The sequence below is a fragment of the Orcinus orca genome, chromosome 20 (assembly GCF_937001465.1).
Source record: "Orcinus orca chromosome 20, mOrcOrc1.1, whole genome shotgun sequence".
Taxonomy (NCBI): Eukaryota; Metazoa; Chordata; class Mammalia; order Artiodactyla; family Delphinidae; genus Orcinus; species Orcinus orca.
In genome coordinates, this window is record NC_064578.1 from 51,067,317 (window position 1) to 51,135,062 (window position 67,746).

The window sequence follows — 67,746 nt, forward strand, 5'->3', positions numbered from 1 at the left end:
TTGTGCCTGTCCTCCTGCCATTTAAAAAAATTGAAGTAAAATACACATAACATAACATTTACCATTTGAAAGAAGCCAGACACAAAAGAACACATATTGTATGATTCCATTTGTATGAAATATTCAGAGTAGGCAAATCTGTAGAGACAGAGAGTGGATTCATGGCTACCAGGGGCTGGCTTCTTTCACCTGGCGTAACGTTTTCAAGATTTGTCCATGTTGTAGCATGCGTCAGCGTTTCATTCCTTTTTATGGCGGAATAATATTCCGTTGTATGAATGTACCCTATTTTGTTCATCCTTTGATGGACACCTGGGATGATTCCATCTTTTGGTTATGGTGACTAATACTGCTATGAACATTCATGTACAAGTTTTTGTTTGAACACCCGTTTTCCATTCTTTTTTGTTTGAACACCCGTTTTCCATTCTTTTTTGTTTGAACACCCGTTTTCCATTCTTTTGGGTTAGTTTTTGTTTTTACAGGACGACAAAGCCATCATTGCATCTAACAAAATTAGCAGTAATTCCTGAATATCATATAATCAATCCCTGGTCCATTTTAAAATTTCCCTGATTATGACAGAGATGCCTTTTTACAGTTGGTTTCTTTGAATATGATTCCCAAATAAGATAGACACATTGTGTTTGTCCCATATGTTCCTTGGATATCTTTTTACTCCAAACCTGTTCTCTGTTTCCCCCTTGTTTTTATTCTATTATTTAATAATGCCTGTCTTAGGAGGTTGTTACCCTCCCTGGTTATGAAGCTTTCCATCAGCCCTTTACCTAAATGAGGTGCTTCCTGACATTGGCTGCTCACAGGAATCACCTGGGGAGAGATTTGAACACTCTCCGTGCTCAGCCCGCACCCAGACTAATTCAGAACCCCCAGGTGTGGGGTCAATGTCCCTATTTTTAGAATTTTTATTTTTTAATTGAAGTATAGTTGATTTACAATGATTCAGGTGTACAGCATAGTGATTCTATATATATATATTCTTTTTCAGATTCTTTTCCCTTATAGGTTATTACAAAACATTGAATATAGTTCCCTGTGCTAACAGTAGGTCCTTGTTCTTTATTTTATATATAATAGTATGTATCTGTTAATCCCAAATTCCCAATTTATCCCTCCCCTGTTCCCCCTTTGGTAACCATAGGTTTGATTTTTATGTCTGTGAGTCTATTTCTGTTTTGTAAATAAGTTCATTTGTATCATTTTTTTAGAGTCCACATATAAATGATATCATATACTATTTGTCTTTCTCTGACTTACTTCACTTAGTATGATAATCTCTAGGTCCATCCATGTTGTGCAAATGACATTATTTCATTCTTTTGTATGGCTGAGTGATATTCGATTGTATATATAAATACACATACCACATCTTCTTTATCCATTCATCTGTTGATGGCCATTTAGTTTGTTTCCACGTCTTAGCTATTGTAAACAGTGCTGCTATGGACATCGGGGTGCATGTATCTTTTCAAATTAGAGGTTTCATCTCCGGATATATGCCTAGGAATGGGATTGCTGGGTCATATGGTAACTCTATTTTTAGTTTTTTAAGGCAGCATCTGTATTTTAAATTTTAAACAACCTTTATTTTTTTAAGAGCAGTTTTAAGTTTGTAGCAAAATTGAGCTGAAAGTCCAGAGATTTCCCTTACACCCCTCCCCACCACACATGCACAGGCTCCCCGCACTACCAACATCCCCAGAGTGCTGCGTTTGTTACAATGGATGGAGCAACACTGACACGTTATATCACCCAAAGTCCGTAATTTACATTAGTGTTCACTCTTGGTGTTGTATATTCTGTGGGTTTTGACAGATATATAATGACGTGTATTCATTATAGTATCATACAGAACAGTTTCCCTGCCCTAAAAATCCTCTGTGTTCCTCCTATTCACCCCTCCCGCCCCTCTAACCCTTGGCACCCACTGATCTTTTTACGGTCTCCCTAGTTTTGCCATTTCCAGAATGTCATAGAGTTAAATCACACAACACGCAGCCTTTTCAGATTGGCTTCTTTCACTTAGTAATATGCATTAAGTTTTCCTCCATATTTTTTCATGGCTTGGTAACTCATTTCTTTATAGTGCTGAATAAAAGTCCGTTATCTGAATGTACCACAGTTTATGTATTCATTCATCTCTTGAAGGATATATTGGTTGCTTCCACGTTTTGGCCAGGATGAATAAAACTGATATAAACATCTGTGAGCATCTCTATGTTTAAAGCCCCCCCCCCCCATTCCAGTGTGTATCCAGGGTTGAGAATCATAGGGCAGATGGTTTGGTGTCCACTGATGACGACCGTTTACTTTCACCATCCTATATGGTAGCCCCCAGCTACCTGTGGCTATTTAAATTAATTAATATGATATAAAATTAAAAATTCAGTCCTTCAATCACAGTGGTCACACCTCAGGTGCCCATTAGTCACTTGTGGCCAGTGGCTACTGGATTGGACAGTGCAGATATAGAATATTTCCATCATTCCAGAAAGTTCTATTAGGCAACACTGGCCTAAACCCTTTATTTCACAGGAGATGCAAAAAGATTTCCTAATTCCATAATTTCTTCTTTATTTGTTGGCTGTAACTCTTCTACAAGGAAGAAACCTCTGTTTAGCTGTTTGTTTACTCTGAATTACAGTTTTCACAGGAAAGGCAGGAGACATACACGATTCTGCTTACTTTAGCAATGTTTAAATCAGAGCCTCAACAGATTTCTCTTTTTTTTTTTTTTTTTTTTTGCGGTACGCAGGCCTCTCACTGTTGTGGCCTCTCCCGTTGCGGAGCACAGGCTCCAGACGCGCAGGCTCAGCGGCCATGGCTCACGGGCCCAGCCGCTCCGCGGCATGTGGGATCCTCCCGGACCGGGGCACGAACCCGCGTCCCCTGCATCGGCAGGCGGACTCTCAACCACTGCGCCACCAGGGAAGCCCTTTTCTTTCTTTTCTGAGGACCATAATGAACCTGTGGGTTTTTACGTATTTGATGTCTTTCAATCTGTTGCTAATGTTCTTCTTCTTTATTTTTTTAAAAAAATATTTATCTATTTTGGGCTGTGCCGGGTCTTTGTTGTGGCATGCGGGATCTTCAGTTGCGGCACGCGGACTTCTTAGTTGTGGGACGCATGCGGAATCTAGTTCCCTGATGAGGGATCGAACCCAGGCCCCCTGCAGGGGGAGTGCGGAGTCTTAACCACTGGACCACCAGGGAAGTCCCTGACATTCTTCTTTTGAAGCTCAAATAATTCCAACTTTGGCTTCTTCAAGTTGGCCCCCAAGTCTCTGGACAGAAGCCCAGTCATCCTGGAGAGCTTCGTATTTTTGGTGTGACAAGATGTTCTAGGCTCGCTTTGATTTTTCCTGCCTCTGACCTGGAGCCAGCCTTTACGCCAAAACTCGGGTTACTTCCCAGAGGGAAATAATATTTTAGAGACAATAATCTGTACTCTTAGCAATCTAGATGAGAGATAACAAAATCTCCAGGCTCTCAGCGGTCAAGACGCCCAACACTGCCCACCTGTCTATGAGTGGGAGAGACTCATTCTAATTGGTCAGTGCCTCTGCCTCTCGGTGTCCCTTCTCTGCTCCTGCTTCCTCAGTGCGCGTCTGTATTTATCCCTAACAGGGTCTGTTAGACAAGCAGGAGAAGCTTCTGTTATATCCTGGTAGCCGCCAGGGCTGTCCGCCCTGTTATGTCTGTCCACCCGCTCTCCCCAACCTCTGTAAATAACCTGTCACATGACTCCCTTCCCTCTCTCCAATCTGATCTAATTCTCTCCCTGCTCTCTTGGGCCCTCTAATGCTCTCTCCTATGCCGGCCTGGCCTAAGAGGATTGGAGAATTTGCTAAATGCGACCAGGATAGGGTCAGAGGACCGGCTGTGGGGAGACTCAGGGGCCAGGATGGCCACAGGAGGGCGGTAGAGGAATGGGGAGACGGAGAGACAGTGGGGCAGAGAGGAGTGAGTGATGCCCCCACCTGAGACGGGGGTGGGGAGGGTGGGGGGGGAGGGACGAACGACGGGGGGGGGGGGAGGGGACATGCTCCCTGGCCGTGATGGTTAGCAGTATTTGCATGGTCACTGGATACATATTTATTCTATTTTATTTATTTATTTTTAAGATTTAATTGTATTTATTTTTGGCTCCATTGGATCTTCGTTGCTGCGTGCAGGCTTTCTCTAGTTGTGGCGAGCGGGGGGCTTCGTTGCGGTGCCCGGGCTTCTCATTTCAGTGGCTTCTCTTGTGGAGCACGGGCTCTAGGCGCGCAGGCTCAGTAGTTGTGGCGCACAGGCTTAGTTACTCCACAGCATGTGGGATCTTCCCGGACCAGGGCTTGAACCCGTGTCCCCTGCATTGGCAGGCGGATTCTTAACCACTGCGCCACCAGGGAAGTCCTGGATGCATATTTAAAAAATAAAATAAGGTAAAATATCAATGAAGAGGGTGTGAGAAAAAAAGGGATGGAGGAACCGAGAGACAGAAGAAACACTGTCTGGAATTTCCAGTGGTATGTGCTAGGCATTGTGCAAAGAACTAGGATTCCATCAACTCCTCATAAACCTCTTTTATATTAAATATATACAAAAACTGTATATATTTAATGTACACAACTTATTGAGTTTGGAGATAAGTGTAATGAAGTTTTGATTAAAAATGCAAATACATCCGAGTATGTCTCTGAATCTCAACAACATGTTCCATCCACTGCTCAGGTCATCGCAGATAAATCAGGGAAAGGAGATCCTGCAGCTTCATCTTTTCTTCCTGAGAGCATCTCCCCGGGACTTATGTTGGGAAGGGCATTCCAGACACCCTGACAGCACCAACTGCTGAAATGTCAGTCTCATGGCCACCAAGGAAGCGGGGGTTTGAGAAAGGTTTGGACAACATCTGCCAATATGTCCCATGTCCCCTTCAGCTCTCCTCTGACCACACTGAGATTCTGCAGGTGCTGGCCTGGCCTGGCCTAAGAGGTTGGGCCACGTGGTGAGTCAGACTAGGTCATGGCCAAAGAAACCTGCTGGGGAGAAGCCCAGGGACTGAGGGGGAGGGAGAGAGACCAGAGAGGGAGCGGAAAGGGGAAGCATGGGTCTCCACAGGGCAGAGAGGTGGAAGACGGGTGAGTCAGAGGAGGGAAGAGTTGGAAGTGGGGGTGGGCGGTTGTTTCCACGGCAGAAGAGCAAGGCTGCCCATTTCCTCAGCACTTCCTGTGTATCAGGCTCCGTGCCCAGTGTGTAAATGACACACTCTGTGTAATTCACACCCACCCCCAGGTGGCTGTTACCCAAAGCGTCATGGATGTCCCGCTGTCCACATGGCTTTCTCTGAACGGTCCAAGAAGCAGATAGACTTGGTAAGACTCGAGAGAGCAGAGGGGTTAAGGGCTGTGGTCTCCGGCTGGGCAGCCTTGTTCACGCTCAGCTCAGACGCCTGAGGTCTTCTCAGAAAGGCACTTGAGTGCTCTGAGATTTGGTGTGACCTCCTGTAGGCGAGGGATTAGGCTGCTGGCCTTAAAGGACCTTTTGTAAGGGTATTAGAGTATAAAGGGCAGCAGCTGTCACATGGGGAGTGACACAGGCTGGGGGGACCTTGCCAGTTTGGGTTTTGAAAGCAAGACTCGGCTGCCTCAGTTTCCTCTCCTTCCTGCCCCGCCCCCATCTCCCCCTCTCTGCTCTGCTGTGTCCCCTCTCTCTGCCTCTGATCTGTCTCCTCCGCCCCTCAGTGTCCTGGAGGGGTCTTTGTGTTTTTTCTGTCTCCATTCCTACCGGGGTCTCTCTGATAAGCACAAAGGGTCTCATTCTATCCTGGCAATTGTCTCTCCACCTCCAAACCACAGACTGTCATGTGGACCTCTAAATCCCTGTTAATTCTCACTATATTTTGCTGAGGCCGGCCTGGCCTAAGAGGATTGGAGCATTTTCTAAATGGGACCAGGACGGGGCCAGAAAACTGGCTGTGGGGAGACCCAGGGGTCAGGATGGCCACAGAGAGCAGCAGAGAAACTGGAGACAGAGGGAACATGAAACTGGTGCAAGGTTATAAGGACCATGGACCCCAAATAAAGACTTTGTAGATATCTATCCATCTATGAGTGGACCCTTGACTTATGACAAATTACCCAGCCTCTCCATAAACTGACCATTGGAAATCCATGAGGAAAAAGCAAAAAGAAATCCCTATGCCACAGTATACATCCACAATCAATTCTAGATGTTTTAAAACCAAAACATGGGAGTTAAAACTGTAAAAATTTTAGAGAAGAAGACAATATCTTTATAACCATGTGATAATGAAATGTCTTAAACAAGAGAAAAGAAAAAGCATTAACGCTAGAAGGGAAAAGAACAACTCCACCCCACCCCCCCCAAAGCCCTGAGCTATATTGAATACAGGCTGGGGATCTCAGGCCGATGTTATCTGTGAACCGTTTTCAGTGTGTGACAAGGCAAGTAGACCTTGAACTTCAGCTTTTATAAACTTTTATGTCAACCTGAAAGTGGGGGCATATCTTGTGAAAATCATTTTAAATTTAAAAAAAATACATTTATTGTTTTACAGCGTATCAGCTTGCCACTGATGGAAAGAAAAACACCGGTTCATCACAAAAGATAATGAGAGGCACTGAAATACACAACATTAAAATAAAGAAATTCTACTTATAGAAGAAATACACATCGGAAAAATGTTTGCAACACTTTAACCACCAAAAGGGATAGACACATAAATCCAAACAAATTAAGAAAAATGGGGGAAAAGGACAATTTACAAGTATTCCTAGTGTCCGATTAACACGTGAGACGATCTTGCTTAACTTGTCCATCATTGGAGACATCAATATTAAAACTACAAAGGAGCCACAAGACGGCAGATCGGCAAACATTAAAAAGTCTCAAATCCTAAACGGCCGACAGGCTGGGCTGGAGCGCTGAGCTAATGATGTTGGTTCAGGTCGCACAGGAAGTTCTCCGGCAGCGTCCGCGAAACCGGAACACACACCGCGAGCAGCAATTCCACAGCTCACTTAGGCATTGACAGAAATGCCCACGGGCGCCCCGAATAACGGGGCGGGGGCGGGGACATTCAGAGCTGCGCGACCGGTGACACAAAAATGTCCCCTCCCCAGGCTGGATCAAGGGAGGTGCAGTCAGGCTGCGGAGAGTAACCGGCTGTGAACCCCAAGCAGCCACATCTTCCCGCACCGCGTGGGTGCCAAGCGCAGGCCCCCAACGCCCTAGTCCCCTCTGACCCCGCGGGGTCTGCAGGGCTTTGCGGGGACAGATGACCCTATAAGTTCAGTAACCGCTTGGGGTCTAAGTCGTTCTCATCCACAGACTCATCTCTCTTTCGGGACCCAGACATCAAGGGAGAGGGGGATCCGGGGGAGGGGTCTTGGGGTGAGAATACCACTGTAAAATCTGGAATTGGAAAAGGATCTGGGCCAAAGTTGGGGGCGTAGGGGTCCAGAGGCCAGACTGGGGCCGGGGCCGGGGCTGAAGCAGCCTGGACGGGCGCCTGGGCGCCTTGTGCCGGGGCCCACATGGCCCGGCCGTGGCTGGAGATGCTGGCCTCTGGCGCTGGGAGCATCCCCGCGGGGCTGCGCGCAGGCGGGCTGCGGAATCCCGGGCCGTCTGGGAATGCGGGGCCGGCAACTGCGGCGGCAGCGGCAATGACAGGGGCAGGCGCGGGCCCGGGGGCGCAGGGGATCCCGGGGTCCATGGGAGCATCGCGGGCCCTCTGGCTTCGGGCCTTGGCCAGTCGCTCCAGCCGCGAGCGTTGGGCCCGGCGGTTCTTGAACCACATCTGGGGAGACAGGGGACCGGGAGGAGGCGTAAGAGGCGAGAGGCTGCGTGCACTCGCCTCTGCCCCGGGTATGAGGCTGCCCCGCCCGGGTGATAAGCCGGCCTCCCCTCTCCCTCGGCCCTCCAGACCCAATTTGTTGCCCCTGGTGTTCAGGAGGCCGCCGGGGAGGGGTGCAGAGGGCAGGAGGGCCTGGGGGCCAGGAAGGGGTCTGCCCGAGAGGTCCGCGGGTTCAGAGGTCCTGAGGTCTGCGCACGGGGAGACCACGGGGGGCGTCAGTCCCGGCCGGATGCGCTTGGAGGGCTTGTATGGCACAGGGTTGAGGCGGACTCGGGGTCCAGCCCTGGGTCCGCACCCGGGAGACCCCTTGCTTGCTGCGTGACCCAGGGCAGCACCGGACCGCTTTGGCCTTGCTGATCCCCTCCTGCAGAGCGAAGAGGGCGGAAAGGTGGCCCAGGGGCAGGGCACTGGATAGGCGGCGAGGTGGGAGCGCGTCTGGCGGGGGGCGGGGCCTGGTGGGGGGCGCGTCAGACCTGCAGTTTGTGCTCCTCTAGGCTGAGCCTGGTCGCCAGGCGCAGGCGGTCCTGGTAGCCGGGGTACGCATTCTTCTGGAAGTATTCCTTGAGCACGTCCAGTTGCTCTTTGGTGTACACCGTGCGCTCCTGCCGCTTCCTCTTTGGGGGTCCTGAGCTCCGTGTGGGGCCTGGCCAAGGGGGAAGCAGGGTCACATGAGCCCCAGCAACAGCCCCCAGCCCGCCTGGCACCCTCTGCCTACCTGCGCCAGGCCCTTGGGAGCAGCCGGGGGGCTCAGGCCTGAGGGCGGCAGGCAGTGCGTGGAGAAGCCTGCGGCATCGGGACCAGATGTTCTTGGTCAGACTCAAGCTCTCCGTACTTCAGCCCCAGCCCCTGTACCTCTCTGGGCCTCAGTGAACACAGCTTTGAAATGGGCCTGATCACAGCTCCTGGAGTACTCCAGGTCCCCCAGCCTGGGAAGGCACGCAGGACAGGCTCCTTAGCGCTCCCCCTCTCCCATCCAAGGGCTGGAGCCACCCTGACGTTTACAGGGGACCACTGCGTGCCAGGCTGTCTGCTCATCTCACCCCAGTAATGTAATTCCATTCCCCAGACTCCGCTAAGCCCTCCCCACAGCACAGCGCAAGAAGCGCTCTCAGACAGCTGGGCCCTTCTCTGGATGCCCAGGAGGCCTCCCAGCCTTGGCCCTAGGACACCCCTTGCACAACCCCACCGCCGGCCCAGAGCCCTCCTGGTGGCCCAGACTCACCCATGAGAGACTTGGGTTCTCGCTTCCTCCTCACTGCTGCTCTGCTGTCTGCATCTGAGGCTCTGCTCACAGGGCCTGGGGCTTACATCCCAGCTTTATGCTGTGCCCACCTGGGCACACCCTAAGGGTCCTGGAACCCACCCTGTCTTGCCCCACCCTCAGACTCACTCCTTTGCAGGAGATGCAATCATTGATTAATCCTTTTTGTATTGAGCCAGCAGCTACTCGCTGGGCCTTTCCTGGGAGCTGCTAATAGCCCTGTGTGTTAAGACAGCCTGGGTCCTGCCCTTTTCCCTTCTGGGATGAATGAAGGGTCCGGTTTGCCTGTGTGACTCAGGATCTTGGGTCTCAGGAGCCCAGCTTTCTGCCTCTCCCGGCCGCATAGACCTGGGACTAAACATCAGACTGAACTCCTGGGTCGTGCCAGGGTCTCCTGGGGTCAGGGGGGGACACAGCTTAATATGCTCATCCCCAGGGAACTTTTATTATCATCAGTGGGAGATGACAATTAAACAAGTGATCAGAGGCTCTGGGTAAAAAAAAAAAAAAAAAAAAAACAAGTGATCAAGTACAACCTGAAACAAAGCAGAGAGAACTCGTTATTTGATTTACGTCACTCTCTGTTGCTCGCGCGGGCGTCCTGCCATTTACTCTGCTCCTTTTTGGCAACATTCAGCCATAATTGTACATCTTTTCTGCTTTTTGGGCAGCTGGGAACACATTGGTCACCAGGACAGTCGACGGTTCTGCTGTCGACAGGGGAGAATCTAGTAATGTCCTTGATCTGTAAGATGTGACTCGAGGCCACCTTCTCCCTACTTTTTATTTATTTATTTATTTTTGCGGTACGCGGGTCTCTCACTGTTGTGGCCTCTCCCGTTGCGGAGCACAGGCTCCGGACGCGCAGGCTCAGCGGCCATGGCTCACGGGCCCAGCCGTTCCACGGCATGTGGGATCTTCCCGGACCGGGGCACGAACCCGTGTCCCCTGCATCGGCAGGTGGACTCCCAACCACTGCGCCACCAGAGAAGCCCCTCCCTACTTTTTAAAGGAGAGTAAATGGAACATCGTGATGTTTAGATGGGCAAAGATTGAGAATAGGCTCCATGCCAGGAACTGGTAACCGAGGGGCTGGGGAATCTGGCTGTCTCACGCTTTGGGAGTGTAGGCTGGTGTCAGAGACATTTCGTGATAGCTGCCAATACCCTCAGCCAAAGACCATCAGGGAGAACCTGGTGGGGCATCTGTTCTGTCCAGACACCTGAGTGGGTGACTCCATCCTCTTTTGGCAGGACCTTCATGGGGTCAGGGGTCAGGGAGTCAAGGGAGAGCACAGCTGACAAGGCTCGCAGTTCATGGTGCTGGAAATACGTGGGAGATCAAATTCAAAGTCAAATAAAATATTTAGATGTTGTTACTATAGGTCAAGTTCATTGTTTTTAACTGCTACTTAGTGTTAGATATAGTAATAATCCATCAGCTCTTCCCTATCAGGCCTCATAAATCTGCTGGGAAAGCAGGAGTGACCAGAAAAGAAAGGTCCCTGCCCTCAAAGATTTTGCAGTGTGGTAGTTTATTTGGCCAATAAAAGCATAACTAGATGGACAAACTCACTGATACTATTTTAGGAAAATGTATAAATACGGAAATGTTCATGGCAGCGCTAGTCACAGGAAGCAAAAGGTGGAAATTAAACAGAAATGTCCATCTATTGATGGAGGGATAAACAAAATGTCATTTATGCATACCATGGAGTATCTTTTAACCATGAAATGGAATAAAATACTGATCCACACTACAATGTGGATGAACCTTGAACCCATTAGGCCAATAGAAAGAAGCCAGGTACAAAAGGCCACACTCTGTATGGTTCCATTTATAGGCAAAGTCCAGCATAGACAAAGCCATAGAGACCGAAGGTGGATTCGCGGTTTCCAGGAACTCGGGAGAGAGGAAAATTGGGACCAACTGGTGACGGGTATGGGGTTTCTATCTGGGGTTATGAAAAAGTTCCAAAATGGATTACGGGGATGGATGCAGAGCTCTGTGAATGCACTAAGGAGCACTGAATTGTATACTTTTAAATGAGTGAATTTTGTTATGTGAATACCTATCATAAAAATATAGAAACGAATGCAACGCTCATTTTATTGCCTACTGGATGGATCAAGATGGGTTGGGACGCAGGATGGGGAATGTGTCTTTCTCTCACTGCTGATGGAATGAAGGTTGGTAAAAGATTTTTGGAGATTTTGGAAACTGAATTGGTGAGACTGAATAGGAGCGAATGAACGTAGTACCCTTTGGTTTTTGTCAAGAAGAGATTTGGGCTGGGAGGATTCTTGACCACTGTGGGCATCCACGAATATATTGATACTTTCTTGAGCTACCAATCAGCTGAGTTAATGGGATCAATCTGTGTCCTTGAATAAGAGAAAGAATAAATAATTCTTGGTAACTTCAGACTGTGGAATGCTAATTAACAATTAAAAGGACTGAGGGGTATTTAGTAACAATTGATGATTGTTGAATTGATGATTTGATGATTTTCAGTGATGAAAATCAATTTCAATTGATTTTCAATCAATTTTCAATTGATTTCAATCAATGTTCAATTGATGAATTGATGATTTTCAGTGATTTTGCCAAAATAAATGTGTCCAGACAGAGTTCTTGTTAGGTTTTTTTTTTTTCTCCCGAATCTCCTAGAATGAGAAAAACTCAAAGTTGATGACTAATGGTGTGTGATTGGATGAGTGTGCAGTTTTTGACATGGAGTAATGTCTCAGACACACTGTTCATTTCTGAGAATGTATACAGTCAATAAGCACGTATTATACACACACACACACACACACACACACACACACACACCCCACAACATATATCCATAATATATCTGCATTGACAACAGCAACAAAACACCCAGTAAAAATTAATTACCCAGGGGCTGTGGAGAATGATGTATGTTCATTTTCTCTTTCCTACTGCTTAACTATTATTATTTTTTCATTTGCAAGCAGGAAAACAAGGCCAGTTTCTGTCTCTGGATGCCGCCTGGGGCCACGTGGTTGCCTTGCCTTCTGTTCTGACCTCATTCATCCCAGGGCTGGATGGAAACCCAGAGGGCAGAGCCCACCCAGGGACAGCTGGGGGAGCAGGGGCTCCTGAGTGTTCCTCCTTGGGTTTCCCAGACTGCCGTCCCATTCCCAGATTCAGATGGATGGGGAGGGTCGCCTACGGCCCAGAATCCCCTTGGGCAAAAGAGACAGAGATGGGAAAGGAGTCGGTAAAAATATGTGCTAAGAGGAGGAAAAAAGTAGTTCTTTTATTTTTGATTCAATCAGAACAGAAACAGTGGCTCTCTCCCCATCCATCAATTCCTTGATCTCCTCTGCAGCCGCTTCCCGGGCAAGCCCTGCATCTGGTCCTCCCCGTTTGGTTGATCTATCTCTGCCTCCTGCCTGGGAGATGCCCACAGACGGCGGGACCTCTCCCGCTCTCTGCAACCAGAGGCATCACTAAAGGAGCAAGCTGGGCTTTGAAGACGATGCTGGGGAGATGGAGAGAAGATGGGGGAGGGGGATTTGATCTCTGCCTTTTAGAACCTCCTGGCCTGTCTTTCCATCATTGGGGCTCTTCTCTAGGTCTCTAGACATTGCTCTCTGCCTCTTCTTTCATTCTTGAAATATAGTTTCTTTGCAGATTCCCTATTTGCCAATTTGCCTACTCGGTAAAATTTCTTTGTAACACCCAAAGGAAGACTCCTTTTCTCGTTATTTGCAGACGTGTGCAGAGCTGTGAAAAATTTGAGGGGCCAACCTCGTGTGTGCTCGCAGCCGACCTGGAACACAGGGACACGCTGCCTTGTTGTTTCAACCCTTATACTAGAAACAGGTGCCCTTTTCGAGGTCTATGTGGGGCCGCATTTTGGAGGTATTTTTGTGCTTTGAAAATTGTAAGATTTTATAATATTAATATCGTTTTAACCATTCATAAGTATACAATTCAGTGGCAGTCACTACATTCACGATATTGTGTAACCATCACCACTCTCTATACCTAAAACCTTTTCATCATCCCCAACAGAAACTCTGTACCCCTTAAACACAACCTCCCTTTCCACCCTCCCCCCAGCCCCTGGTAACCTTTGCACTATTTTGTGTCTCTACGAACTTGACCACTCTAATGAACTCCTATAAGTGGAATCGGACAGTATTTTTTCCTTCTGTGTCTGGCTCATTTCACTAAGCAGAAGGTCTTCAAGGTTCTGCCACGTTGTAGTGTGTGTCGGAACTTTATTCCTTTTTATGGCTGGAGAATATTCCATTATGTATGTATAGACCACATTTTGTTTCTCCATTCATCTGTTGATGGACACTTGAGTTGTTTCCATCTCCTGGCTATTGTGAACAGTGCTTGAACAAATATTGGTTCAAGTCCCTGCTTTCAATTCTTTGGGATATATACCTAGGAGTGGAATTGCTGGGTCGTGTGCTTTTTTTTTTTTTTTCCTTCTGCGGTGCGCCCACTGCTGTGGCCTCCCCCATTGCAGAGCACAGGCTCAGCGGCCATGGCTCACAGGCCCAGCCGCTCCGCGGCATGTGGGATCTTCCCGGACCGGAGCACGAACCTGCGTCCCCTGCATCGGCCACTGCGCCACCCGGGAAGCCCGTCGTGTGCTATTTTTGTGCTTTTTTTGTGCTTTTCGTTGGCGATTTCACTGTTTAAAATGCCCCTAAGCATAGTACTGAAGCGCTGTCTTCTGTTCCTTCCCAGAAGGCAGTGATGTGTCTTACAGAGAAAATATGTGTTCGAGATAAGCTTCCTTCAGGCACGAATTACAGTGCTGCTGGCCACATGTTCAACATGAAAGAATAAATGATATATGGTAAATATAGTGTCTTTAAACAGAAACGCACATAAAACAAGGTGACCTATTGATTGGTTGATGAAAAGGCAACTAGGGGCTCCCAGAAACATAGGAACAGAAACGAATTCGAGAATTCCATGTTTGAAGTATCTTTATAGAACGTAGCTGCTCAAAGAACCGCAGCAAAAGATGTCACAAGTGAACTCAGAGCTTGGAAAGGAGGGACCCCTCGGGGCGTAACAAGCTCTGGGGTCTAATCTGGTGGGGGAGGAGTTGCGAAAATTCCCAGCAAAGTGCCAAGTGCCCGGGAAGAGTTGAACCTAACAGTGACTCCCTGACCAGACAGCTTTCTGCCTCCACAAGTTCCTCTTGATGTCTCATCCCTGCCCTATTCAGAAGGTTCTGGAAAGAACATGGTATGTGGCATCTGTGAATTCCTGAGGCTCTCTGCAGACGGGGAGCCTGAAGACGGGGAGGTAGGGAGGTGAAGTTGGGGGGGAATGGGGATAGGGCTTGGGGGCGCTCCTGAGGGCAGCCCAAAGGCTGCCAACATCTGTCCCATAAAAACACACATGCCAACAATGAATAATTCTAGAGGAGGAAACAGTGTCCCTAAAGAGAGGAGAGATGGTCTGAAGCCGCAGGCAGAAGTGTCGGGCTCTTCGGTAACCACAGGGTGACAGCCAAAGGTGGGAAAACTCCCAGCATGAGGAGTAAGACATCTCGGCTCCCAGGTGCCCTCCCTGCCCCTCGGCGCCCCGCTTCCGTCCCCCCCCCCCAGCCTCGCCTCTTCCTAGGGGTCTCAGTGTGTGAGAAGCCTCACACCTCCTCGTCGTGGGGTTTCACTAAGCAGGAGTTTTCATTCTGTCCCGACGGTCTGTCCCTTCCCCTCCCCCACAGTCCGTCACATGACTGTCCCCCTCCCAAATCTGATCTAATTCTCTCCCTGCTCTGCTGAGGCCGGCCTGGCCTAAGAGGATTGGATCATTTGCTAAATGGGACCATGACAGGGTCAGAGGACCGGCTGTGTGGAGACCCAGGGGCCAGGGCGGCCGCAGGAGGGCGTCAGAGGAGACGAGGGGAGGGAGGACCAGAGAGCAGGGGTAGCGGGGGCGGGGGGGGGGGGGCAGAGGGCGCATGCGCACTCCCTGGCTGTTAAGGAAACATTTAAAAGGTAAGGAGGGTTCCAACGTAGTTGATTTCAAAAAGTGTATCCCGAGCCTGTATCCTGATTTCCTACCCACTCTCCCCTCTCTGTCCCTTTGGGAGTAACGGGGAGTTCTGGAGGCAGGGAAAGGGGTTACATGTGTGGGAGTCTGGGGGTGTCTGACCACGGCTCTGAGAGATGACCTGAGGTTCCTGGCCAGGGAATGTTCTGGAACGGTCTGACCTGCCAGCAATCTTCTGCAGAGCCCCGAGGTCTAGCTCATCTTTGGAGTGTTCAAGGAAAGCATTCGTTTTTTTTAAAAAGTACAGTATTTAAAATATATTTTGGGACTTCCCTGGCAATGCAGGGGAGACAGGTTCGAGCCCTGGTCCAGGAAGATCCCACATACCCTGGAGCAACTAAGCCCGTGCGCCACAACTACTGAGCCTGCGCCCTGGAGCCCGAGAGCCAAAACTACTGAGCCCACATGCCACAGTTACTGAAGTCCGGACGCCTAGAGCCTGTGCCCCTCAACAAAAAGAAGCCACCGCAATGAGAAGCCGTGCACTGCAACAAAGAGTAGCCCTCGCTCGCCGCAACTAGAGAAAGCCCGCACACAGCAACAAAGACCCAACGCAGCCAAAAAATAAATAAATAAATTTTAAAAATTAAAAAATACATTTTTAATAAATTTAAAAATATTTTTCAAATGCCTCCGTTTTAACTTTGAATATAGTAAATAGCGATTGATATAACCAATCTCCACCAGGCTCCCTGGGTCCTCGGTAACTTTCAAAGGCTGGAGAGGCCCTGGGCTGTGTCTGTACGTCCCAGTGAAAGTCCCGTTAAGACTCTGAATTGCATGTAGCAGGGCTGTCGAGGACATTGGTTTCAATGGGCAAAGAAGCCATGGCCCAAATATCGTTTCTTTTCACCACTGTGTGTCTCTGCGCAAGGCGTGTGTTTCTGTGTGTCTCCTTTGCATCTCAGTTTTCCTCCTCTGAAGACCTGAGCTGATAATCCTTATCGCTGAAGCTGACAGTTTGTCCAGTATACACACCAGTATGGAGGTTCTAGCTGTTCTACCCAAATAAAGTCCTGAGTTTGGTCAATATCCCCTCCCCAAAATAGGGGAGCAATCCTCCCTATTTGACTGGGTTCAGGGGTTCTCAGAATATGGGACTTTCAGTGCTAAATTGGGACAGTCCCAAGAAAACTGGGTTGGTTGGAGACCTTATCCCTATGTCCCTCTGGAGCCCCTGTGTGTCCTTATGGTCCATTCACTACAGGGTTAATATCATTATGGCCTGGTCCAGCACCACAGGCTCTGCCATCGCTATTGGGCCCAAAGAATATTTTGTAAGTATAGACATACACATATACCTGCATACACCATATATCTGCATACACAGATATAAATGCAAATATATTAATGTAATATATATAATATGTCATATGATCTATAATATAATTATGATATATATAACATTACACACATATATGTCTGTTTATCTATCTAACACATGGTATTGTCAGCCTTCCATTTTAGGCATTCTGGTGCGGCATAGAGGCATCACTGTGAGGTCTTAATTTCCATTTCCCTGATGATTGATGAAACTGCATCCTGTATTGTGAGTTGATGGACAATTTACTATCCTCACTTTTAAAAATTTTATTTATTTTTGGCTGCATTGGGTCTTCGTTGCTGCACGCGGGCTTTCTCTGGTTGCAGTGAGCAAGGGCTACTCATTGCGGCAGCTTTTCTTGTTGTAGAGCACAGGCTCTAGGCGCTCGGGCTTCAGTAATTGTGGCACGTGGGCTCAGTAGTTGTGGCTCGTGGGCTCTAGAGCGCAGGCTCAGTAGTTGTGGCGCACGGGCTTAGTTGCTCCGCAGCATGTGGGAATCTTCCCGGATCAGGGATCGAACCCATGTCCCCTGCATTGGCAGGCGGATTCTCAAACACTGCGCCACCAGGGAAGCCCTATCCTCACTTTTGAAATGTCTGTTTAAGTCTTCTGCAACCTGGGTGAATTTCAAGGCAATGGTGTTTCCTAATCCCAAATGGTGGAGCCAGGGAAATCACCATCCGTGCCCTGGGGACAAACCAGTGGGGTTGATGCCCTGGGGTTCAGGAGCTGTGAGGTCCAGGCTCCCACCTGAGCAGGTGCCCGGACAGGTGAGGCCTGAAGGCTCACATCCACTTTGTGGGTGGTCCTGGAGATAATCTACAGTTGGAGAAAGCAAGCCTTGGGGGAGGAAGGTGGCTGCCCCAGGTCAGGCAGGATGTTCTCCATCCATAAGGACCCACCAGTTGGAATCCCAGACACGGCATCCAGGCCCTAGGGAATAATATCTCAGGGAACAATAATCCAGTGACAACTTCCCACGAGGTAGGTCTTATTGTCATCTCCACTCCACGGAGGAGGAAACTGAGGCTCGGAGAAGCAGAGTCCCAGGTCCCATCACACACATAAGTGACAGAGCCACGGCTGAGCCAGCACCGGCCCCCCAAGCCTGAACCCTCCTGACCGCGAAGCTACACGGCCTCTTAAGATGCTCCCCACAGCCCCACGGATGTCAGATGTCCACTTCTCAGCCGAGAGAGGTTCTGTCAATTCCCAAGGACACACGGGGGTGAGTGGCACAGCCCAGAATAGCACCCAGCTATCTTGGGTCCCAGAGCCCTGCCCTTGACTCCTCAAATCTACCCGGAATCCCCCCAGATAGGATGAGGCCAGTCCCCTCCCCTGCACTCACTGCAGCCCAGGCCTGTGACATGGGCTTCTCTTGGCTCATCTGACTGGATTATGGTGGTAACTTGTTATTGTCCCCACTTTACAGATGAGGAGACCGAGGTCCAGAGAGGTTATGTGAATGGCCCAAGGCCACACAGTGAGTAAAGGGTGGGCTTCACATCAGCCCTTAGCAAGACTCCCCCGACTTGGCTGGTTCACGCTGTCTCTGCAGGCCTGGGTGGCTCCCGTGTCCATCGGGGACAAGGAGCTGGGATGGACGCCCTCACTTCCTAACATGGGAGGTGGGGGAAACCTGGATTCATGGGCTAGTTAGAACCCAAAGTAATCAGCTCAGCGATAATGTGATCCCTGAAGCATCCGGCATCCCAAACTCACTCCCTTCTTCTGCCATCATGAGTCCCTGGTCCTTTTGGTGAAACCACACCACAGCTTCCCTGTGTGCGTGTCTACCTGCCTCTGCCCCTCTGCCATTCATTCCGCCACTAATCCATCCCATCCAAATTTCTTGAGCATTTACTATGCATCTGGGACTGTCCCAGGCACTGGGAATACAGCTGAGAACAAGGTGAATATGATCCCAGCCCTCCTGGAGCCCACGTTCCCATGAGAGGGGCAGACAAGCGACAAGGCAGTGATAAGAATTTTACAGAAAATAAAATTGCGTGAATGTGTTAGGCAGCTAAGGGGGTGCAGGTGTGAGGAGCCCTCAGTCTTGCGGTAGAGCTGAGACTGAAACTCATCAATGACCTGATGCAAGGGTCCTCCAGCATCTCACACTACCTGGGGCCACCCCCGCAGTCTAACCCCATTCCCTCCTGCTGCAATCATGGGCCCTTGACAAACACCAAGATTCTTTCTCTTTTGTACCTTTCCGTCTTGGTCATTCCGTCGTTGAACAAATGAATATTTATTCCGTCTTTGTACCTCTCCTCTATCTCACTATATCTCTCAGTCCTTTTATCTCCCTCAGTGTCCCTGTCTTTCTCTTGCTGTCCACCCGCAGCTGCTCTGGGACCCTGTCTTGTGGGCCATGATGGGCTCCTTCCTTGTGCTTGGCTAGTTTTGGGGACAGAAAGAAGCCAGGGCGACAGAAGGGGAGCGAGTGGTTAGAAGTCAGATCACAGAGAGCTGGGCAGAGGGTGGATTGTCTTCTAATTGTGGGAGGAGTTAATGCTCCGTTCCTGAGCAGAGAACTGATGAAGATTGAGGCTATGGCGGCGGGGAAGAGAAGCTTCTGCCATCCTCCTGGTCTAGGCTGCACGCAGTCAAGGTGGTGAGGAAAAAGTTAGATTGGAGATGATATCTTCCTCCAATACCTTTAAAAAAAAATAAAGGCATCATTTACATACATTAAAATGCACATATTTTAAGTGATGAGCTTGGTGGATTTTGACAAACGCTTACCCTTCTCAGACCTATCAGGATGCAGGACATTTGCACCACCCCCAAATTCCCTCATGCCACTTTGCAGTCAATGCTCCTTCTGCACTCCAGGCAACTTGCTTCTTCTGATTTCTTTTTTTAATTGAGATCTAATTCATATACCATAAAATTCACCACCGAAAGTGTACAACTCAGTGGTGTTTATATAGTATAGTCACAAGATTGTGCAACCGTCACCGCTATCTAATTCCAGAGCATTTTCATCACCCCAAAAAGAAATCCTGTCTGTATCCACTAAGCAGTCAAACCCCATTATCTATCCACGACCAACCCCTGCCCCAGTCCCTGGCAATGATTTTCTGATTTAAAAAAATGTGTTTTGTTCTGGAACTTTGGAATGATACAGTTCAATGGGTGTTTTCCAACACTACCAAGCAATTAACACAATCCTGACACTACCTACCTGGAGACAGCATCAGATCCCACAGGCTAAGTCTCAGGCTCACAAGACTGTCCCCCTCATCCCCTTTAGGCACCAATCTCAAGTCCACATTGTCCCCTGTGCTCCTGACCTACCAGCCATAAATCGGACGTTCCCATGATCCCCTCGTTGGGTTTCATTAATTTGCTAGGGAGGGCCCACAGAACTCAGGAAAACATTTACTCACTAGATTATTTTATTATAAAAGGATTTTAACAGCCAGATGAAGAGATACAGATGACGAGATCCAAAAGGCTCCCAAACACAGGAGCTTCTGTACCGGTGGAGTTTGGGATGTACCACTGTCTCAGCACATAGATGTGTCCCTAGTTCACCAACCTCGAAGCTCTTAGAATCCCATCCTCTGGGGTTTTTATGGAGGTTTCATTACGTTGACATGATTGATGAAGTCCTTGGTCCTTGGCATTTAAACTCAATCTCTAGCTCCTTTCACATCCTAGGAGGGGGTAGGTGGGTGGGGAGCGTTAGAGAGGAGGAGGGGACTGCAAGTTTAATCCTCTAATCCCATGATTGGTTCCCCTGGCAATCAGCCCATCCTTAAGTCACCTAGGGCTTTCTGAAGGTTGCCTCATTATCATAACAAAAGACACCTTTAGCTTTCTCATCACAGGAACTAAAGGTTTTAGGAGCTCTGTGCGAGGAATGGTACCAAGACCAAAGATATATTTCTTATTATAAGTCACAATATTACATGCCGTATGCACTCTTTGTGTCTGGCTTCTTTGACTCAGCAAAAGGTTTTGGGAATCATCCATGATGTTGTACATGTAGTAGGATGTTCCTTTCTCATTGCTGAGTAGTATTCCATTTTATGACTATGTCACACTCTGTTCTTTTTTTTTTGCGGTACGTGAGGCTCTCACTGCTGTGGCCTCTCCCTCTGCCGCGCTCTGGACGCGCAGGCTCAGCGGCCATGGCTCACGGGCCCAGCCGCGGATGGGATATTCCCAGACCGGGGCACGAACCGGTGTCCCCTGCATCAGCAGGCGGACCCTCAACCACTGCGCCACCAGGGAAGCCCCACACTCTGTTCTTTTACAGCTCAGTAGACATTTGAGTTGTTTCCCATCTGGGAGTAGTATGAAAAAAAAAGCTGCTATGGGGCTTCCCTGGTGGCGCGGTGGTTGAGAGTCCGCCTGCCGATGCCGGGGACACGGGTTCGTGCCCCGGTCTGGGAGGATCCCACGTGCCGCCGAGCGGCTGTGCCCGTGAGCCATGGCCGCTGAGTCTGCGCGTCCGGAGCCTGTGCTCCGCAATGGGAGAGGCCACAATGGTGAGAGGCCCGCATACCACAAAAAAAAAAAAAAAAAAAAAAGCTGCTATGAACGTTTCTGTACAGGTCTTTTGGTGGACATAGGTTTTCATTTCTCTTGGATAAATATCTAGAAGTGGATCAACTTATAAGGTTAAAATAGTTCATCTTTATAGAAAATAGCCAAGCAGTTCTTCAGTGTGACTTCACCAACCTACTCCCACCAAAAAGTGTGAGAGTTCCAGTTGCTCCACAACCTCACCAACATTTGTGATGATCCTTTTCACGGTAACCATTTTGTTGGTCATATGTAATATCTCATTGTGGTTTTAATTTTTCTTTCCCTAATGACAAATAATGTTGAATATCTTTTTGTGCCCTTATTGGCCATTTGTATAACTTTTGTGAAGTGTCTCTTCCAGCTATTTTATGATTGAGTTGAAAGAGTCTTTCTTATGTATTCTGGATATAAGGTCTTCGCTAGCTATACATTTTTTAAAAAATAAATTTATTTATATCATTTATTTATTTTTGGCTGTGTTGGGGCTTCGTTGCTTTGCGTGGGCTTTCTCTAGTTGCGGCGAGCAGGGGCTACAGGGGCTACTCTTTGTTGCGGTGTGCGGGCTTCACATTGCGGTGGCTTCTCTTGTTGCGGAGCACAGGCTCTAGGTGCGCGGGCTTCAGCAGTTGTGGCATGAGGGCTCAGTAGTTGTGGCTCACAGGCTCTAGACGCAGGCTCAGTAGTTGTGGCGCATGGGCTTAGTTGCTCCGTGGCATGTGGGATCTTCCCGGCCCAGGGCTCGAACCCATGTCCCCTTCATTGGCAGGTAGATTCTTAACCACTGCGCCACCAGGGGAGCCCCCCAGCTATATGTTTTGCAAATAGTTTCTAACAGACCGTGGCTAGGATTTTCTTTAACTTGATGTTGTTTGAAGGGTAGAATTTTCCCATTTTGATTAAGTCTAATTTATCAATTTTCTATTTCATGGTTATTGCTTTCTCTGTTCCATCTATCTTTGCCTACTCCCCCAGGTCAAGAAAATATTTCTCTTTTTTTATAGGTGTTTTATACTTCTGCTTTTCATATTTAAGACTGTGATCTCAAATTAATTTTTGTGTATTGTATGAAGGAGAGATTGAGGTTCTTCTTTTTTTTTTTTTAAATGTGGATATCCAATTGTTCAAGCACAATTTATTGAAAAGAATTCCCTGTTGACTTGCTTTGGAACATTTGTCAAAAATCAATTGACCAAATACTCTCTGACTTCAGACTATACTCTACAGCTACAGTCACCATACTGTATGATACTGGGACAAAAACAGACACATAAATCAATGGAACAGAATAGAGATCCCAGAAATAAACCCATGCACTTACGGTCAATTAATCTATGACAAAGGAGGCAAGAATATACAATGCAGAAAAGACAGGCTCTTCAATAAGTGGTGCTGGGAAAACTGGACAGCCACATGTATAAGAATGAAATTAGAACATTTTCTCACACTATATACAAAAATAAACTCAAAATGGATTAGAGACCTAAATGTAGGACTGGAAACCACAAAACGCCTAGAAGAGAACATAGGCAAAACACTCTTTGACATAAACCGTAGCAATATATATGTATATATTTTTTGCATCTGTCTCCCAAGGCAAAGGAAATAAGAGCAAAAATAAACAAAAGGGATCTAATTAAACTTAAAAGCTTTTGCATGGCAAAGACAACCATCAACAAAACAAAAAAGACAACCTACAAAATGAGAGAAAATATTTGCAAATGATATGACCAATAAGGGGCTAATATTCAAAATATATAAACAACTCATACAACTCAATATATTTTAAAAAGCCCCTTGATTAAAAAATGGGTACAAGAGGGCTTCCCCGGTGGCGCAGTGGTTGAGAGTCCGCCTGCCGATGCAGGGGACACGGGTTCGATCCCTGGTCTGGGAAGATCCCACATGCCGCGGAGCGGCTGGGCCTGTGAGCCATGGCCACTGAGCCTGCACTTCCGGAGCCTGTGCTCTGCAACAGTGAGAGGCCCGTGTACCGCAAAAAAAAAAAAAAAAAAAGGGTACAAGAGCAGAATAGACATTTTTCCAAAGAAGATATAACAGCTGGACAACAGGCACATGAAAAGCTGCTCAACATTTCTGATCATCGGAGAAATGCAATTCAAAACAACGAGATATTACCTCACACTGTCAAAATGGCTATCATCAAAAAGACTACAAATAAATGTTCGTGAAGATGTGGAGAAAAGGGACTCCTTGTACACTATTTTGGGAATGTAAATTGGTGCAGCCACTGTGGAAAATAGTATGGTGGTTTTTCAAAAAATTAAAAGTAGAACTACCATATGATCCAGCAATTCCACTCTGGGTATATATGCAAAGAAAACAAAAACACTAATTTGAAAAGATCCATGCACCCCAATGTTCATTGCAGCATTATTTACAATTGGCAAGATATGAAAGCAATCTAAGTGTCCATCAACAGACGAATGGATAAAGAAGATGTGGTGTGTATATATACAATAGAAAGAATGCAATTTTGCCATTTGCAAAAACATGGATAGACCTGGAGGGTATTATGCTAAGTGAAATAAATCAGACAGAGAAAGACAAATACTGTGTGATATCACTTATATGTGGAATCTAAAAATTCAACAAACTAGTGAATGTAACAAAAAAGAAGCAGACGCATGGATATAGAGAGCCAACTAGTGGTTACCAGTGGGGAGAGGGAAGGGGGGAGGGGGAAAATAGGGGTAGGGGAGTAAGAGGTACAAACCATTAGGTATAGGATAGGCTCAGGGATGTATTGTACAACACGAAGAATATAGACAATATTTCATAATAACTGTAAATGGAAAGTAACCTTTAAAAATTGTATAAAAGAATAAAGATGAGTTTGAGAAGAATTGACATCTTAATACTCAGTCTTCCAATCCATGAACATGATACAGTCATCCCTCCATATCCACGAGGGATTGGTTCAAAGTCCCCCACAGATACATCCAAGGATGCTTAAGTTTCTTATATAAAATGGTGCGGTATTTGCATGTCCCCTATGCACGTCCTCCTGTGTGCTTTACATCATCTCTTGCTTACTTATAATACCTACACAGAGTAAACGCTTTGTAAATGGTTGTAAATACAGTGTAAAGACTATGTAAATAGTTGCTGGCACGTGGCAAATTCAAGTTTCTGGAACTTTCTGGAAAAAAAATTTTTTTCCCAAGTATTTTTGATCCTCGGTTGTGAGTCTGCGGATACGGAACTTGTGGATACAGAGGGCCGCCCGTATATGTCGCTATTGACGAGTCTACTTTCTCCCGGCAGTGTTTTGCAGTTTTCAGCTGAACAATTAGCTGCAAGAAGAGATGACAGGATTTATGGGAAGATTGGTTGGGGGTGGGGGTGGGGAAGCTGGGGGTAGGGAGGGAGGTGAGGAAAAAAGGGAGAAGGCAAGGCTGATTGCCAAGGTTTCTTCCTGAGTTGCTCACTGGGTGTAGATGAGAAAAGAAAGAGCTATTTGCCTCAGGGGAGGAGTAGCCTGGATTTAGGCTCAGTTTATTTGACCCCAGGGCCACGTGCATGACCTGAAACCCAGCTCTCTACACCCTCCCAGCCTGGTGGGACTCTGGGTAGGAAAATTCGGGGGAGGTGATTAAGAGAAGCTGACACCTTTTCCCCGGGGGCTTTTGAGGACCTGTTCTTTCTTCCTCTCCCTGACATCCAGCTTTCCTTCCCTTCTCTGGTGGGCCAGGAGGGTCTGTTACAGGACTGGATCCTCCCATCAGTAGCCTTTTGGCCCACCAGTGAGGGTCAGGCAACCCCTCCCTCTCTCCCTGTCACCCCTGGCTCTTCAAGCTAATGAGACCGGCCCTGATTCCCCAGCCCGGCTACTGGCCTTAATCTCTCCTAGCAGGGGGTTGGGAGGAGGGTGAAGGAAGAAAGGGCCCCTTATGGTGAGACACAATGACCCAGCCACAAGGCGGGATTACGGAGACCTCATGCACGTAGGTAGATGTTGGGGTAGATGGAGATGGAGAACAGACCCATTTGGGTCCAGGAGCTCAGGGAGATATTAACATCCAGAGAGAGAGACACACCCAGAGAAGGACAGAGAGAAGAAAGTTCAGAGGGAGGCAGAAACAAGGATAGTCACAAGTACAGAACAAGAGAGGTACCAAGATAGGGAGAAAGAAACGAGGGGGGAAGCTAGAGAGAAAGAAAGCAAGAATCAGAGGAAGAGGCAGGGAAAGAGAGAGAGAGAAACAAGAACAGAGATTCGAGCTTAAGAGGTTGGATAAAGGAGAGAGGTACTGGTGCAAGGCGTAGGGGAGACTGGTGTCACAGGGTGACAAGGACAGAGGCCAAGACCAAAACAAGGACAGGGCTGCACAGAGAGTGGATGAGGGACGGACAACAAGAGGGACCAAGACAGAAAGACAGGTAAACCAATAAAGACAGGGACAGAGAGACCCAGAGTTGGAGAATGAGACAGGGGTACACAGGCAGACGGGCAGCAGTGGCACAACCTGAGGGTCAAAGCAAAGAGAAACTGAGGCACGGAAACCCCAAATGAAGACCAAAGGCGTGGAGGGAGGGAGGGACAGATAGGGATAGAGATGGAGATGATACAAGTAGAGAGAGAGAGAGAGGAGAACCCAGGGGAGAAGAGGAGATGGGAGAAGTTGATATCAAAGAGTGATAGAAACTGAGGAAAGAAAGAGGAAAAAGGGAAACTGAGGCAGAAAGGAAAACAATGGGACAGTGCAGAGATGACTCAGCGGGCAGACAGACTGTTGGGGAGAGAAAGGGTGACCCAGGAGAGAGAGAGAAGAAAGCCCCGCGACCCCCGTTTCTTGAATGATCTCTCAGGAGCACCCAACATCGCTCTCCTTCCTCTTTGGTGGGAAAATAGCCGAAGCTGGAGGGACACCAATTAGACTTCAGGAAGAACTTCCCTGAGGAACGGGGACTCCTGATCACAGGCGGGACCTGGGGCCGCCCTTCCCCATCAGCCCTAATTGCCAAGATGTCATGGAGGTGGGGAGGCGAGGAGGGGATTAGGCAGACGGGTGCCCCTCCCCCTCCCCGCCAATGTCACCTCCTGGCGCCCAGTTGAGTCCCCACCCGGGCCAGGATTACCCTCTGAGATCCAGGCCACGGCAAATGACATCACTCCCAGCCAGGGCTTAAAATCTCCCCATGTGAGGGGACCCATTTCCTTCAGCTTCTGCTGTCTGACTACTCCATCCCAGGGCACCAGGAGAGCTTCATCCCTACTTTCTGAAGGTGAGTGTCTGCAGGGGCAGCGGAGGAGGTGGAGGAAGGCGGAGCGAGGGAGGGGGCAGGAGGGGGCAGAGGTGGGTACATTTTATTCGTGGCTGTGTTTTTAGCGTCTGGCCCAGGGATGGAGAAGGAGTGTGTGATGTTTCTGGATAATCCTACATGGATCAGAGGGTCCGTCCTGATGTTTGGAGAAACGGTGCAGGCTGTGACTGCAGTGGGGCAGGCGGTGTGTGTGTGTGTGTGTGTGTGTGTGTGTGTGTGTGTGTGTGTGTGTGTGTGTGCGCGTGTGTGTGTGTGTGTGTGTGTGTGTGTTTGCGGATGGACAGGGGAAGCTGGCCCATGGCATGGGGGTTCCAGAAGCTTCAGGGGCATCTTGTTGGGGAGGCGACGCGAACAAGCCCTCCAGCTTCCAGGGCTGGGGGGCTTTTCACAGCTTGAGGGCAACTCCCTGGCACGTCTCCCTGTTGTATTTTCTTTAAAACTTACCGCAGCCTGAAACTCTCTCTTCCTGTGTGTGTTTATCTACTCATTGCCCATCTACCCCACTGAACCTTGATTTCCTCCCAGTGCCTGGTATGTGGGATGCCTACATATTTGGTGAACAGATGGATGGATGAATGACAGAAATAGAATTGAAGAGACACAAGCACACAGAGAGTCAAGGTTTTGTGGCTGCAGCAGGAGGGAAGAAGGGGAGACTGTGAGACGGCCCGAGGGAGCTGGGAATGCACTGATTGGGGGATAAGGTGGGGGTGAATTGCTTACCTGGGGACCTCATTTTCCCCAGAGGCTCTGGCTTTTCCCACGTCCAATCTTGAGTGATGAGCACGACACCCAGCTCCTTGTCTCCAGCCAACGGGGGCTGCAGAGACCGGACAAGGCTGGGGGCGGAGTCTTGCTGCGCTGATGTGCAGCCACGTGGGTCTGTGTGAGGTCACTCTGAGCCTCAGTTTCCTCATCTGCAAAGTGGGGACAATGACAAGTTGCCACGGTGATCTAGTCAGATGACTCACGGGAAGCCCATGTCACAGGCCTGGGCTGCAGTGACAGAGGAGGGGGCTGGCTTCATCCTGCTTTGGGGGACCCCAAGTAGATTTGGGGAGTCAAGGGCAGGGCTCTGGGGCCCAGATATCTGGTTTCTATTCCTGGCTGTGCCACTCACCCCCGTGTGTCCTCGAGAATTGACAGAACCTCACTCAGCTTCAGTTTCCTCATCTGAGAAATGGACATCTGAGCTCCGTGGGCCTTTGGTGAGCCTCCTAAGAGGTCACGTAGCCTGGTGGTCAAGAGGGTGCAGGCTGGGGGGGCAGGTGCTGGCTCAGCTGTGGCTCTGCTGCTGACCCGTGTGATGGGATCAGGGACTCTGCTTCTCTGAGCCTCAGTTTCCTCCTCTGTGGAGGAAATGGAGATGACAATAGGATGTACCTCGTGGGAAGTTCTCACGGGATTATTGTTCCCCGAGATCTTATTTCCAAGGTGCTGTGTCTGAGCAGTTGGGGATTCCAACTGGAGGTCCTTATGGTTGGAGGATCTCCTGCCTGACCTTGGGCAGGGACCTTCCTCCCCTCAAGGTTTCGTTTCACCAACTGTAGATTATCTCCAGGACCACCCACAAGATGGGTGTGAGCCTTCAGGCCTCACCTGTCCGGGCACCTGCTCAGGTGGGAGCCTGGACCTCACAGCTCCTGAACCCCAGGGCACCAACCCCACTGGTTGGTCCCCAGGGCATGGATGGTGATTTCCCTGGCTCCACCATTTGGGATTAGGAAACATCATTGCCTTGAAATTCACCCGGCAGGATGAAAAAGGTTGCTGTCTGGTTCACCGTAAATTGTCAATGAGAGACAGACATTGTAGTTGCTGTCTGTGCTCCTGGACATTGACACACAAAGCTGTTCAGAGGAGAGAAGCTCTGGAAACCTCATCCTGTTGCCTAACCCAGAGAAAGGCTTTGGGGGACATCCGATATCATTTTTGTTGTTATCATTCTTTGCCAACATCGTTTCCACCAAGCGCTTCCTTTTTTTTTAATATATAAATTTATTTATTTTTTATTTTTGACTGCGTTGGGTCTTTGTTGCTGCATGCGGGCTGTCTCTAGTTGCGGCGAGTGGGGGCTACTCTTCGTTGTGGTGCGCGGGCTTCTCATTGCGGTGGCTTCTCTTGTGGAGCATGGGCTCTAGGTGCGCGGGCTACAGTAGTTGTGGTGCACGGGCTCAGTAGTTGTGGCTCACGGGCTCTAGAACGCAGGCTCAGTAGTTGTGGCGCATGGGCTTAGTTGCTCCGCGGCATGTGGGATCTTCCCGGACCAGGGCTCGAACCAGTGTCCCCTGCGTTGGCAGGTGGATTCTTAACCACTGTGGGAGGTCCCGCCCTTCCTTATTTGATGATCTGAGGAGTGGGCAAACCCTCAGTCTTGGAGGTCATTATCATTATCAGCTGCTTGATTTTGGTCCAGCACCCACCTCCCCCCGAGGCTCAGATCTTCTGCCTGTAGGGTGGGATCAACCCAGTGAGAGAGATCTACGCTTTCCTGGAAGACCAACCCCTTAGCCGGGTAACTCCATGTAGATTCTGTGGTAAAGACAGATTCAGTGGAAGTGGAGGCTCTTGTTCCAAGCCCTGCAAATTGTCCCTAGAGGGCAAACTCACCAGCCTCCCTGTTTCCACTCTCTCCGGAGGCTCCGGTGAAAGATCATCACTCCTTGGAGAAGAGGAAGAGGACAGAGGGGACTCAGACTGGGGGCTGGGAGAGCAGGGCCTCCAGGAGATCCCCAGGGTTGGACTCCTGGGTCCCCACTCACAGCCTGTGAGTGACCCTGGGCAGGTCATAGCACTTGAGACTGAAGATGTTCTTACCTGTAAAATGTGAACGTATTAGTAATACAGTCTCTCCCTCCCAAGGTTATGCTGAGGACTCAATGCCACCCTGCACTGGGAAGTATTGTATTAGTTACCTGTGGCTGTGTAACAAGTTAGCCCCAAACTTAGCAGCTTAAAACAATAAATATTTATGATGTTGTATAGTTTCTGAGGTCACAGGAATCCAGGAATGGTGCTGCTGGGCGATTCTGGCTCATGGTGTCTCGTGCTGTTGTAGTCAGATGTTATTCGGGGCTGCATGCAGTCATTTGAAGACTCCTCTGAGGCTGGAGAATCCGCTTCCCTGGGGGTTCATTCCCATGGCTGTTGGCAGGAGGCCTCAGTTCTTGCCACACAGACCTCTCCACAGATAGGACTGCTCAAGCATCCTCAGCATGGCAGCTCGATTTCCCAGAGAGAGAGGGCCAGCCTCAGAAGTCACACTGTCATTTCCACAATATCCCGTTGGTTGCACACGTAGCCCTGCTCCGTGGAAGGAGACAACTTTAGGGTGTAAATACCAGCCACTACCTAGGACACCACTTGATTCTTAGGATTTATGTGGTGGTTTTTACTTTTATGGTTATTATCAGCACTGAGCATCCCCGTGACTTTCCTATCAGGTCCTACGTAATCTTAGTCCACTTTCTGCCCTGGTCACTCCGCTCCAGTAACACTGGACACCTTGATTCTCCTCCATAAGACAAAACGATTCCAGCCTCCAGAACTTTGCACCTGCTGTTCCCTCTGCCTGGAGACCTCTACCCCGAGGTCCTCCCACAGCTGATGCGGAGTCCTGCAGCTCCAAAGTCACCTTCTTAAAGAGACGTCTTCCCCTGATCATTCACCTAAATTAGATGCCTCACCCTCACCCCAAACCCTGTCCCTCTCCTATTACCGCATTTAATTTTTCTCGGAGTTCTTGAAATTTTCGGAAAGCATTTCTTTTCCTTTTCTTTTTTTTTTATCTGAAAGCATTTTGATTCTCTAAAAAAAAATCTCTTTCCTTGTCCACTGTTTGTTTCCCTGACCAGGAACTCGAAGTTCAATCTCGTGAGAACAGAGATGCTCTGTGTCTTATTTCTTGCTGTATCCCTAGTGCCTAGAACTCTCAAAAATATTTACTGAATGGACAGCAGAACTTCAATTTATGATAAATAGAACTCTGCCTACCAAGGGAGGGTTGAGAAGGACAGGGCAGTGAGAGAAGGAAGGGGTGGGAGCTCAAATAAATGTCATCCATTTTTTAAGCATTTATTTATTTTTCAGATATTTATTGGGGGGCACTGGGGACACCGCAGGGAGTGAAACATTCCTAGTCTCTGTTCTCAGGTAGCTGACAGCATTGGGGGAGACGGGTAAACTCATAAATATGGCATATTTAACAGGTGTGATTCCTGAAGAACAGGAGAAAGAAAGTGTGTGTGTGTGTGTGTGTGTGTTTGTGTGTGTGTGTCTGTGTGTGTGTGTGTGTGTGTGTGTGTGTGTGTGTGTGTGTGTGTGTGTGTGTGTCTGTAATCCCGTCTAGGGTATGGGCTGGCTTTCCTGGGAAGTTATGTTTGAGTTGTGACCTGGAGGAGGAGAAGGGGTTAGTTAGCTGGTGAGAGGGGTCTTTGGACTGGGGGTAGAGGAGGCATTCCTGGCCTGGGACAGCTTATTGGAAGTTTCCGGAGAGGCCGAGAGGTCTCCTGAGGCCATCTTAACTAGGGTGATAGGGAGTCCTGGAAAGGTTCTTTCTCTCCCTTTTATTTATTTATTTTTTTTTAAAGGAGAACTTTTAATATTTATTTACTTATTATTTATTTCTTTTGGCTGTGCCGGGTCCTAGCTGTGGCACGCAAGATCTTTTAGTTGCGGCATGCGGACTTCTTAGTTGCGGCATGCATATGCCATCTAGTTCCCCGACCAGGGATGGAACCCGGGCCCCTTGCATTGGGAGCACGGAGTCTACCCGCTGGACCACCAGGGAAGTCTCTCTCTCTCTCTTTTAAATAGATGGTATTCTTGGTTTTGTTGTTGAAAAGGTAACATACTCACTCATGGTTAAAAAGTAATCCAAACTGTAAAAACAAGGTATGGATATAACACAACTCCCCAGAGGCAGCCACTTTTACTACATATTGTGTCCTTCCTGGGAATTTTCTATGCAGATACAGATATACATTTATATAATATATTTTATATGTATATATTGCTGCCTTGTTTTTAAAAATCACAAATGGTAGCATGCTATACACACTGTTTTTTTCCTTTGAAATATATATATATATTCAAAGGATATATTCCTTTGAATATAATATATATTGTATATATAATTTTGTAATATAGGATATCTGATACACACACACACACATACCTATTGCCAAAGTGTAATAAAAAATTAAAAGCCTGACTCTTAGGCACATGTAATAAGTGCAGGTCAAAGATTTATTTAAATCCTGAATGAGGGAACTGGCTGTTTCAAAGGAGAATTCAAAGAACAGAGGTTAATACCATTATTCAGGAAAGGCATGCCAAAAAAAGTTGGTCACTTTAGCTATGAAGTTAGTTCAAGTCCTACAGGGCAGCAAAACTAACCTCTGAGGTTATCTTTTCTACCAGAGACAAATGATTGACAACCAAACTTCTGGAAGTTACCATTTACCTTGTCAGTGTCTGGATCCTAATCGATAGTGGACAATCAATTGAACAAAGGTACAGTTCCCTAGAAAAGGAAATAATGCTTGGGTTGGTCTGCTAGATGAGGCTCCAGGATAACCAGGAAGTGACATGCTGTCATCCTTTTGTCTCATTGCCAAGTTTAAGATAATCTTTCTTAACTATATACTAGAGGTCTTTTCAAATCCATTCATAGAGGACAACCTTATACCTTTTAAATGACTTCACAGTATTCTCTTGCATGGATGTGACATAACCTTAACATAACGTACTTAATTTACATAATTTACTTACTATGTCCCCTTTGGTGGTCATATAGGCTGCTTCCACATTTTGGCAATTATAAATACGCTGCATTAAAAGTCCTAGCTTGGGGCTTCCCTGGTGGCGCAGTGGTTGAGAGTCCGCCTGCGGATGCAGGGGACAAGGGTTCGTGCCCCGGTCCGGGAGGATCCCACGTGCCGCGGAGCGGCTGGGCCCGTGAGCCATGGCCGCTGGGCCTGCGCGTCCGGAGCCTGTGCTCCGCAACGGGAGAGGCCACAGCAGTGAGAGGCCCGCGTACCACACACACACAAAAAAAAAAAAAAAAAAAAAAAAGTCCTAGCTTGGGTGGGGAGGACTAAATTAGGAGTTTGGGATTAACAGATATACACTACTCTATATAAAAGAGATAAACAACAAGGACCTACTGTATAGCACAGGGAACTATATTCAGTATCTTGTAATAAACTATAATGGAAAAGAATATGAAAAATAATATATATATGTAGAACTGAATCACTTTGCTGTACACCAGAAACTAACACAACATCGTAAATGAACTATACTCCAATAAAAGAAAAATCCTAGTATAAAGTCTATGCAAACATCTGCTTGCAAATAATAATAACTGACCACAGTTTTGTAGCATTTACTACACGTCAGGTGTTATTTTAAGTATTTGATGCACATTAATTCATTTGACCCTCACATCAACCTAAAGATGTAAGTTCTATTTTCATTCCCATTTTCTTTTTTTATAAATTTATTTATTTTATTTATTTATTTTTGGCTGTGTTGGGTCTTCGTCGTGGCATGTGGGCTTTTCATTGCGGTGGCTTCTCTTGTTGCAGAGCATGGGCTCTAGGTGCGCAGGCTTCAGTAGTTGTGGCACGTGGGCTCGGTAGTTGTGGCTCACGGGCTCTAGAGTGCAGGCTCAGTATTTGTGGCGCATGGGCTTAGTTGTTTAGCGGCATGCGGGGTCTTCTTGGACCAGGGCTTGAACCTGTGTCCCCTGCAGTGCCAGGTGGATTCTTAGCCACTGTGCCACCAGGGAAGTCCCTCATTCCCATTTTCTGATGAGGTGACTGAGGCACATTGAAGGCAAGTTCCTGGCACCAAGAAAAGATGGCATTTTTCTTTGATAAATGTTTCCAATTCGTTCCATCCACATTGCCACCGCCCTGACATGGGAAACCTGTTTCTCCACTCTGAGGGCAGCCTTGGAGTTACCAAGCCTCTTTGTTTTTTTTTAAATGATATTTTATTTATTTATTTTTGGCTGCTCTGGGTCTTCGTTACTGCGCACAGGCTTTCTCTAGTTATGGCGAGCGGGGGCTACTCTTCGTTGTGGTGTGCGGGCTTCTCATTGCGGTGGCTTCTCTTGTTGCAGAGCACAGGCTCTAGGCGCGCGGGTACCAAGCCTCTTTGATCTTTGCCAAGCTGATGGGTCAAAAACGGTTGTGGAGGATCATCGCTTACTGTCGTTTGACTGTGACTCTCCCTTGGGGTGACCATCTATCCCGATTTATCTGGGACTCTTCCAGATTTGGCACTGAAATTCCACATCCCTAGAAACCCTTCCATCCCTGGCAGACAGGGACAACTGGTCATCCTACTTACCCTGATTCTGCGTGAGGCTGAACATCTTTTTTGTGGTTCTAGAAGAAAAAGGATCTCAGACAAGGGAGTGGCAGGAAGATTTTTTAAAGGATAGAGTAGGAATAAGAGCTTCCATTTACATGCCCATTACAGCTTTCGCTCTCTGCTTTACAGAGCCTCACTGAAGCTTTGATGACCTTAAGCAGAGGGCTGTTTTATAGGTGGGGAAACTGAGGCACAGAGAGGGGGATACGTTGCCCAAGGTCACGCACCTAAGAAGAGACTGAGGCAGGATATGAACCACGCGGTGATGAACTGGGGAGTGCTTGAGTACCCACCCTTCTCTTGCAGGCCCACTGACCTGGGCCCCAGCATCCTCGAGGATCATGATGGCGTATATGAACCCGGGGCCCCACTATTCCGTCAACGCCTTGGCCCTGAGCGGCCCTAGCGTGGATCTAATGCACCAAGCTGTGTCCTACCCGAGTGAGTACGGTCCTTCTCCCCGCCACCCCCAGCCGGCCCCCATCTCCTGGGGACCTCTGGGGTCCCTTGCCCTCAGGAGGAGGATGGGCACTTCCAGGGGTGACGTGAGGGCCGTACACCAGCCAAATGTGTTCACCTGTAAATGCCAAACACCCCTCCACATCTCTTAGGGATGCAGGTAACCATAGGGACCGTCATAGAAATAGAGGATAGTCGTTCCCTCTGGGGTGAAGGAGGGAAGCGATCTGGAAGGGGGACCTAGAGGAATCCCCACCTGTTAGCAGTGCTTTATTTCTCAAAGAAGGAAGCACTCTGTTTTTGGTGGCGTTATTCTTTAGGTGTTTTTTAAAAACTTTATTAAGTTGACTGTTATGGACCTGCCACTTTTATAGGCTGTGTATCCAAGATGTCATGTTTCAACTGCATGTCTTAGTGCAGAAGAAATTTTAGAAAGGGGATGAAAGTCAAACTCATATACCTCCTTACATGGCTAAAGCCAGTTCTCCTCAGGGAGAAGCATGAGCCCCCCAATGACAGACAAAGGGGGACCCCATTTTCCAGGGGGACAGAGTGAGGTCTAGAAGTTCAGGGAATCGGCACCCCCTTAGTTTGGGCAGTTGAACACCCAGAAGGAGCTTCTCGGCATCCCATGTACGCTCAGGACCTCACATCAGCAGATGAAGAGAATGGCGTCTCAGGTCACCTGAAGGTCCCATTTTCCTGTCCCTACACCAGGCGCCCCGAGAAAACAGCGGCGGGAACGGACCACCTTCACACGAAGCCAGTTGGAGGAGCTGGAGGCCCTGTTTGCTAAGACTCAGTACCCGGACGTGTATGCCCGTGAGGAGGTGGCTCTGAAGATCAATCTGCCTGAGTCCAGGGTTCAGGTGGGATGCTCTGGTCTCTGGACTCCTCTGGTCCTTCCTGGGACCCAGAGTGAAGGGAAGAGGGAGAGGTCGCAAAGTCACAGCCAAAGTCATAAAGTGTCCTAGTAATCCCTCGCCTCTATTATTTCGCTGGCGTCTTCTCTTACACTCCCACCCCTTCTCACTCTACTCCAGCAACACTGGCCCCTGGTCCTTCCTCTAGCATGCCCACCAAGCACACTCCTGCCTCAGGACCTTTGCACTCTCTGTTCCCTCTACCTGGAAGGTATATTCTCCATCACCCTCTTCAAGTCTTTATCAACCAATCAAGTCACCTTGCTAGTCAATGAGACCTACACCCCCCTTTGGCATTTGAAGCCGCAACCTTCCCCTGCCACCCCACCCTGCTGCCCGCCCTTATCCTGATCAACTGGTTCTTTCATAGTATTTATCACTTTCTAAATACTATGTGATTTGCTGACTTCCTGTTTATTTTTAACCTGTCTCTCTCAACTAGAATGTCAGCTTCACTTGTGTGTCCCCAGAGTAGTAGAAGATGGTTAATCCATGCTTATTAACCAATTGGATGGATGGACGGGTGGATGGATGGATGGGTGGGTAAATGTGTATATGTGTGTTTGTATGATTGTATGTGTGTACGATGTATGTATGAATGTATATATGCTTGTTTGTATGATAGTATGTGTACATCTGTGCATAGGATTGGACAGATGAAAGTATGTATGTATGTATATTGTATGTATATACACACAACTGTATGTCATCATTCCTGGGCACCATGAAGGCTCCCCCGGGCCTCCTTCCCACTCACCCACCCCCACCTCCCCTCTCACCCCCAGGTTTGGTTCAAGAACCGCAGGGCTAAGTGTCGACAGCAGCGGCAGCAGCAGAAACAGCAGCAGCAGCCCCCAGGGGCACCAGCCAAGGCTCGTCCTGCCAAGAGGAAGGCAGGCACCTCTCCAAGATCGTCCACGGATGTCTGTCCAGACCCGCTGGGCATCTCAGATTCCTACAGCCCCCCTCTACCCGGGCCCTCAGGCTCCCCCACCGCGGCAGTGGCCACGGTGTCCATTTGGAGTCCGGCCTCAGAGTCCCCGTTGCCCGAGGCACAGCGGGCTGGGCTAGTGGCCTCGGGCCCTTCTCTGACGTCGGCGCCCTACGCCATGACCTACGCCCCCGCCTCTGCTTTCTGCTCCTCCCCCTCGGCGTATGGGTCGCCGAGCTCCTATTTCAGCGGCCTGGATCCCTACCTTTCTCCCATGGTGCCCCAGTTGGGGGGCCCGGCTCTCAGCCCCCTTTCTGGCCCCTCCATGGGGCCCTCATTGACCCAGTCCCCCACCTCCCTGTCAGGCCAGAGCTATGGTACCTACAGCCCTGTGGACAGCTTAGAATTCAAGGACCCCACAGGCACCTGGAAATTCACCTACAACCCCATGGACCCCCTGGACTACAAGGATCAGAGTGCCTGGAAGTTTCAGATCTTGTAGAAGATTCTCCTTCTCCATCCCTTGTCCCACCTGCCTCCTTGCACCTTGTCTCAGCCTGCCCTGGGGCGGCATCCCTGAGAAGGTGGCAGGAGCTGACCACCCCTTCCAAAGGTCATGGCCTCTTTGGCTCCAGTGCAACTTAGCCCAACCCCGTCCCCCCCTTTGCTCCTGGGGAGCCCCATAAGTCTTAGTCATTCTCTCAACCCCAATGCCGTCTCGCATGGAGTCCAACCGGCATTTCAAACCATGAGCCCCAGACTCCAGAAACTGGTGCTGAGAATTCGCCCTGAGACAAAAGTAAACCAAACGTGCAGCTGATTTGGGGTAATGTTTAGGTCAGAATCACGGTGTCCTTGAACAGACAGGGAGGGAGGCTCGATGCCTTCACTTTCCATTTGGGACACATCTTTAGCATATGAGTAGAGATCCTTCTAGAAACTCCAAAGACAGACTTTACAAAGCCCCAGGATGGAACCTTAGGCCAATTATACAGTTAAGTTCAGAAATTCATTTGACAATTTTACATATTTCACAAATGTCAGGTTTACATGATAGGCTTAGGGGGCTGTTTGATATATATATTTTTTTCTTTTCTTCTTCTTCTTCTTAGTTTCTTCTTAAAGACATTTCATCATTCATTCATTTGGACATCGGAAATGGGCATACTTGGTGGAAGAATGGAAGGCAAGTTGCCTGCTTCACATCTGTTTTGTTTTGTTTTTGCATTTTCTAAAGGTGAACTTCACCCACACATTGGAGGAATCGTCGTCGTTGTTGTGTGGGGTGCACCGCCTATGGTTGTGGGTATTTCAAAGAGAAGAAGAGGTGGACAGGCTTCCCACCTGCAAATATACAAGAGGCGGGGGTGAGAAATGGGTCTGGAGGCAGCCCCACATCCCAAACACACATTCCCTCTTTTAGATGTTCTGTTTTCAGTTTCGATTGTGGGATTGGACAATACATAGAGCTTGGCCTGGGAAGTTTTCCTGGGGCAGCACCATATTTCTTTCCATGCAGTCTGATCCATGGCCACAGAGACAAGCAGTGTGAGAATTTGAAGAAGGATTCAGGCATTTTGACACTCTTGGAAGTTTGGTACTTTGGCACCTCTCTCCTCAGTCTGAGTTCTCCTTTCAGTTTTGGGTGGGAAGGCAGCAGCCACGAGCCCTTCACTGGGGCGGGGGGGGCGTTTCACAAGGCAAGGGGTGAAAGAAAGTAAGGGGGTGGTGTGCTGGGAGACGCTTAACAATGGATTCCTGAAAGAAGAGGAAAGCCCTGATTTGTAGTGGTTGCCCATTTCCATGGTGTAAATACTCCCACCGTGGCTGATTTCAGGGCATCAAGCTGAGGTCCCTGAACTCGGAGGTGGGAAGAGACACTTGTAGTCTGTGCTCATGAGCCAGGACAAGCAGGCTCCAGGCCCCCAGTGCAGGAAGGAATGTCAGGAGGAAGGCACAGTGCAAAGAGAGGCTGAGAGACATCGGATGATTCTTCCGGGTCCAGGTCAGGAGAGGTCCACACAGCCTAGACCCTGGAGGGCACACTGCAATCATTAGAGCCCACAAAGGTGGTTTACTCAACATACTTCTCGATCATCTCTCATGGGTCTGAGTCATGCTGGGACATTAGGCCCAGAGTCCACTGTGGGAAGCAATGAATAAACAGAGAAGGACGGCATATGTTGGGGTACGAGATGGGGGATCCAGGCAAAATTTTCAGGGTAGAGACAGGTAGGAGAGGACATTGTGCTCTGGATCTGTGCAAAAGTTGAGACCGGGATGCCACGTCCGTTAGTCATTTTGCAGAGACTCCCACTCTCTGAGCTGGAGGCTGGGGTCTCAGGTGTAAACGAGAGTCTCTCCCTGCCCCACGGAGTTCCCCATTCATAGAGCAGGGTGTGTCTTGTGCAAGCAATTCAAAGGCAGCTCAATAAGGAGGTCCAGGGAGGGCTTGGAGGATGGCCACGATATTCTGGAGGAGGGTGGAAAGTAATAGTGGCTGGATGGGGGAGTCACAGTCACAGGTCAAGACTTCAAGAGACCCCCGTCCTGGTGTCTTCTGAGAGTTCTCTAGGAGTTGGACAGAGGGAGGAGTCGAATCTTTTGGGAGATTCCAGGTTCCTTTCCCTGGGCCAGCCTCCTGAACTTTGGCTCTTCAGATGTCCATTGGGGCTTCCTAAAGCCAGGAAGGGTGACAAGGGAACTGGGGACAGAGCAAGAGGCAAGGGGCCTCCCTCACTCTGCGTCAGGCCCACTGTCCTCCCCTCTCCCACTCCCTGGAACTCCAGGTCTCCCTTCGCTGGCCACCTGTGGAGTGAAAATGATTAAAATGTTGAATCCCGCTTAAAGTCTGGGTGATTTTCTTTTTGTTTCCATGTAGGTGCAGACCTGAGGAAGTAAAAACAAGGATTGCTCTGTCGCCACCCTCTCTCCCCCACCTTCTTTCTCTGGGGGCATGGGTGTGTCCATGTGCTTTGTCTGGTCACTGTCTTTTCCGTGATATCTCCCTAAAGCCAATTAGGCAGGGACATGGGCTCCAGACGGCCAGCTTCCACCTGCTGTTACCTCACTGGGCCCCTCCCTCGCTGCAAGGGAGTGATGACCATGCTTCTTGCCTCAGTGGTCCATGTGAGGTTTATTTATTTATTTATTTATAGCTGCGTTGGGTCTTGTTGCTGCATGCGGGCTTTCTCTAGTTGCGGCGAGCGGGGGCTACTCTTTGTTGCGGTGCACAGGCTTCTCATTGCTGTGGCTTCTCTTGTCGCAGAGCACAGGCTCTAGGCACATGGGCTTTAGTAGTTGCGGCATGCGGGCTCTGTAGTTGCGGCTCATGGGCTTCGTTGTTCTGTGGCATGTGGGATCTTCCCGGACCAGGGATCAAACCCATGTGCCCTGCATTGGCAGGCAGATTCTTAACCACTGCGCCACCAGGGAAGTCCCGGTCCATGTGAGGTTTAAGCCCTCCTCATCAGCCTCTAGACCTCTGCAGCTTCATCTCACACCTCCACCTTTCCCCTTCCATCCTTGCCACTTTCCATCCCTTCTCCCTGGTCACTTTTGATTTCCCACCATTTCTCTTCCATCTCTCTTCTTTTCTCTTTCCTTTTTTTCTTTTTCCCTCCTTACTATTGAGTCTCAGACTCCCAGGTCCCCATTTCTTTTAGATGATTTTTGTCTTTTTCTTTCTTTCCCCTTATTCTCTTTTCTTTAGTCTTTGCCTTTCTGTTTCTCCAACTCCAAGTCATCAAGCTCTTCTTCTGTCCCTGTCAATCGTTGTGCTCTGGGTTAAAATGTGTGTGTGTGTGTGTGTGTGTGTGTGTGTGTGTGTGTGTGTATCAAACACTGAATTGGTGAGGTCAGACAAACTTGCTCTCCGAGCCTGGCTCAGCCACGTCTGGTCCTATGACCTTGGGCAATTTGTTCCTCCCAACCTCAGTTTCCTCATCTGTAACATGAGGCATTGAGAGGACCTACCTCAAGAGAATTTAATGACATCATTATGTTAAGTACTTGGTCCTGAAGCCTGGTCCATGCTAAGAGCCCAGTAAGCGCTTATTTATTTTTATGGTAAAATACACATCACATGTAATTGACCATTATTACATTTTAAAAACTCAGTGGTATTAAATACATGCACAGAAGAAACAAGGCATGCAAAGCTATATATCATGGGAATCCATTTATACGAAAAGTCCAGAAAAGGCAAATCTATAGAGATGGAAAGCAGATTAGAGTTTGCCAGGGGCTGAGGGAGGGGGGGAAACTGGGGAGTGACTGCTTAATGGCTGAAGGGGTTTCTCTTTGGGGTGATGAAAAAGTTCTGGAATTAGATAATGACCCAGCAATTCCACTCCTAAGTATATACCCCAAAGAACTGAAAACAGGTGCTCAAACAAAAACATGTACACTCGTGTTCATAGCAGCACTATTCACAATACCCCAAAGGATGGAAACAATGCAAATGCCTACCTTGAAGACATTATGCTAAATGTTTATCTTACCCTAAAATGTTTCCTGAAATTCTACTTGCGCCAGGCATAGCGACTTTATTCACAATGGCCTCAAACTGGAAACAATCCAAAGGTCCATTAACAGGTGAATGGCTAAAAAAACTGGTGCAACCAGACAGTGGGATACTCCTCAGTGGAAGAAACCAGGCTCAAAGCAGAGTCCATACGATATGATTCCACTTACATGAAATTCTAGAAAAGATAAAACCATAGTGGCCGAAAGTGAACAGTGATTGGCAGGATCTGGGGAATCAGTGGATTAGATTCACTGCAAAGGGACAAAAGGGGCCCTTTTTGAGGTACTAGAAATATTCTATAGCTTGACTAGGGTGGTATTTCCACCCCTGTATGTGATTGCCCAAACTCATCAAGTTGTATGGTTAAAATAGGTGGAATTTATAGTACGTAAATTATAACTCAATACATTGGAAGGGAAAGAAAAGAAAAAATTTACTGAGCAGGTAATATTTTCCAGGACTGGAGAAAGCCAGTCCTAACTCTTTCAATTCTCAAAACAATCCACCAGAAAGATGCTATTATCATCAGATCGATGCTGCGATTATTCTCACTTCACAGATGAGCAAACTGAGGCAAAGGGAGGTCAGGTGACCTGCCCAAGGTCCCACAACTAAGAGGAGGTAGAACCAGGATTATAGTCCTTGTGTTAGGATGCAGACCTTCAGGACGCTCCTGGCATTTCCCCCTTCCGCCCCATTTTTGATCCTGTCTGTCACTCTCGCTTCTTTCTTGCCTGTCTCTTTCTTCTTTGGTCTCAAGCTCAAGGGTATTTCTCTCTTCTTTTTTCCTCTCTTCATCTCTCTCCTCACCCCCATACGTCTCTGACCTCCCTCATGTTCCTCCTGATCTCTGAGCCCCTCCCTGGATGTTTCCTCTGTCCCTGAACAGGACTAATTTAGCAAATGCTCCAATCCTCTTATGATGGTCCAGCCTCAGCAGAATGGCAGGAGAATTAGCGGGGATTAGACACAGACGCATGACCCATGGGGGAAAGGTACTTTGTGGAGACAACTGAATTTTAACTAAGTGATGTCCTCCTCCACCCTTATCCCCTCCATGTGAAATCACGCCTGGGACACACAATGATAATAAAATCACAGCTAAACTCTTTATGGAGCTCTTTGCTATGTGCCAGCCACTTCTCCCGTATCTCTCCCTTATTAAATTTCATTACAACCTCATGAAGTAGGGGCCACCCCCCACCTCCCATATTTTCTGGATCAGGAGGGGTTAAGTCACTTTCCCAAGATGATCGGGATCCTGTTCCAGCCATCCTGGTGCTTTTCAAGTTAAAGATGAAGAAACAGAGACTGTGAGATGAGAATGGAATGGCCCTGGGACCACACAGGCTGCAAATGCACCCCCTGTTTGGTGACTTCAGAGATGATGCTTTCAGCCCCTCAAAATATGGATAACATGAAAAAGAGGGAAAGAAGTCAAGAGGGTGCAGAAACAGAGCAGAAAATACGTTCTGAGAAAGAGGAACAGAAAGCAGAGCAGAGGAGGAGACTCGTTAGGGAAAGAAATGACAAGACAGATGTCAGGAGGGGGAGTTCGTACAAGGTATTATTTCTTCTTTAACTATGTGATAGAATTCAACAGTGAAGCATGTGAGGCTGGAGGAGTTTTTTTTTTTTTTTAGGAAGGTTAATTATGTATTTCATTTATTTAACATACATGTAATTGTTCATATTTTAAAATTTCTTTCTGTGTCAGTTTCAGAAAGTTGTATTTCTCCAGGAGTTTGTACATTTCCTCTAAGTTGCCAAGTTTACTGGCATACACTTGTTCATAATATCCTAATTTCCATTTGGTTTATCTATAGTATTAAGTGATATGTCGGAGATCAGATAAGAAGAAAGATTAAAATCAACCATCTTTAACATCATCTCAATAAGTTAGAAATGAGGGAATAAAGATGAGAGCAGAAATTAATAAAATTAAAAACGTACAACAGAAGAAACAACAAAGACGTAAGTTTTGTTAGAGATTAATAAAATCAATAGCTCCTGAAGCGGCTGGGCCCGTGGGCCATGGCCGCTGGACCTGCGCGTCCGGAGCCTGTGCTCTGCAACGGGAGAGGCCACGGCGGTGAATAGCTCCTGAAAAGACTAAGAGAAAAAGAGAAATTACCAATATAAAGAAGGGAAGGGGACATTACTAAAGATCCTACACTAAAGACATTAATGATCATAAGAGGATGTTGTGAACAATTTTATGGCAAGAAATTTGAAAATTTAGATGACAAGATCCTAGGAGACCACAGCTTGCCAAGGCAAGAACACACAAAAATAGAAAATCTGAATAGTGCTATTAAAGAAGAGTCATCTGTAATTTAAGTTTTTCACACAAAGAACACTTCATGCCCATTTGTCTTCACAACAAATTCCACAAAACAATTGAGAAAGAAATTACATCGACTTTATGCAAACTTCCAGAGAATTGAAAGAGAAGGAACATTTTTCATTTTATGAGGTCTGCATAACCTTGATATCAAAAACATGGCAAGAACATTAAAATAAAGGAAAATTATAGGTCATGAGCTTAGATATAGAAAACTTAGACAAAACATTACTAAGTGGAATACAGCATATATTACAGAGGAGGGATAATACCTGACCAAGCTGAGTTTATTCCAGGAATGCAAGGATGGCTTAATATTAAAAAACCAAGGAAGGTAATTTGACACATTAATATCATAAGGAGAAGATAATATCATTTCAGTATATGCAGGGGAAGCATTTGATAAAACTCAAAATCCATTTTTAAGCCATTTTAAATATTATTTATTTATTTATTTGGCTGTTCCGAGTCCTAGTTGCAGCACATGGGATCTCCATTGCTGCATACAGGAGCTGTGTTGCAGCATACGGATCTTTAGTTGTGGCATGTGGGATCTTTAGTTGCAGCATGGGAACTCTTAGTTGTGGCATATGGGATCTAGTTCCCTGACCAGGGATCAAACCCGGGCCCCCTGCATTGGAAGCGTGGAGTCTTAGCCTCTGGACCACCAGGGAAGTCCCTCAAAATCCATTTTTGACTAAAAAGAACAAACTCTTAGAAAAGAGGAACAGAAGCAAATCCCTTTTTGACTAAAAAGAACAAACTCTTAGAAAAGAGGAACAGAAGCAAATCCCTTAATTTAATAAAAGGTATCTGCAAAAAACCTCATAGAAAACATTATGTTTCATGTTTTTTGTTTGTTTTTGCAATAGGCGGGCTTCTCACTGTCGTGGCCTCTTCCGTTGTGGAGCACAGGCTCCGGACACACAGGCGCAGCGGCCGTGTTTCACTAGCCCAGCTGCTCCGCGGAATGTGGGATCTTCCCGGATCGGGGCACGAACCCGTGTCCTCTGCAACAGCAGGCGGACTCTCAACCACTGCGCCACCAGGGAAGCCCAACACTGGTGCTTTCTTGATGGTCTTTGGCCGACTGTATTGGCAGCAATCACCAAGTCTGTCTCAAAAACCAACCTAAACTCCCAAAACATGAGAAAGCCAGATTCCCCAACCCCTCAGCTACCAATTCGAGGCATGGACCCTCTTCTCAATCTTTGCTCATCTAGGGACTTCCCTGGTGGTCCAGTGGTAAAGAATCCGCCTTCCAATGCAGGGGACACAGGTTCGATCCCTGGTTGGGGAACTAAGATCTCACATGCCACGGGGCAACTAAGCCCACTCACCACAACTACTGAGCTCGCACGCCTCAACTAGAGAGCCTGCGTGCCACAACTACAGAACCCACATGTCCTGGAGCCTGCGTGCCACAGCTAGAGAAGAGAAAACCTGCACGCCACTACTAGGGAGAAGCCCGCGTGCCACAAAGAAGAGCCCACTGGCCACAACTAAGACCTGATGCAGCCAAAAAAAAAAAAAAAAAAAATCTTTGTCCAGCTAAACATCACGATGTTCCATTTAATTTCCTTTAAAAAGTAGGGAGGGTTTTATCTACCTCGGTGCAAGGTGGAGGGAAGAAAAATCTCCCATGAGAATTCATAACCACGAGCCGGTATTCATAACATTTGTGCCCTAAATTTACACTTCCTACGTGGGGAAAAAAATCTAGAGCTAAGAATTGAGTTTAAAGTGGTCCCGGTGTGTAATCCCCAAGGCAAATGGCAGAAGTAAATTTAAATCCTTTTAACCCAAAACTTTGTTGCATGTTCGAATTTCTAAAGTTTAATGGGGGAAAAAAAAAAAAGGCAGCAAGTGTGTATAAATTCCAAAATGGTAGTGTGGGAAAAATGGGTTAAAAAAAAATCTAAGGGAAAAAAACCACACACACACACAAAAAAGTAGGGAGACTGTGAGGGGGTAGTGGGGAGGGCAAGGGAAAGATTGGGAGTCTGGGATTAGCAGATGCAAACTATTATATATAGAATGGATAAACAACAAGTTCCGACTGTATAGCACAGGGAACTGTATTCAGTATCTGTGATAAACCATAATGGCAAAGAATATGAAAAACAACGTCTATATATGTATAACTGAATCATTGTGCTGTACAGCAGAAATTAACACAACATTGTAAATCAACTATACTTCAATAAAATAAAATTTTAAAAAGTAGGGAGAAGGTGGCCTCGAGTCACTTCTTACAGATCAAGGACATTACTAGATTCTCCCCTGTCGACAGCAGCACCATCGACTGTCTTGGTGACCAATGTGTTCCCAGCTGCCCAAGAAGCAGAAAAGGTGTCCACTTATGGCAGAATGTTGCCAGAAATGGAACTGAGTATATGTCCACTTATGGTAGAATGTTCCCGTGGGCAGCAGTGCAGAGTGACATAAATTGAATAACGAGTTCTCTCTGCTTTGTTTCACGTTGTACTTCATCACTTATTTAATTGTCATCTCCCACTGATGATAATAAAAGTCCCCTGGGGATGAGCATATTAAGCTGTGTCCCCCCCTGACCCCAGGAGACCCTGGCACGACCCAGGAGTTCAGTCTGATGTTTAGTCCCAGGTCTATGCGGCCGGGAGAGGCAGAAAGCTGGGCTCCTGAGACCCAAGATCCTGAGTCGAACAGGCAAACCAGACCCAGTTCATTCATCCCAGAAGGGAAAAGGGCAGGACCCAGGCTGTCTTAACACACAGGGCTATTGGCAGCTCCCAGGAAAGGCCCAGCGAGTAGCTGCTGCTCAATACAAAAAGGATTAATCAATGATTGCACCTCCTGCAAAGGAGTGAGTCTGAGGGTGGGGCAAAACAGGGTGGGTTCCAGGACCCTTAGGGTGTGCCCAGGTGGGCACAGCATAAAGCTGGGATGTGAGCCCCAGGCCCTGTGAGCAGAGCCTCAGATGCAGACAGCAGAGCAGCAGCGAGGAGGAAGCGAGAACCCAAGTCTCTCATGGGTGAGTCTGGGCCACCAGGAGGGCTCTGGGCCGGCGGTGGGGTTGTGCAAGGGGTGTCCTAGGGCCAAGGCTGGGAGGCCTCCTGGGCATCCAGGGAAGGGCCCAGCTGTCTGAGAGCGCTTCTTGCGCTGTGCTGTGGGGAGGGCTTAGCGGAGTCTGGGGAATGGAATTACATTACTGGGGTGAGATGAGCAGAGAACCTGGCACGCAGTGGTCCCCTGTAAACGTCAGGGTGGCTCCAGCCCTTGGATGGGAGAGGGGGAGCGCTAAGGAGCCTGTCCTGCGTGCCTTCCCAGGCTGGGGGCCCTGGAGTACTCCAGGAGCTGTGATCAGGCCCATTTCAAAGCTGTGTTCACTGAGGCCCAGAGAGGTACAGGGGCTGGGGCTGAAGTACGGAGAGCTTGAGTCCGACCAAGAACATCTGGTCTCGATGCCGCAGGCTTCTCCACGCACTGCCTGCCGCCCTCAGGCCTGAGCCCCCCGGCTGCTCACAAGGGCCTGGCGCAGGTAGGCAGAGGGTGCCAGGCGGGCTGGGGGCTGTTGCTGGGGCTCATGTGACCCTGCTTCCCCCTTGGCCAGGCCCCACACGGAGCTCAGGACCCCCAAAGAGGAAGCGGCAGGAGCGCACGGTGTACACCAAAGAGCAACTGGACGTGCTCAAGGAATACTTCCAGGAGAATGAGTACCCCGGCTACCAGGACCGCCTGCGCCTGGCGACCAGGCTCAGCCTAGAGGAGCACAAACTGCAGGTCTGACGCGCCCCCCACCAGGCCCCGCCCTTCCCCGCCCCCCGCCAGACGCGCTCCCACCTCGCCGCCTATCCAGTGCCCTGCCCCTGGGCCACCTTTCCGCCCTCTTCGCTCTGCAGGAGGGGATCGGCAAGGCCAAAGCGGTCCGGTGCTGCCCTGGGTCACGCAGCAAGCAAGGGGTCTCCCGGGTGCGGACCCAGGGCTGGACCCCGAGTCCGCCTCAACCCTGTGCCATACAAGCCCTCCAAGCGCATCCGGCCGGGACTGACGCCCCCCGTGGTCTCCCCGTGCCCAGACTTCAGGGCCTCTGAACCCGCGGAGCTCTCGGGCAGACCCCTTCCTGGCCCCCAGGCCCTCCTGCCCTCTGCACCCCTCCCCGGCGGCCTCCTGAACACCAGGGGCAACAAATTGGGTCTGGAGGGCCGAGGGAGAGGGGAGGCCTGTTTCTCACCGGGGCGGGGCGACTTCACACCCGGGGCAGAGGAGAATGCGCGCAGCCTCTCGCCTCTTACACCTCGTCCCGGTCCCCTGTTTACCCAGGTGTGGTTCAAGAACCGCCGGGCCCAACGCTCCCGGCTGGAGCGACTGGCCAAGGGCCGAAGCCAGAGGGCCCGCGATGCTCCCACGGACCCCGGGATCCCCTGCGCCCCGGGCCCCGCGCCTGCCCCTGTCATTGCCGCTGCCGCCGCAGTTGCCGGCCCCGCATTCCCAGACGGCCCGGGATTCCGCAGCCCGCCTGCGCGCAGCCCCGCGGGGATGCTCCCAGCGCCAGAGGCCAGCATCTCCAGCCACGGCCGGGCCGTGTGGGCCCCGGCACAAGGCGCCCAGGCGCCCGTCCAGGCTGCTTCAGCCCCGGCCCCGGCCCCGGCCCCAGTCTGGCCTCTGGACCCCTACGCCCCCAACTTTGGCCCAGATCCTTTTCCAATTCCAGTGATATTCTCACGCCAAGACCCTTCCTTGTCGACGTCTGGGTACCAAACAGAAGATAGCTTTGTGGATGAGAACGACGTAGGCCCCGGCCGGTTACTGAATTTATAGGGTCATCTTTCTCCGCAAAGTCCTGCAGACCCCGCGAGGCCAGAGTGAACTAGCGCGTTATGGGCGCGGATGCGGGAAGCGGTGGCCGCTTGTCTTCACAGCTCGTTACTCCCAGCCACTTGTCCGCACCTCCCTTGATCCAGCCTGGGGAGGGGGCATTTTTGTGTCACTGTGAGGCCATCACGGGTCGCGCAGCTCTGAATGTCGCCCCCCCGTTAGTATTTGGGGGGCACGTGGGCATTTCTGTCAATGCCTCGGTCAGAGGTGGAATGACGTTCGCAGTGTACATTTCGCTTTCGTGGACGCTCCCAAGAACTTTCTATAGGACCTTCACCAGCCTCATAGTGAATTTAATTAAAATCGCGTTAAATCTTTACCTTCCCTTGATGTCTAGAAATTTTTGTTTTGGCTTGTACCTACCCTTGCTTGTAGTTTCAAATAAGTGTGAATTTGAAAAAGTGCATTAGGGCTTCCCTGGTGGCGCAGTGGTTGAGAGTCCACCTGCTGGTGCAGGGGACGCGGGTTCGTGCGCCGGTCCGGAAAGATCCCACATGCCACGGAGCGGCTGGGCCCGTGAGCCATGGCCGCTGAGCCTGCGCGTCCGGAGCCTGTGCTCCGCAACGGAAGAGGCCACAACAGTGAGAGGCCCGCGTAGCGCAAAAAAAAAAAAAAAAAAGTGCATTAAATCCATAAACGATTTTGGAATGAATTGATATCTTTACAATACTGAGCTTTCCTATCTAGGTATATTACTTATTTATTCATCCATTTGGTTCTCTACAAAGACCCTCCATTAAGTGTTATTATTTAACCACAGTAGTCTTACGTATCTCTCTCTGTAGGTTTATTTCTAGCACTTTGTTATTGCCTGACATTTTAGATGGTATTGAAATGTTTATTTTATAATTTTTATTTTATGATTATAATTTAATTTTACATTTTAAATTAGAAAATTTTAATTTTATATAGGATTTGACTGAAATATTTGTTTTGTATCCAGGGAACTGGCTCAATTTTTTAAAAAATTCTAACAACTTATCTGGATGTTGTTTTGGCCTTGATAATTTGAAAATTCATAAAGTTCATGGTCATCTGGTAAACACTGTTTCCTACAGAGCCAGGGAGTGTTATCCCCTCCTTTGGTTTTACCAAACGCTGTAGGAATATCTCTCATCTTTTCTCTCTGTCCCACTGTCTCTCCGTCTCCCCATTTCGCTACCGCCCTCCTGCGGCCGCCCTGGCCCCTGAGTGTCCCCACAGCCGGTCCTCTGACCCTGTCCTGGTCCCATTTAGCAAATGCTCCAATCCTCTTAGGCCAGGCCGGCCTCAGCAGAGCAGAGAGAGAATTAGATCAGATTTGGTAGGGGAACACTCACGTGACAGGCTCTGGAGCGGAGTGCTGGGGGGAAGGGAGAGGCAGACTGCCAGGATATAATGAAAGCCCCTTTTGCTTACCCGACAGACTCTGGTGAGAATGTACACACACAAGACCACCGAAACCCCACCCACTCAAACCCTGACATTGTAGCCAAGGGCAGGGAGGATCTAATTTTCCGTCTATTCCAGGAGAAGGAGCTGGGGTGGGGAAGTCCCTATGGGCATTCTGGGGACAGGGGAGGAGGGAGAGAAGATTCAGCTTCACCCTGGGCAGGTTGAGTCAATCACCAGTGGGCAATGATTTAATCAATTATGTTTATGTAATGAAGCCTCCATAAAAACCTAAAAGGATGGGAGGGTTCAGAGAGCTTCTATGTTGGTGAACAAAGACACAGCCCAGGCTGCCTAGCTAGGTCCAAACTCTTGAGCACAGAAGCTCTTTTGTTTGGGTCCTATGTACCTCTCCATCCAGCTGTTGATTTTCTTTAATATCCTTTGTAATAAACTAGTAATCTAGTAAGTGAACTGGTTTCCTGAGTTCTATGAGCCACTAGCAAATTAATCAAACCCAAGCAGGGGGCAGTCATGGGAACCTCTGATTTATATCCAGATGGTCAGAAGCACAGACAACCTGGGTTTGTGACTGAAGTAAGGACAGGCTTGTGGGACTGAGCCCTTAACCTACGGAATCTGATGCTTTCTCTGGGTAGATAGTATCAGAATTGAGTTGAATTGTAGGACACCCAGCTCGTGTCGGGAGAAATGTGGGGAAAAAACCCCGCATACCACATATCAGAATTGGTGTCAGGATTGTATCCTACCTTGGAAAAGAAGCTTTCTGTATTTCTATCTATGCTTCAGTTCTTCTCTCCTAGAAAAACATTCTCACTTTCTCTATATCTTGTGTTCTCAGCTTATCTATCATAATTTGCTCAAACACGGGCCAAAGGCACTTGACCTTGTTATGAAATTTATAACTTCCCCTTTTACGATGGAAATGTTTTTTGAATGGATTTTTGAAAAGATATAACAGGGAATTCCCTGGAAGTCCAGTGGTTAGGAATGACGCTTTCACTGTGATGACCTGGGTTCAATCCCTGGTCAGGGAACTAAGGTCTGGAACCAGCTGATATCTGTGAATCATCCTTGAAGTTCATGCTGGAATCATCCATGTAGACAAAAGGGTCTGGCTAGGAATTCTCTTGGGCTATTTTTTTCATCGGGGTGCTGACATCTGGCAAGGAAATCCTGTCATGAATTCCCCTGGAGTGCCCATTTTCCAGCCCCCTTGATGTATCTCTCTGGAAATGCAGTTCCTTTAGTGTCCTAAGGTTTTGTTATCATGTATAAGCCAGAACTCTGCTACAAGACCCAAGGTCCAGGGCAGGGACTCTGTTGCTTGGGTCTAAGGTCAATATTTCCTGGGACTTAAATTTCCAAGGTTTCTTCATTGGTACGTGGAAAAGGGTTAAAATCGACTTTCTGCAGGGCTGCAGACAAGTCAGGATATTGGTATTAGTTGATAGCAATAAAGAGTTTGGTATTGGTAGTTCTTGATTGGATAAGAAATAGGTGTGTGTGGGATTGTTAGGGCACAAATAAGCAAGATATCGGGACAGTGGTAAGGTTTACAGGATATGTCTTCATCACCCACCACTATTGATTGGACTTTCCTGGATTCCTGTGAGAGCTGAAGCACGGTCCAGACTATTTTATACACCAAATGGCAAGAGCAAATATAGCATTGAAGGGGGGGGGGTGTTCTCTTCATGTCTGGGTTTCCATCATGTAGTTTAACTATTGCTCTTTTTCTGAAAGAGTAGCTTGACGCTAAGCAGTAGCTAGGGCTGCAAAGTTCACCCAGGATCAGTTCAATAAGAAATAGGACCTCCAACCATTGAAGACTGGACTTCAATGCTGGGCCAAAAAAAGTCAGGGAACGTGAACTGTTCAATATAGAACAGATGATTGCAACATAGCCTAGAAGGGTCAAAGAACATGCAGATGAGGACACCAATAAAGATTCTGTAATGTTACTCTAGGTGACAAGTAACGGTGGCTCTGGTTAGTAAAGCACCGATGGAAGGGGTGGAAAATAAATACTCGTTAACAAAGGTGTATTAGCTGGTTACTATGGCAAGCACCACTCTAGGGCCTGGAGTCAACAACGAACAACTCAAAGAACTTAAATTTTAGCGGGGAGACACATGGAATAAACAAATCAATAGAATACGTACTCATTGGTGATGAGCTTTTTTGAGAAAAACTGCCAAATTTCAAGGATCTGAGAATGCCTAGAAATTCTGCATAATTAAAAGTATAGAGATCCTACGGCAATGCATACATTTTGAGACAGATAGAACAAGAGAATTAAGGGAGTTTTAGAAAGGTGCATCTGAAAAATGGTGGAAAGTCAGGACTGTATTGTCCAGGAAGCCAATGAAAGCTGACTTTCAGAAAGCCACAAATTAGGAGAGGAGAGGAGAGGAATACGAGTGCTCTGTGTTAGTATTAGAGAGGTCCTGGAGACTCAGAAAATAGCTAGGATAGTTTCTGATCGGGCAAGCATAAAGGTTGGCTGAGGTTCTGCTGTTTTGCAAGATAGTTATGTGGACTTAGAAAATTCAGGTTCCAATGGTGATGGAGCCTTATAACCACGCGTTGGTGAGATGTAGAGACATCAAGTTGGGTTAAAAAAAAAAAAAAAAAGAGGTCTGATGAAACAGTCTGGCAACCCCAGCTTCCATACTTTATATTCACTCACCATTTCCTTGGATGACCCATTCAAAATATTGTTCCAGGGACTCTGGTCTCTTAACAAATGTTGCAATCCTCCAGAAAAAAATAACCAGACACAAAAAACATCTCTGGGATTTCTGATGAGGTAAATCACCTTAAAGAGAAAAATAGGATAATGAAATATCAATACAGTCATTTCCCAACCTTCTTGAGCTTCATAAAAATGGAGATTCCTAGAAAATGCCCTTTAAATATCAATGGATTCTTTTCATAAATTAGTTATTGCATTCATTCATCAAATATGTATTTTAAAGTTCCTACGAACCAGTCACTGGGATGATACTAAGGATATGACAAAGGAAGAGAAAAGTATTGTCTTTCCCCTCTGGGATATTATAGTCTCCTTATAATGGGAAGCACTGGAAGATTTTAATATGTGAGTGATATTATATTTGTGTACTATAGTTTAAAGATTACTAATAGGAGAATACATTAACAAATTATGCTATCCTTATAGATACACAGCAATATATATCCATACATACACACAACATCATGAATGAATCTCATGGACCTTATCGTTGGGGGAAATCGTGGAGGTTTGACCCATTGAGGTATTGACCCGTGAGCTGGACCCAGGCAATTGGAGGCACCTTACCCCTCCCCCTGTCCTTGGAATGCGTGTTCCACTTGCCCTCCCTGCACTAGAAGCTGCCTAAGGATAGAGCCTTGAGGTAGTAATGTGGTGTTGAAACCACCTGGATTGTGTACATGACTCAAGCCAGGCAAAGTCTATATAAACTTTTAAGATTGGGTGAGCAGGTGTAGAAATCAACCCGTCTTGTGGCTGCCTAAGACCTGCCTCATAAGTAAGTTCTCTTGCTTATGAAACCTGCCACCTACCAATCTGGAATTGTCCGCCTCTTTCTTTGATCTCTTCCTGTCCTCTGAAAATGCGGTCCAATTTCAGCTTACAGCCAGCAAGCTCCTGAGGAGGCTGTGCACCAACAGCTGCGTTGAGCGAAAGAAGTCAAATGTTCATAGAGCATGAGCCTGTGTATATGAAGTTCAAGAACAAGCAGAACTAATCTATAGAATTAGAAGTCAGGAGAGGGACTTCCCTGGTGGTCCAGTGCTTAAGACTTCGCCTTCCAATACAGGGGGCAAGGGTTCAATCTCTGGTCGGGGAACTAGGATCCCACATGCCTCGCGGCCAAAAAACCAAAACATAAAACAGAAGCGTATTGTAACAAATTCAATAAAGACTTTAAAAATGGTCCACATCAAAATAAAAAATCTTAAAAAAAAAAAAAAAAGTCGGGGGAGTGGTTACCTCTGTGGGTGGGCATTGATTGGGGAGGAGCCTGAGGAAACATTCTGGGGGAGTAGAAATGCTCTAAATCTGAATCTGAAAGGTAGTCACCTAGTTATGTACATATGTAACGATTCAACAAGCTAATATCTAAGATTAGTGCACACATACAGACACACACACACATACACAGGCAAGAACGCCTGGCGTTGGAATATCTGAGTTATACTCTGGATTCTGCATCAGTTTTCTTTGCAACATTACTCCAGGCCCCATCTCTCTCTAGGCCTCATTTTCCCCATGCAGGCATTTAACAAACACCGATAAGTCACACGTCAATAAGTGTGTTATAAATAATCTTGGAAAGTGATGGGTTAAAAAAAAAGAACTTAATTGTGCTGTGACACACTGTAAAATTTCCAAAGAGTTGAATATTCTTCTAAGCTTCACATTTATTTTTTTTATTTTTTTTTCTTTTTCTTTTCTTTTTTTCTCTTCTTTTTTTTTCTTTTTTCCACATTTATTTTTTAAAATTGAAGTAGAGTTGATTTACAATATTATATTAGCTTCAGGGGTACAACATAGTGGTTCAATAGTTTTATACTATTTAAAATTATTTAAGATTATTTCATTTACTTCATTTAAAATTATTTCATTTACTTCATTTAAAATTATTAAAAAATAATGGCTAGGACTTCCCTAGTGGTTGAGACTTCACCTTCCAATGAGGGGGGTGCAGGTTGGATCCCTGGTCGGGGAGCTAGGATCCCACACGCCTCATGGCCAAAGGGCCAAAGCATAAAACAGAAGCAATATTGTAACAAATTCAATAAAGACTTGAAAAAGAATCCACATTAAAAAAAAAAGTCCAAAATGAAAAAGTAATGGCTATACTTCCTTGTGCTGTACAATGTATCCTTGTTGCTTCACAATCTAATTTAAGCGTAAAACATTAAAAAAAAATCACAAACCAATTAGCACCTTCCAGGAAATTATGTTTCTAAAAACAATCTGAGATATGCTAGATCCTGGACATTCATGGTCCCTTCTGGGCATCATCTGTCAGCCCCATGAGAGAGTCATGTGGCTGTTGAACTCAATAGACAGCTGTATATAGAAAGACATAGTGCTTAGAAAAACCAGCCATGGGCTTCCCTGGTGGCACAGTGGTTAAGAATCTGCCTGCCATTGCAGGGGACACGGGTTCGAGCCCTGGTCCGGGAAGATCCCACATGTCGCGAAGTAAGCTCGTGCGCCACAACTGCTGAAGCCTGCGCGTCTAGAGCCCGTGCTCCACAACAAGAGAAGCCACCGCAATGAGAAGCCCGCGCACCGCAAATAAGAGCAGCCTCCGCTCACCGCAACTAGAAAAAGCTTGCGTGCAGCAACGAAGACCCAATGCAGCCAATTAATTATTTAATTAAAAAAATTCTTTTTAAAGGCTGGAAGAAAATTACACGGAGATACCTGCCCAGCAATTGCTTGAGACAACAGTTAAATCAACTAATCAAGTTAAAGATTGACAAATGTCCTGAGTCCCTTTGCTTGACCCCTCACTGGGGACCTCAAAGCCTTCTACACAAAAATGGATAAAATGGCTGGGGGATAAAAAGGAAACTTTCTGGGATTCCTTGTAAGACCAAGACTTGTTGATGGGGCCCTAACGGAAGCTGAAGATAAAGGTATAAGTGTTGATAGAATTGAGATGAAAGTTTATAATGATTGGTGTATTTGAAAGGGCTTTATATAAGATGGTTACCTCTCTCTTGCCTAACTATATTATGGGATAGACATTATGTCTTACTGGGGAATGGTTTCCCTGCCTGATGTTATAAGACAGGGCATATAAACTGCTCCTCAGGCAATATTATTTAAAAAATTTTTTATTTGCTTTTGGCTGTGTTGGGTCTTTGCTGCTGCGTGTGGGCTTTCTCTAGTGGCGGCGAGCAGGGGCTACTCGTAGTTGCAGCACGTGGGCTCAGTATTTGTGGCTCACGGGCTCTAGAGTGTAGGCTCAGTAGTTGTAGTGCACGGGCTTAGTTGCTCCGTGGCATGTGGGATCTTCCTGCACCAGGGCTCAAACCCGTGTCCCCAACATTGGCAGGTGGATTCTTAACCACTGCGCCACCAGGGAAGGCCTGCTTCTCAGGCAATATTAATTAAACATACTAAAGGAAATCAATAGGGTTACCTGAGCCCACACACTATAAAGTAAAAACTGGGGGCTCATATTCAGGGACTAATAAAAGCAAATTTTTAAAAATGTAGTTGGGTAAATCAATCTTTTGATAACGATTAGGAAGCAGACCAGTTCTTTGGGAAATTAAAAGCAACTGTCTTTGTCTTGCAAATCTCTACAAATCAGAAATGTAAATATAGCCCACAATGACATGAGACTGAACCTAATTCGCTCAATCAGGTAGAATCTGAAACCAAAGGAAAAAAAGGATGAGGGAAGTAAATGAGGGTTTTTTTTGTTTTAACAAATTTTAAAACTATTTGAAAAATAAAATGTCCATAAATAGGTTTTTTATGATCACTTTTTTTTCACAATCCCTTTATCTTTGTGTTATAGTATATAAAGATGTAATCTATTAGGAAAGCATCTGATAAAACATTAAAAAACAAAATATTGGTGCTATAAACTCAAGTACACATAAACATGTGTATATACATTTAATTTCCTTGTTTTTTATTTGTTTTTTTTTCCTTGCCCCCTCCCCTCCTATTTCCTTGTATTTTCCAATAAGGTAATAAACTGCAAACATTCTAAAAGGACAATAGAAAACTTTTTAAATACCCTTGGAACCTTCAGAGAACATTTTTGTTTTGTTGAGACTTCCCAGCTTCTCATGAAGTTCCAAAATGATAAATAATTGAGCGATTTCAATTGTTGTTTTGCCAAAAGGTACTGTGTGTGTTTTTCTGTTCATCCACCATGACTTGTGAAATTCAGCTGTGTCCTTGGTCCTAGCTAGCTAGAGCTGGGAAAATACAAAGCCATTCCATTATGGCTCAGAGAGGACTTTAAAAAATTTTTTAATTTTATTGAAGTATAGTTGATTTACAATGTTGTATTAATTTCTGCTGTACAGCAAAGTGATTCATATATATATATATATATATCTGTATATATATTTTTTAATATTCTTTCCCTTTATGGTTTATTACAGGATATTGAATATAGTTCCCTGTGCCATACAGTAGGACCTTGTTTATCCATCCTATATATAATAGTTTGCATCTGCTAACACCAAACTCCCAATCCATCCCTCCCCCCCACTCTTGGCAACCACAAGTCTGTTCTCTACATCTGTACTTCTGTTTCTGTCTCATAGATGAGTTCATTGGTGTCATATTTTAGATTCCACACATAAGTGATATCATATGGTATTTGCCTTTTTCTTTCTAACTTCACTTAGTATGATAATCTTTAGGTCCATCCATATCGCTGCAAACGGCATTATTTCATTCAAAAAGAGGTCTTTTTAAACTCAAACTGCTGCAAAGTCTCCCTCACCCCAAACTGAATTCACTGAGAAATATATTTAGGACTATTAATAAATAATGTTTGTTGCCACTTAACTAAAAAGTTTTCTATAAAAAAGCACAAGTTTTTAGAAATAATGAATAGTGTCTATAATTTTGCCAATCTACAGAATACTAATGTAAAAGACAGTTTGTAATTGCTTACACCTTAGTTAAAATAAAATCTGAGTAAATACATTTTAATATTAAAAGTAAGCTGGTACAAAACTAGAATTTTGTTTTCTCTCTGTGTTAAGGGAACAAAGGGTTTTTGGAATATTGATCTGCTTTTGACAACGGACTGTAAAGTTTCTTTACCTTTTCAATAATCTGTGGTAACTTTCTGTATTTGCCTTTAAATTTTTTTCTTGTCACTTTGGTTGAATGAATAAGTACTGTTTCACAATAACCTATGATCTTATTTGACCAAGTATTTTAAAACCTTTTGATATCTTTAACAAACTCCCCCAAGTCAAATTCTAAATGAATTTCTAGCTAACTTTGGGACGATGTTTCAAGGGGACCCTGAAACATCCCAAAGAGATAAATTAAATTAATTGAGTTTATTTGGGATATTAAATTACATGGGAAACATTGTCAAATAAGAGGTGATAAACCTTCTTAGGTTATACTGTATAGGTAAGTATCATTAATATAGATATTCCAAAAATTATATGGAATTCTTAAAAATCTGGTATGTCCTGGTGTAATGTTATCAGTAATAATTCTAGTTATTGTCTTAAAATGTTGTATGTCACAGAAATAACCAAGTTTCTTTTCAACTGCGTTATAATCAGATCTTTAACCATGCCACTTTAAGTCTTTTGTCATTTATAGACAGTCATTGTTTTACTCTGATGCTTTTACAAAAGGAGGATCTTCAAGACGATTCATAAAATAGACTTTTTGACAAATAAGGTTTCTGATGACTTTCAGATCGTACCATTGAACTGGGTAAGAAATTAAAAATTCTAATGGAAAACCTGATGGCTTCATCCAGATCACTAGGAATTAATTCCATGGGACTGAATGAACTGATAAATATGATTTATAATTTTATGACTGCCTGAAATATTACTGGCTTTTAATCTTTGTTTTCCAGAAACCCTGTCCTCTTACGTGAAATATATCTTACAGCAAAATGATAAAGTATACCTTTGTAAACAAAGATGAAACATTTATCTTTTTCCCTCTACCTGCTCCCTCCAGATTCTGGCTTCTCCAGCTGACTCCCCTCCGGACTTGATGGCTTATTGCAATCCAGATTAAAACTAGTTATACTAATCATTTTAATTTGCTCTCTCTTTGTGGTTTTCTAACTGTTTATGCTTCGTGTCTTTCTCTGCTATACTATGACCTTATTAATGTTACTAGCTATATTATTTATATCCTGTCTATTCTATAAGATTGCTGTCTCTTGCATTACCCAAGGTGTAATCGGGCCTCTGACAAAATGAATGATGGCTAAATGTCTTAAGGCAATTGATCACATATACAACTATATAGAATAATTGTAATTGTGCAACTCTAGGTATAGGAAGAAGCAACAAGGGAAAACAGTATCAGCATCACAATGGACTAGTAAGACAGACAATCCAGAAAACTTTAGTTTATCAACAGGGTCTAATCCAAAACTAGCATATTGAGTGTCCTATCAGTGAAATTCTCCTCTGACCTGGGAATGAGACATCATAGAGTTGTGATACAAATTGGTCACCAGATGCCGCCCAAACCTTGGTCGAATTTATGACCAACAGGGGGCACTGTAAACAAAGAATATTGCCTGCCATTCCAGTTCTACAAGGATCAAGCCATTAGCCCCTGCAGCTGCCCACCCATGGTACACCTCAAGGGAATTCAGGATGGAGAAGAACAGGCAGAATTCTTTGCTTTGGATACTGGCCCTAGATAGTTAAGACTGCATATCTAAGACTGCATATATAATATCTAAATTATTATATCTAATAATTTCAACGAATCCAGATTCTTGCATCTTCCCATACATAAAAAAGCACTAAAGTGATTAACTTGCGAAATCTGTCCTTTGTAATTCACAGTACTCTCTTGATGTTCAACTACATGTTTTTCTTTCCAGCAACAACAAGAACAAACAAAAACAAAACAAACAACAAAAAACTTGGTGTATATCTTTGTTCCTCTCTTACCTCTTTGGAGCAGTTCCTCAGAGCTATCTGAAGGCTGTCTCCCAGGCTAGAGTCCTCAGTAAGATCCCTGAATAAAACTTAACTCACACGTTTTCAGTCGTGCGTTTTTCTTCGGTTGAGAGTTCCAATGGATAAGGCTGAGTATGTGATATTCAGGCAAACGCTAATTTATTCTTTTATCCTATCAAGGAAATTGTGCAAGGAAATGATATAACCTATGATCTTATTTGACCAAGTATTTTAAAACCTTTTCATATCTTTAACAAACTTCCCCAAGTCAAATTCTAAATGAATTTCTTTTGCTTAGGAGGTGGAGGTATGAAACAGATTCAGTCCCTGATCTCCCTGAACTTCTGGGGGGAGGAGGCGGCAGGTGAGAATGCAGGTCATTTCAAAGTAGCAGGTGGAAACATTGAAGAGCCTGAGGAAGCCCTCAGGGGAGTCCCTCGCCCAAGCCTTGTGAGAGAGGTGCAAGGGCTAGAGCAAGCCTTAGACCTCAGTCTGGGCATTGTGGACATTTTGGCCCAGATGGTTCTTTGTTGTGCAGGCTGTCCTGTGTATCTATAGCATGCTTAGCAGTATTCCTGGTCTCTACCCACTAGATGGCAGTAGCACCCCTTCCCCCAGTTATGACAACCAAAAAACGTTCCACATGGCCCCTGGTAGAGAATCAGTGTCTTGAGGAAGGTATGTGAAAGCTGATATTCTCAAGAATAAGGACAGGTTACCCAGGCAAAGAGGGTGAGCGCCTCTCTGAGGCAGAGAGAAAGGACAGACTATCACCTGGAAGTATATTTGTAATAGATGCCATCTTCCAAATGGACACATATTTCCATCTTTCACGTTCATTATTCTGAACCCTGAAAGCAAGAACATACCGCAATTGCAACAGCAATAATATAAACAACAACAGCAACAACAGCTGGTGTATTTGAGGTCTTCATGCTATTGATTACTAGCCCTCAGTAAGAGAAGGAAGTGGATTTATACATTGGCTGTCTGAATCCAGAATGCATGCTCTTAATTACAACACTGTAATTATCAGTTTGATCCAACAGGAAAAAAGAGAGAGGAGATGAGAAAGAATGAAAGAGGGCTTCCCTGGTGGCGCAGTGGTTGAGAGTCCGCCTGCCGATGCAGGGGACACGGGTTCGTGCCCCGGTCCGGGAAGATCCCACATGCCGCGGAGCGGCTGGCCCCGTAAGCCATGGCCACTGAGCCTGCGCGTCCGGAGCCTGTGCTCCGCAACGGGAGAGGCCACAGCAGTGAGAGGCCCGCGAACTGCAAAACAAAAACAAAAACAAAACAAAACAAACAAACAAAAAAGAAAGGCAAAGCCAGCTTTAGCCTCCTGGATAAGTAAGGCTCAGAAAGGCTAAGCATTGTGACTTGTGGTCAGCCAGTATGTGGAAAGGACAGATCTTAATCTCAGCTCCTATGCGTGGGGTTGTTCCACTTTAGAATTCCTTTCCCATCTGCCATCTCTGGAGGGATCTGGGAAGAGCGCTTTATAAGAGAGAGAAGGGATTGGAAGAGTGACTTCCCTTAAGGAGGCAGGTATCCTGGTGCAGGGCAATCCGAGATGAGGAACAAACCATCCCGGAGATCAAGCATCATGACAACGTCAGGAAGGGAGGGGATTAATGCTCATCCTTCAGCACCTGTCTGTGCTGAGATCTTTTCAGACATTACTTCACTTATGCCCCATTTGCAAAACGTAGGAAAACTGGGTACTGCTTAGAAACACATTTGTCTTTTCTAAATAGAGATGAGAAAACAGAATACAGGAGAAGTGGAAGAACTAATAAAGGCATGGAGAAGCTGAGTCTCTCCTGTCTGACATGTAGGCTCTTTCTTTTTTTATTTTGCTGGGCTGATAGATCTTTTTGCAGAACGTGGGCCTCTCACTGTTGTGGCCTCTCCCGTTGCGGAGCACAGGCTCCGGACGCGCAGGCTCAGTGGCCATGGCTTACGGGGCCAGCCGCTCTGCGGCATGTGGGATCTTCCCGGACCGGGGCACGAACCCGTGTCCCCTGCATTGGCAGGCGGACTCTCAACCACTGCGCCACCAGGGAAGGCCTGGACTGATAGATCTTAACAGAGCCTCTGGCTGCTCTGCAGGTAATGAGGTCACCTGTCAATCACGAGTAAGCCACGTGGCTGACATCACGCGCAGAGCTGAGAGACATCTCATGCAACTTCATGGCGTGGGAATCATATCCCCGGTTTGACATCTGGGGAAACTGAGGCTCCAAGAGGCAACATCATTTGTCAGAGTTACGTGGCTTGTGCCGATGTGGAAGGGCACAGATTCAATCCGGCCAGTCTGACATCAAGCCATCTTGCTCTTCCCCAACCCATTGTTAGCGAGGTCTTACAGGTCCCTTCATAGGAAGCCTGGTCTCTTCAGAGTCACAAGTTCAACTCTTACTCTGTACCCATGAACTTACTTCATCTCTGACACTTGCTAGTAGTTTTACAGTAGCTCTGGAAAACCACTTTTGCTCTCTGAGCTTGCACGCCAGATCTCTAAAACGTTTGGGCTACCTGCATCCAATTTGAGAGCCCAGTGAATACTCTTTTTTTTTTTTTTTGTAATTCCAATTAATCATCTTCCATCACACCATAGTCTAACACTCTTACTGTCCAGGATACCTACCAACAAAATCAGTGGAATGTGAGGCCAGTTTTCTATATCTATTATAATTATTATTTTCTATACCTATTATTTAATGGGCTAATATTTGTGGCAGATATTTGAGTTCTTGTCATTGATTAGGGAAGATAGTTTGTGCATCTTTGACTTTGTCTCTTTTTTTTTTTTTGGTGAATTTTTTAAAATACTCAGTGCTAATTATAACTTCTCCCCAAGATAATGGGAGGTTATATTCCTGAATAGTTAGGAGGTTACGGAGGCGGTGATGAATGTGTGCTGAGTTGGTGAGGCACATTCTAGAGGTTCATCCCACCCCACACCCTAAAGTCATGGACAGGATACTGTGAGCGGGACCCAGAACATCCAACCCCCTGGACGGGCTGAAGTAAACGTTAGCAAGAACCCATTATGCCTTTCTTGCTCAACTGAATAGTCATTATGCTCCAAGGTGCTCAACCAACTGTGATAAACTATTTTTCAAAACCAAAGTTGGTGTCTAGCCAACAGTACTGGGAGGGATGGGGTGAGGATGAAAAGACAACTTGACCAAAGTCATGAATGTACCAAGAGGCAGAGCTTGACTTGCACTCTAGAGATTCCATACGAATACCACAGGGAATGGATGGTCCGGTTACCTGTTGGGATGCATGACCTTCCTCCTCTACTCCTGTGAAACAAGTGGAGGTGAGTATACTGGGAAATGATGGGGAGGGTTTGGAAACTGGAAAGAATGAATGGACCAAAGTAAAGATTACTGGATCCAAGTAGGGAGGAGGTACCTTAGTAGAAATCTCAGACAGACATGGGGTTGGGACCATGGATCTGCCACTTTTTCTCTGTGTGACCTTGGTCATGCCATGTAACCTCTCTGAATTCAGTTCTCAACCTTGAAAGAGGAATAATGGCATTTACCTAATGGGGCTCTTTTTAAGATTAAATAAAATAACAGACATAAGCATCTTTCATAGACTCAGCACGGGGTAGGGGGAATGCAAATATTTTAATTTAAAAGGGGGGACTCTGTAATTCCAAAGGACTGAAACTTCAGACCCCCCTACTTGGACACTCCCTTTATACTCATTTTTTTTAATTGTGGTAGAACATAAAATATACCATCTTAACCATTTTTTAAGTGTACAGTGCAGTAGTGTTAAGTACATTCATATTGTTGGGCAGCCAATATCTCCAGCACTCTTCATTTTGCAAAATTAAAGCTCTCTACCCACTATACAACCCCCACCCCACCCTCCCTCTTGTCCTTGGAACCACCATTATACTTTCTGACTCTATAAATTTGACTGCTCTAGGTACCTCATACAAGTGGAGTCTGACAGTACTTGTCTTTTTGTGATTGGCTTGCTTCACTCAGCATAATGTCAACAGGATTTATCCATGTTGTAGAATGTGTCAGAATTTCCCTTCCTTTTAAAGATGGTTGGTATTGCTTTGTATATGGATATATACACCACATTTTGTTTATCCATTCACTCATTGAAGGACACTTGGATTCTTTCCACCATTTGACTATCGTGAACAATGCTGTTATGAACACGGGTGTTACAAGTATCTCTTTGAGAACCTGCTTTCAGCTCTTTTGAGTATACACTCAGAATTGCTGTGTCATGTGGTAATGCTATTTTTAATTTTTTGAGGAACTACCATACTATTTTCCATAGCAGCTGTACCATTTTACATTCCCACCAGCAGTGCATTAGCGTTCCAAAGTTTCCACATCCTTGCCAACTTGTTATTTTCTGCTCTTTTAAAAAAATAAGATCCATTCTGGTGGGTGTGAGGCTACACACAATGTACCTAGGAATCTAAATTAACCACTCAAACATTGCATGGTAAGCGTGGAGGCAGAACAAAGAGAGACCTCGATTATATACAGTTCACTCAAGCTTTGGTGAAACTTCCTCCATACTAGAGTCTTTTTCTGCCTGACACAATTTTCTCCCTTGGATAAGGTTCAAGAAACATTCCCATATTCGTGCACTTTGATACCATGAAGTCTCTTCAATGATCACATTCGATATTCCAGAGATTCCTAGTCTGGAGCCACTTGGCAAGCACTAGAGTCCATGAAACCCTGGATCTGTATAAAAAAGATGTGTGGGCTTCCCTGGTGGCGCAGTGGTTGAGAGTTCGCCTGTGGATGCAGGGGACACCGGTTCGTGCCCCGGTCCGGGAAGATCCCGCATGCCGCAGAGCGGCTGGGCCCGTGAGCCATGGCCGCTGAGCCTGCGCGGCCAGAGCCTGTGCTCCGCAACGGGAGAGGCCACAACAGTGAGAGGCCCGCGTACCGCAAAAAAAAAAAAAAAAAAAAAAAAAAGATGTGTAATTATCAGCATAGTGAGGATATGTATTGTAACAGACACACTCCAAATTATCAGCTGCTTAACACAATGATGATTTATTTCTTGTTCCTACAAAGTCCAGTGAGTGTACAACTGGTCAGCAGGGATCCAAGCTCCTTCCATCCCAGGGCTCCACCATCCCCTAGGGCATCAGAGTACCCTGTGGATTTTTTGCTTTTAGCTGATAGACAAGGATCAAGAGAGCCTGGAGGGTCTTGGAGGAGAGTTTTTTGGCCAGGACTCACATGATCCTTAACTGCAAGGGAGTCTGGGAAATGTAGTTTAGCAGTGGGTTTGGGAGGAAAACAAAGCTGGTTTTCGTAAACACACAGCAGTCTCTACCACAAGAGCATACGAGCATTTTCCTAGAAAGAAGGGTCGGGTTCTCAAAAGGACTGACAAGTCCCTAGAGGGTTAAGAACGCACAAGTTTATTCAGACAATGTACTTGAGTGTCAGCTTTTCTAGTTATTGTCTCATTTGGGTCCTGCCTTCCTGGGACCCTACCCCCGTTCCTGCGCTGAAACTTGGTATCACCAAGTCCCCCGTACACATATTTACAGACTCATTTATTCAATACACATTTACTGAGTGATTCCTCAGTGCCAGGCTCTGTGCTATGGGCCAGAAACATAGCAATAAATAAAACTCATGTCCTCCACTCAGAGAGCTCACAGTGAATGGAAGTGATAGATACATAAACAGATAATATTATTTTAAAAATTGGTAAGTACGTTTATAAAGATTGGATCAGAGTATTATAAGGATGAGGAAGAGTATTCATCCGGGCTGAACCAAGTCTTAATGAATGAGTAGCAGGGAGGAGAGTCATTGTGGAGAGGGTGAAGGGCATGAGAAAAACTCTAAAGACAAAGAACTCTTTGTAAGGTCAAGAAAATGTTAATCTGGGAGTGAGAACAGAGAGGTCAGCAGGGCTTCGATTATTGAAGATTTTAACCCAGTTAAGAAGATTAGACCATCTGCTGGATTACTTTACAGATGGCTAATAGTATCTATTATGTGTTGATTTTTACTAACAACTCCCAAGGATAAACTTAATTCTATGTACAGGGGGTACCTGCCTGCCCTCCCTGCTACCACCAGCATCCCGTATACTCAGCAGTGTTCCTGGTTGAGGAAAATCACTGATGACGATGATAGCTAACTTTGGTTGAGTAGCAGTCATGCTCCAGCTACCCTTCTAAGCACTTTCTAGATATTAACTGGTTTAAACTTTACCAAACTAAGACCAAACAGTTCTGAGACCCAGAAGAGATCCAGAGGTGGAAGATTCAATGTTACTTAAGGATCCCTAATTGCATCAACCCATGGGTGAGTCTCAAACATGGAGGTCTGCCGTTTCTACTCTCTCCCAACCCATCTCTCATCCCTATCATGGCCTCTAATCAGGGTAAGGATCTGATCCAGAGCAACACTGGGGCTACTAGGTTATAGATCTTGAAGAGAGAGACCGTGTCTTGCCCATCTGTATTAGTAACGGACTAACTGCTGTAACAAACAATTCCCAAACGTCAGTGGATTAACTCAATAGAGGTTCACGTTGAACTTGTCTAAACTTCAGTGTGGGTGTTTGGTGGGCCGCCTCTTGTGTTGTGATTCAGAGACACAGGATCCTTCCGTTTCGTGGCTCCACCATCCCCTAGGGCCTCAGCATTCTCGGCAGGGTCCTCTTTATCAGAGTCTCTCAACGTTGGCGCTGTTGACATTTGGGATGACTCTTTGCTCTGAACTCCTGTTTTGTGCATGGTAAGATGTTTAGCAATATCCCTGCCCTTTACCCAGTAGATATCAGTAGCACAGCTATCAGTTCCTCCCTCTGCCTCTTGTAACAACCAAAACTGTCTCCAAACATTGTCTAATTGTCTAATATCCTCTGGGGGGGGTCATAATTGCCCCTTCTCCATTGGGAACCACTATTCTATACCCAGTTGGCAGACAGAGGAACAAAGGAGTATGGAGGGCTGCTTGGGACTTGTGTGTTTTATGAGCCAGGAAATGATAACATCATTTTCACCCACATTCTATGAATCATAATTTAGTCCATGGCCCCACCTGACTAAAAGAGAGGCTGAAAAATGGATTCTAGCTATTAGTTCAGAAAGAAAAGGATGCTGGGTTTGGGTAGTACGTGGAAGCTTTGCCTCACCATCTTTGTAACATGAGCTAACACACATGCACACACATGCAGGAAGACAGGCGTGTACATACATGCACACGTGTGCGTGCACATGTATGTGTACACACAACCTACCAGAGTATCTTACACATAGTACTCCATCATTATATCTTTGAGGGAGGGAGGGAGGAAGGGGGAAACGCGGCAAGGGGAAGGCAAGGAGGGAAGCTGTAATCCTGAACTAGCAGATGAAAAGTCCAAGTCCTCCTTCTGGTTCTGCTCCAAAAAAAGGTATTAACTTTAAATCATTCCTTATCTTATATGGGACTTCATTTCCTTCTCCACGAAATGAAGAATTTGGGCTAGAACCGCATTTCTTAAGATGTGTTTCAGGGACCGTTAGTCTCTAGCACTATTGAGTAGTGGGGGAAAAAAAAAGAATATCTCAATATACTCTATACCACTCCTGTTAATACAATCCTCAATTGCATACGGACTCTTCTGACGAATCCCTCATTAAAAAAACTTGTTTCACTCTATTTCACATGGTGTTCCCCAAACTTATTTTATTCTGTCAGTTATTTCTTGAACACCTGCTATGAGTAAGTCACTATTCTAGGTTCTGAGGATACGTGGTGTAAAAGATCAAGCCCCTGTCCTCATACAGACGAACAGAAAGGTCAAGAGTTGTGTTTCCTAAACTTCTAAGTGTCACCCCCTCCATCCTTGCCACATCTGCATGCCACCAGAAATATTCTGTACTCCACATTTTTCTTCAAATGTGCTCACTTCAATGCATTTATTTTATTTTATTTTTTCAATTTATTTATTTTTGGCTGTGTTGGGTCTTCGTTGCTGTGTGAGGGCTTTCTCTAGTTGTGGTGAGTGGGGGTTACTCTGTAGTTGTGGTGCGCGGGCTTCTCATTGTCGTGGCTTCTCTTATTGCGGAGCGTGGGCTCTAGGCGCATGGGCTTCGGTAGTTGTGGCACGTGGACTCAGTAGTTGTGGCTCATAGGCTCTAGAGCGCAGGCTCAGTAGTTGTTGTGCAAGGGCTTAGTTGCTCCGCGGCATGTGGGATCTTCCCAGACCGGGGCACGAACCCGTGTCCCCTGCATCGGCAGGCAGACTCTCAAACACTCCACCACCAGGGAAGCCCCAATATTTTTTTTAAATGCTGGAAAAGAGGTCCCCAGGGAATTCCTTGGCGGTCCAGCGGTTAGGACTCTGCGGTTCCACTGCAGGGGACATGGGTTCAATCCCTGGTCGGGGAAGTAAGATCCCACAATCCGCCTGGTGCGGCCATAAAAAAAAGAATTAAAAAAAAGTCCCCAAACATGCTTAAGACATATAAATGGGGGCAAAATTCTGCCAGAAGTACATATACAGACACAATCAGGGCCGAGAGATAGTTAATTCTATATCACTGTTTTGAACAAAGTAAAGAATGCAACCACTGCTTTTTTTTTTTTTTAATAAATTTATTTATTTTTGGCTGCATTGGGTCTTTGTTGCAGTGCGCGGGCTTCTCATTGCGGTGGCTTCTCTTGTTGCAGAGCACGGGCTCTAGGTGTGCAGGCTTCAGTAGTTGTGGCACGCGGGCTCAGTAGTTGTGGCTCGCGGGATCTAGAGCGCAGGTTCAGTAGTTGTGGCGCAAGGGCTCAGTTGCTGCGTGGCATGTGGGATCTTCCCGGACCAGGGCTCGAACCAGTGTCCCCTGCATTGGCAGGTGGATTCTTAACCACTG

The 67,746-nt window shown here is 46.7% G+C and overlaps 2 protein-coding genes across 2 annotated transcripts; one reads left to right on the top strand and one right to left on the bottom strand.

Moving 5' to 3' along the window:
- Positions 1–7,309: 7,309 nt before the first annotated feature.
- On the bottom strand, positions 7,310–34,090 carry LOC125962638 (tetrapeptide repeat homeobox protein 2-like). Its single transcript, XM_049702762.1, has 5 exons — positions 34,064–34,090; positions 27,088–27,184; positions 18,398–18,466; positions 8,356–8,525; positions 7,310–7,825 (listed from the first exon to the last, which is right to left on the bottom strand). Exons 1-5 carry the CDS (start codon positions 34,088–34,090, stop codon positions 7,310–7,312), a joined length of 879 nt encoding a protein of 292 aa, XP_049558719.1.
- Positions 26,287–36,566, top strand: CRX (cone-rod homeobox). Its single transcript, XM_004271104.2, has 4 exons — positions 26,287–26,325; positions 34,054–34,188; positions 34,924–35,075; positions 35,915–36,566. The coding sequence occupies exons 2-4, from the start codon at positions 34,089–34,091 to the stop codon at positions 36,560–36,562; spliced, it is 900 nt and encodes a 299-aa protein (XP_004271152.1). The 5' UTR covers positions 26,287–26,325; positions 34,054–34,088; the 3' UTR covers positions 36,563–36,566.
- Positions 36,567–67,746: the final 31,180 nt, after the last annotated feature.

Coding starts and splice junctions, on each gene's coding strand:
- CRX (XM_004271104.2), top strand. CDS start 34,089: ATGATGGCGTATATGAACCCGGGGCCCCACTATTCCGTCAACGCCTTG. Junction 34,189..34,923: donor CCAAGCTGTGTCCTACCCGA/GTGAGTACGGTC, acceptor TCCCTACACCAG/GCGCCCCGAGAAAACAGCGG. Junction 35,076..35,914: donor TGCCTGAGTCCAGGGTTCAG/GTGGGATGCTCT, acceptor TCTCACCCCCAG/GTTTGGTTCAAGAACCGCAG.
- LOC125962638 (XM_049702762.1), bottom strand. CDS start 34,090: ATGATCCTCGAGGATGCTGGGGCCCAG. Junction 27,185..34,063: donor TCGAGGATGCTGGGGCCCAG/GTCAGTGGGCCT, acceptor CGGTCTCTGCAG/CCCCCGTTGGCTGGAGACAA. Junction 8,526..18,397: donor GGGACAGTCCCAGATGCATA/GTAAATGCTCAA, acceptor CCCCTTGGCCAG/GCCCCACACGGAGCTCAGGA.